A 72089-nucleotide genomic window follows, 5' to 3' on the forward strand; every position below is an offset into this window, starting at 1 on the left:
CATCAGTCTTTCTCTGAACACCTACTGGTTCGGTACTGACATCACTACCACTAGGGTCCTAATGTGAATCGTTCCTAGGCATGTTAGTGTCAAAGCTCTCGATCACAGCTCTAGCACGATCTGGCCCCTTAGTGATGTACTTAAACAAATACTTTATTAGATGGGTTTGGTTGCACCATTCCACATTTATATGAGCCGTAAATCTCTTCAACAAAAATAAGTTATACGGAACAACCCATCTGCTGTCAAGTTTAACCCCATACCGCTCGACAGAATGACCGGACTCGGAACGCCTATACTGCACAAAGCCATCCTCGCCAACGACTGTGTTTTGTTGGTATGCTTTAGGGAAAAATTTTGAGCACTTATTATTCTTCATACATGGACATTTTTTGTTAAGCTCCCCACAAGGACCATGCACCATGAATTCATCTACAAGACTATAACCCAAAGGATCTGAAACTCTATCAGGTATCTCTGCACTAATTATGGAGTCAATAAATGAAGGGGGTGGGTCTTTGGTATTACCTTCAAGCCAAACCAAAATATGAATATGGGGCGAACCGCGCTTTTGGAACTCAACGGTGTAGAGTAATGAAATAGAAAAAAAACAATAATAAGGACGTAAAGCATCAGTAAATATTATATTTGTGGAATGAAAAAACTCGGTAATAGTTGTATATAAGTTAATTCTAATGTGCAGCATTTAGGTGTTGCTAGTACTATGCATTAGTTTCTAAGTTTTCTACTTATAGTAATATATGCGTGGAGAGGCAGGGTAATAAGGGCACATGGCATGCACCTAGGAGATGGTATAGCAAAAAGATGTGCTACTGTTTCCTTGCAGCATGCATGCAACATCGGGCAGAAGGGATAGCAGGTTTGGCAGCATGCATTTACACTGATGGACCTACTTCTGGCATGCATACTGCTAGCTTTTATCAAGGATGCCCTCCACGCCAAAGAATAGCAGCAATTCTGGCAACGCATAGTGACCTACTCACTGCATGCACGCTGCTAGCTAGCCTCATGGATTTATGCATCCTCAGGGTGGGTAACTATTTCCTGCATGCATGCTGCTAGCTTCCAACTTGACCAAGCAAAGTACAGTTGCAAACCACCAAAAAATGCTAGTAGGTTGGTTTGTACTTAAGATCTGTAAATTAAGAAAAAACATTATTATTGAGTAGTGGACGGGATCAAAATGCGGTAATCATATATACCTGCTTTTGCCTTCCCAAAATAAGTACCCTTCTTCTGCACGGAAACAAGCTCTTCAACCTTCAATTTGAAAACGCGACTAACTATGTCAGGTCTAGCGCTAGGTTTCTGTCCTGGAATAAAATCAAGAGCATCAGCTATTTCCTGCCATTTTGGATTACAAGTGAAAGTGATGAACAGGTCTGGAGGTCCATAGAACCTACAAATCGCCATTGCATCCTGATAGTTCTGTACCATATATCTTTTACTCCTAGTAAAGCTCGTGGGCAATATAACTTTCTTACCAACATTGTTTCCATCAAAATCACCCTTGTGCAGTGCATCATGTATACCTTGGTAAATCACAGACCTTAGGTTCTTATTGTTTTTAATGATAAACCTAACCCTATTTTCCTCCACGGATGCAAACGTGTCAACTATGTACTGCTGGAATAATCAATCACCACATATCAATGTAGTTTCCTCGCATCTACGTTGTTGTAACCAGAAAGCATAATATTCCAGCATGGTAACCTCAGCTCTAGCTCTAACCGGCAAGATTCCCGACTGGCTATATTTGATCCCTAGTTTGAAGCCTTCTTCACCATAGGGAAAAAGAATTGGGTATTGCAAAGCCATATAATTGGAATGAAGGTTGCTAATTCTTCTAAGCCCACCACCTCTATCCTGAATTATTATATCAGGGCTCTTCTTTTCCTCTGAAAAATCACCAACTATCAAAGCAGCTGTCTCGGACCCTGTTGGTGCACTGTACTGAGGTGCAGCCTTGGACCTATCATGCAATAACAGCCTAAGGTGCAAGGGCTGGCAATTGCTCTGAGCCAACATGTCCCTAGCCACCCTAAATGAGTTTACCAATTCGTTTGTTTCATCAAACATCCTCACTAAACCCTCAACAACTACACTATCAACCTCATTTCCACTATCACAATCCCTATCTCTATCAAAAATTGATATTCGATTTTCAACCTCATTTTCAGTATTAACAATATAAAGTTGTGCATAAACCGGGGGCTTACCCTCTTCTGATAGCAAAGATCCAATTCGATGATGAACCTGGCCATTAATTTTAAATACATATGGTCCGGGGCCCTTGTTTATACTCATGTCAATTTTAGCTCCCAGTGATGTATAAACAAACATGGAATTGTATGAACGTATGGATTTAAGAAAGTACCTAGATAAAATATCACCATTTGGATTCAACAACTTAGCTAGAAATGGAGGAGGATCTTTTAGAAGAGGCAACTGGACCTTACCTCCTCTACAACAAAGATGAAAACGGACACGACCTCCTTCACCTGAATATGATCTCATCACACGTTCCTGATACCAAAACTGTGCACCACAGTGCTGGCACTCGTGCACGGGTGGCCCGTAGTATGATATCTCGTCAGGAATGGCTATAATATCGAAAATAAATTAACAATGAATAAGTGAAAGACGTGTTTTTTTTGGAGAGCGGTATCATGGGGTCTCCTACAACCTATAACTCATCCTGATTTAATTTTCTTTTTGAAATATGCACATACAGCAATACTTACCTGCTTTCTTTGCCCCTATTCGAGACTTATCGGGGTCTTGTGTCTCCTCTAAGGTTCCCCTCATAGAAATTGTAACCCCACCTACAATAATAGTTGCAAATTAATTTGGCCACTCAGCTTACACACTTGTCATGGACAAATCTAGGATAATCTAGAGCCGCATAATTCTTAAGTCCCAACTACTCCTTTTCGAAAGTAATATACATATATAAATATTACCTCCTTTTTTGTTTTTATTATAGATCTCCGACGCTCTTGCCTCTCACGTATACTATCCCCAGTAGATGGTGCAACACAACCTGCAGCTATAGTAGCAAATCAGTCGCATACAAGCACCTAGTAAGTATACAATGCAACTTCAAGGGGGGAGGAAATGTCAAGACACCTGGCTCCAAGGCTAGTCCCTTTTCACTTAACCTCTTCCTCGTATTGCTAGCAGGGGTATCGTCCATGAAACATCAGCGTACCTATATAGAGAGCATGAACTTATCTCATTAGGGTACCTAGATACACATTGATGAGGGCACACACACATCAATACCAAAAGATCTGCTGGTCATCAGAAGACAGGACTATCAGCTCTTAATGTAATTCCTTGAACACGTACACAATCTTTTGGTCTTCCCCTTTATTTCCTTGCTGCTGCTGTCTTTTAAAACAACACACAAGATTATGTCTTTTTTCAGAATGCATTGTCTTAAAGAAGTGAACATTGTGCTCATGCCTGGCATGTGTAGAACTGTAGATAAGTTCTCTCTCATGCACGCAGAAGTGTGCACACACAAACTGGATTTATCCATTTAAACTGCTTATTTAATTATTGCAATTGATATTCCAGCATTTTTCCATCTCCTTGAAAAGGGTGTTGAACAATTGTAGGCAAAATTCTGCAGGTGTTTCTCTTGTATGAATTATATGTATGTAACATATATGAAATTTAAATTACGGTAAATTGTGATAAAATAGGTTCCTCCTATGGGGCTTCTTTACCCAAGGGTTCTTGTTCCAGAAGAGTACCCTCCACCTCCTCGATCTTGGTGATATTTTGTTTTTCTTAGTTTGGTGATTATATGATTGCTTCATACGAGTTGTGTGTGCTCCCAGGTTCCAAGACTATAATGACATGCTGGAAGATACTTGGCAAACAAGTGACAGTCTTTACCCTAGTGGGAATGGTGGGTATGGCATGTGGGACAATTACCCGATGTTTCCCACTAGATTAAAGAAATTTGATAACATTGGCCTCGTAGAAGCCATTGTTAGTAGCGTTCTTTCGAAACGTAATATCTTTCATTCTTTCTTGATTTATCCCTTACCTGAAAGAAAACTTTTCTAACAGTAACAACTACTGATTACAGGGCGTGCTGACCTTCAAAGGAAGCTTTTCCGTAGCATTCGGCTGGTAAAATATCAGGCTTATTTTCTCAAATAAAACCAATATTGTCTATGACTCGTTAGAGGGATTACTCTAATACGTGCCTTTTACAATACAAGAAAATAGCTTAATTTCATCGGCCAGAAACCGTCGAAAAAAGCTAGAAAACCATCAAAAATATATATATTCGTTGGTCGGCCAACGAAAATAGGCCGACGGAATAAAATCGATGAAAATGAACGAATTTTCCTCGGCAACCGACGAAAATACATTTATTTTCCTCGGCCAAGACAGCCGGCGAAAATATATATTATATTTTCGTCAGCCAGCACAGCCGATGAAAAAGATATAGTTTGTTTCGTCGGCCTCGAAGACCGACGAAAATAATCGTAGTTAGTTTTGTCGGCTTCCCTAGCCGACGAAAATATTGAGCGCCTGCTAAAAAACAGCTGCTGCATACTAGTTTTCCAGAATTACAAATAGCAGTTAATTAACATAAAAATAGTCATCCATAAGCACAGCATACCACAGCATTCATACATCATCACACAATCATGAAATACATTCCATAAGTGCAATCATGAAATCCATAGTCTAAATGACATATATATGTCAACCAAACCTAAAAGCACAAATCAACGAGGGGTAATATTATGTCCGCTGCCACCATCACCTCTAGAAATATTATGCGCTGTCGATGGTGGCGTAGACGGACTGCCAGAAACTCCTCGAGGATGACTACTCGTCGAACCCTATTAAATGTATATAGTACATATATATAAGAAAATTTGAGCATTGCTAGTTACACGAAAGAATTACCACTTGTGGAGATGGTACATGCATGTAAGGTACAAAAGTCGGCGGTGGTGGAGGAGGCGAAGAAGAGGCGGCAAATTAAATTGTGATCCAAGGGTAGCCGCTAACATTTCCTAAAAAACCGATAATAGATCAAGTATCTTATACCAATGAAAAGTGCACAACGACTTGAAAAATATCAAACTTGCATAGTACCTGAAGCTGCCGTTGCTGAGCGAAAAACCTTAGTAACGATTGTGTCCTTGCAAAAGATATCTCTTTGACTCTTGAACGGGTGATCATGAGACAAGAACCGATGGTGACAATCAAAAAAGTAGAATTTGCCACCATATTTCAAACGAAAGCATATGTATCACCCATGCATACCGGACAACATTGACAACTGTGCGTGCTCCATCTCGAGAACATTCCATATGCAGGAAAATCATGAATAGACCAAAAAAATGCTACCCACATATTGAAGTATTCCTTCCTACTGCTGTCATATGTCCTAACTCCATTTCACAAGTCATGCAGCCCATCAATCAATGGTTGCATGAACATGTCCAAACGCTTATTGGGATTGTCAGATCCTGGTATAATGAGAGTCAAGAACACATACTCATCCTTCATGCATAATGATGGTGGAAGATTGTATGAAATTGTAAGCACTGGCCAACATGAGTATGGGGCAGCATTTGAGTTAAAGGGAGTGAAGCCATAAGTGGCCAACCCAACATGCACATTCCAAGGGTCTCTTGCAAAACTTGGATCATAATGATTGAGGGCCTTCCAAGCTGTACCATCAGATGGATGATTCATGCATCCTGTATTATTACGAATTCCCTCTTTGTGCCATCTCATATTGTCAGACCCGGGGCCACGGGGCTGTGTACATCAAGGAGTCCGTATTGGGCTAGGGGATAGGACGTGTCCTGTACCTTATTTATATTATATTATACCCGCATGCGAAGTAGAACTAGTCGATACAGAAGGAAACTACTCGAGTTGTACTTGAGTACGATTCCTAAGCTAGTATCAGGCTAGGATTCATGTAACCCTATCCCTCCGGATATATAAGTGCGGGCAGGGACCCCCTCAAAACCAAGATCACCAGATCAACATCAAGGCAATACAAACCATCATACAGGACGTAGAGCATTACGCATATTGCGGCCTGAACCTGTCTAAATCTTGTGTTGTCTGCACCTTCAAGTTCCTGATCTCAGCGCATCCCAACCCAAAACCTACCACCTTGGGTATACCCCTCGGTGGGCAGCCGGATAAAACCCGACAGCTGGCGCGCCAGGTAGGGGAGCGCATCAGAGATCCCCTGGAGAACTCGATGGTTCTTTTCAAGTTCCTCAGTCCCGTGCTCCCTGAGGGCACGATGTTCATTTTTGGCTCATGGGTCTGCGTCGCCAACAGCGCGGGCGGTTTTCGTCGGCACGTCGTCGACGACGCCATCAAGCCGAAGACATCGGCCCAGGACTCGACAATTTCATCAACAATCTCGGCAAGTTGCCGTTTTTTGATTCTGCCAGGGAAACCGAGGCAGAGTCTATCACTACTATTCCTTTCTCCGCATTGGAGAAGGACTTGGACTGTCTGCTCCAGGCTGGGGGTTCCGATGCCACCGCATGTCGGGGGGCTGAGGATCATCTGGCCACTTGTGGGCTGATGATCACCACCACCTCCGAAGGACGAATCATTCATTGGAAGGGGATGGATCTATCCGATCTACTCGGACATGAAGACCACTTGGTAGCCCACCTTGAACCTTTGCCTTTTCAGGAGGGCAGGGCGTTGGCTACCATCACTGAGGGCTCGACTGAACTAGTCAAAACCTCCTCTGAAGAACTCGCAACCCGCCAGGTGCTGATGGCGGAGGAGGGGGACGACGATGCCCTCATCCCCATCGGCGCACTTGACGGATAACAGAAGACGAAGACACTGCCGATGCTGTCGACGAGAACGACGCCAAGCGTGACGCGCGGCGTGTCAGGAACAGAGCTCGTGCGGTTCGTAGAAGGCGGGCCAACGAGCGCATACATTCTGCACAGCGCGAACTCGACGCTGAATTCACCGCCGTAGATGAACGAGGCTTCAGGACTCCTGTGGCCAACATCGCTCGGGTAACAGCGCTACTTGAGCGAAGTAACGATCCCAACGTTCAACAAGTGCTCCGCTACGCCCAACGGGCATGGATCCAGCTGGACCAGTAGGCCCCGGCATCACTCGTCGGGGACGAGCGCGTCGGAGACAGCCGGAGCCAGGCCCCAAGTCGAACAACAGGCGATCGCTCGCGACCCCAACGCAGCAATAACAATGATGGTGCGGGTGGGAGTCAGGTCACCGGAGGGAGGCGGCAGCCACCCCCGACGAACAACTTGAGGCAGCCCAACCGCCCACGTCAACAACCGGACCTTCGCCAGAAGATCAATGAGGGGCGCAATGTCCGGACAGTCATCGACTCGAGGCGACGGGAACATGAGGTAGCTGAGCGGGACGATGCTGACTGCAGCGATCGTTTTCCTGCATTCACTACGAGATTCAACAGCTACAAGTACCCGAAGGGTTTCAAGCCAATCGGCTTCACCAAGTATGATGGTAAGCAGGCCCCCCAACAATGGCTCCACTGTTACTCCACTGCCATTGAGGTGGCCGGTGGCTCCGACACTACCAAAGTCGTCTACTTTCCGATGGCTTTGGAGCCTGCACCGCTGACCTGGCTGGAAAGCCTCCCCAACGACTACATCGACTCCTGGGAGGGCCTCAAGAAGGTTTTCATCGACAACTTCCAGGGGGTGATAACCCGTGCAGGAACCCAGCACGACCTCGCCCAGTGCAAGCAGGAGCGTAACGAACTCCTCCGGTCCTATACCCGCCGTTTCTTCGACGTGCGGGCCACCATCGCTAACATCACGGAGGAGGACATCATTGACTGCTTCTACAATGGCCTAACGGACCCAGGTATATATCGTGATTTTGGGCGTAACAGGCCGAAGACGGTTGCAAGACTACGTGACTTGATGCACGACTGGTCCGAACAAGATGAAAAGATGCGCGAGAGGTTTCCAAGACGCACTGACCTCAACCAGAAGCGCAACAACGACAACTGGGCTGACAAAGGCCAGCGGGACTTTTCGGGTTCCTCCCGAAAACGCAAGCCAGACGATCTCATCGCGGCTGTGGAACGTCCTTCACGGGGCAAGAAGTCGACCACGCAGGAGCAGTTTGAAAAGCTCCTGTAGAAGAAGTGCCCTTGGTGCGTCAACTCCAAACACGCAGCAATCAACCGTCAATCTGAGACAGCCAAGTTCTAGGATGCCTCCAAGACCGTCAATGTTATCTTTGGTGGTGATGAAGATTTTTGTTCCAAGCGAGAACAGAAGTTGCTGCTACGGGAAATTCTATCCATCGAGCCGGCAGTACCACGACCACTCCAATGGTCAGAGGTCCCCATATCATTTTCCCGTACTGACCAGTGGACCAGCTTTTCCGAGCCTGGGAAGTTTCCACTGGTGCTGGATCCCGTGGTCGCAGAAGTTAAGCTCACTCGGGTTCTCATCGATGGCGGGAGCGGACTTAATCTTATCTTCGCCAGTACGCTGAAGAAGATGGGTCTGGACCTGACCAACATGCTTACTCCGAGCAAGGCTCCTTTTTATGGTATTGTCCCTGGCAATGCCGCGCACCCGCTTGGAACGGTCGTTCTCCCAGTCACTTTCGGGATGAGGGAGAATTACCTAACCGAGTTCATCAAGTTCGAGGTGGCCAACTTCGAATCTTCCTACCACGCTATACTGGGGAGGCCGGCGCTCGCTAAGTTCATGGCGGTGCCGCATTACGTCTACTTACTTCTCAAGATGCCAGGACGCAGCGGCGTGCTCACGCTCCGAGGCGACTTGAAGAAGTCCTATGATTGCAACCAAGAGACCATCCAGTATGCATCGACTTCCCGCGTGCTAGATGCTTTCGGAGAAGTACTCGTGGCCGCACAGCAACTTTCTCAAGCCGAGCTGGACATCCCGACGAAGAAGGCGAGCCAATCAGGTATCAAGTCGACAGGCGATGTGGCTCTCAAGTCGATCCAGCTCCAAGAAGGCGACTCATCCAAGAAAGCCATCATCGGCGCGGGCTTGGGTGACAAATAGGAACTCGCGCTCGTCAGTTTCCTGCGGGCTAACCGAGACATATTCGCATGGAAACCATCGGATATGCCAGGGGTGCCCAAGGAGCTGATCGAGCATAGTCTTAATGTGTATCCACAAGCTGTACTAAAGAAGCAACGACTTCGTTGTTTTGCCCCTGATAAACGGGAGGCTATCAAACGGGAAATAGCTAAACTCCTCGCGGCCGGATTCATTAAAAGAGTAATCCACCCAGAGTGGGTAGCTAACCCTGTTCTTGTATTGAAAAAGAATAAAGAATGGAGAATGTGTGTTGATTATACCGATCTCAACAAGCATTGCCCGAAGGATCACTTTGGGCTCCCTCGCATCGATCAGGTAGTCGACTTAACCGCAGGTTGCGTATTGCTATGTTTCCTTGATTGTTATTCAGGGTACCATCAGATTGCTCTCAAGGAGGAAGACCAAATCAAGACCGCGTTCATCACCCCGTTTGGTACTTATGCCTACAAGACGATGTCCTTCGGGTTGAAAAACGCAGGCACTACCTATCCGTGTGCAATCCAGATGTGCTTCGCTGATCAGTTACACCAGAATGTGGAAGCCTACGTGGACGACATGGTCGTGAAGACTAGAAGTCCCGAGGGCCTGATCGCGGATCTGGAGGAAACTTTCGCCAGCCTACGGAAATACCGATGGAAGCTCAATCCGACCAAGTGCGTTTTCGGCGTTCCTTCGGGTAAATTGCTCGAGTAAATCGTGAGTAACCGGGGCATCGAGGCCAACCTGGAAAAGATCATTACCATTACTGATATGGAGGCACCTGTCACAATCAAAGATGTGCAAAAACTTACAGGGTGCTGTCACACCCGATTTATAAGAACATAAATCGAGCAATCATATATGCGCCAGGATCAAGTCACGCATATATACAACAGATCATCAAGATATCACAACACATGTCAGGAAATAACATTAATATAAATCGTAAACGAATCATAAATGAATTATTTTATTACAACCGAATCAAGAATCGGTTCAAGAGTGCGGAAGCGTAAAAGAGATACATGAAGAGCTGGGCGCCACAGGGACGTCGACTGGGAGACAAACACCTAGAAGTCGTCGAAGCCGCTGACGTAGTCCTCCACGTTGCTGGGCACTGAGCAGCAGTCGAAGATATCCCAAAATAGAACAGAAGAGTAGAGAGGCAAGTGTGAGTACAAACTAGTACTCAACAAGTATAACACAAACTATGAGGCTCTAAGGTTAGCTGACTCATCTGCATTAGCTTTTAATCTTGGCAAGTTTTATTGAAGCTATTTACTAAAAGTGGATGAATTACCATAACCCAAATTGCCTAAGAATTAATCAATATTAATTAAGAATTACTGAGAACCATCCAAACCAAAACCACCCGGGGAAATCTCCCTAATCAAAGGTTGATAACCCCACTAATCAGATGGAGGATCTGGGCCGCTCATGACTGTGAGCACAGCTGATATATCAGTTTTACACTCTCGAGAGGTTGCACAACTTTACCCACAAGTCGTGAGCTACGCTAGTTGTTCATCACACTTCCTTAGGTGAGATGGCTAGCAAGCACACTACGAGACCGTTACAAAGGATCACGTTGGTAAGGTGTAACCGCTAAGGATTCTGGATCAGCGACGATGGGGCCCACCTCCGGGGGTACAAGACACACAGCACAGACCAAGCCGGAGGAGCAGGGACCATTGAAGCTTACCACCCCTCTTGCCCACGCAGGTAAGTTACTCCCGAACCAACACGACCTAATTAGTAAGTCAAGACCGTCCCATTCCAGTCTTGTGGTTGCGCGGTTGTCCCAGGTTGTCGCTCTATGAACCGGTCCTTATGGAGAGTGGCCAACCAAGCACTAAGCACCGTGCTGGCCCCCTAAACCATGTTTCTATCAAAAACATCTTTTAAGGAGACGTGAACCACTCAAGCACACAGCACAGAGGGCCACTCTCAGGATTAAGTTGCATAAGACCATTAATCAAATTAATTAAAAAGGACCACGATATGTTATAGCGCAGCAACCTAGTACAACTAACCAAAATGCAACCCAAAGGATATATATATAAGGGTATAAAGGTGGCTAGGAAGTCCTTATAGGTATACAGAATTAAAATGCAGTATGAAATTGTATTTAAAAGTGATAGGAGGTTCATGTTATACTTGCCTTCCTCGTACTCTCCCGGCTGCTGCTCGAACTGCTCGGAAGATGGCTGCTCCTGGTACTCGTCCAAAGGCTCCGCGTCTACACACGATCATCAAACATAGTCCATACATACACACATGCACAAATAATAGCAAACTATAAGAAAACAGTACAACATTACATAGAAACCGCACACAAAACTAGTCTAAAGCTATTCTTCGCGTTACAACGATCGCGTGGATATAAAGAACGCTTAAAACGGAGCTAAAATGCGAAAACTACGGTTAAAACAAGATCCGGGGACCTATTTGCGAGAAAAACATGACTTGCAGGGGCTTCTGCACAAAACCCGAGGACTTAAACGTAATTAAAACCTAGATACCGGGACTAGCTAGCTAAAAACCCTAAGCTGGACTGCGGGTTCAATTTCCAGGAAAAACAGGGGCTTAAACGAATAAAACAGGGCCTAACTGTAAAAACTATTGAACTAAAGAAGACCTCGGGTTGATTCCTCAAAAAGGCGGGGACTCTTTAGCAAAATGAGCAAGCTGAACCGGTATCCTGCGATTAAGACTGTTGGATCTGAATCCTACGGTTCTGAACTACTCCCGGATCGACCTAATCCCCTTCGCACCTGTGCAGCGTGAGGCCGAGCCGGTCTAACTCGCGGGGGAGGGGAAAACTTGCCGTGCTACCCAGGCACTACCACGGCGAATTCCCGGCATGCGCGGCGGCGAAGCTGGCCGGGCTGCGCCCAGGCCTACGGGTGTGCAACGGGTCAGGACAAGCAGGTCACGGAGAGGAAAGGCAGGGGGGCAGCTCACCGAGGCCGGAATTGACCGGCGCGCGGCGGAAAACAGGACCGGCGGCGAGCTCCGTCGATCGACCGCTACGTGGGCCGGAGTCGAAGAAGGCGGCCGCAGGGAGGTTCCTGGTGGTCGGGTGAAACTCCTGCGAGACCCGGTCGAAGCTAGGGCGCAGGGGAGCGGCGCACCCGCGGCGGCGGAGCTCTGTCCCGAGCGGAGGCGGGGCGGCGGCGCGATTAGGGTTTGCTGGAGGCTGCGCTTTGGAAATGGGTCCAGGGGAGGGCGCCGGGGATAAGAAGGGCAGGCCAGGGGTCTCGGGTGCGGTTGCGGCGGGGAGAGACCGGGGATTTCGGCCGTGCTGCGGCGCGGCCGTTGCGGGAGGAGCGCGGGAGGAGGGAGATGACAGGCGGGCCCGGTTCGTCAGCGAAAGAGAGGAGCGCTGCGCGGGTGGGCTGAGCGGAGGAGCGGTGCGCTGGGCTAGCACGGCCCACGCGGGAGAGGGGAGAGAAGAGGAGAGCGAGCACGGCTCGGGCTGGGCTGCGGGAGAAACGAGAGAGAGACACTGGGCTGGGAAAAGAGATGGGTCGGGGCGCGGCCCATGTGGGGGAAAGGGAGAGAGAGAGGGACCCGAGGGGGGGAAAAGAGAGGAGCTGGGCCGCCGTGGCCCATGCGGGAGAAGGAGAGGGATGGCCCGAGAGGGAAAGAGGGGAGAGCAGCGCTGGGCCGGGCCAAGGAAGAGAGAGCAGGCCGGCTGCTGGACTTCTTTCCTTTCCCCTTCTTTTCTTCTTTTCTTTTCTTCTCTAAAACCATTCAAACAAACTATTTGAATCCAAATAAGTTTGAATTCAAACCTTATAATTTCAACACAAAAAAAAATAATGCTGCGGCATGAATGCACAAACACTTTAATCCTATGATAAATTTTAATTACTTGCATTATAAAACTACCTTAAATGCAAGATAAATTAGGGGGAAACTCCGGAAATTTTATTTGAACCCAAAATAAATTCATTAAAATTTAAAGAAATTACCTCAGGGTGTTACAAACCTACCCCCCTTACAGGAATCTCGTCCCGAGATTCGGATAGGCTAGCTAGCAAAGAGATCGGGATATGTCTTCCTCAGCTCATCTTCGCGCTCCCAAGTAGCCTCATCCTCCGTGTGATGACTCCACTGAACTCGGCACATCTTGATCTTCTTGTTCCTGGTAACTCTCTCAGACGTCTCCAGAATCTTTACCGGATGCTCGATATAGGTCAAATCTTCCTGCACATCCAACCCTTCTATCGGTGCTTGCTCTTCTGGCACTCTCAAGCACTTCTTCAGCTGAGACACGTGAAACACATCGTGCACTCCTGAGAGATTGAGTGGCAACTCCAGACGATATGCCACCTCACCTTTCCGTTCCAGCACCTTGAACGGACCAATGTATCGAGGAGCGAGCTTCCCTCGTACATTAAACCTGCGGATTCCTCTCATCGGCGAGACCTTCAGGTACACATGATCACCCACCGCGAAGGTCAAATCTCGGCGATGAACATCCGCATAGCTCTTCTGACGAGTCTGAGCAACCCTCAGATTCTCTCGCACCTGCTGTACCAGCTGTTCGGCCTCCTCAACAATATCCGGACCAAACACCTGCCTCTCACCAATCTGATCCCAATACAGCGGAGTCCTGCATTTCCGACCATACAGGGCTTCGAACGGGGATTTCTTCAGACTGGCTTGGTAACTGTTGTTGTATGAAAACTCTGCATATGGCAGGCATTTATCCCAGCTGGTACCATACTGAATAGCACAGGCGCGAAGCATATCCTCCAACACTTGGTTGGTTCTCTCTGTCTACCCGTCTGTTTGAGGATGATAAGTAGTACTGAAGCGCAGCTTCGTATCCAACGAATCATGCAACTGCTCCCAGAACCGTGAAGTGAACTGAGATCCTCGGTCAGATATGATCTTCTTCGGAACACCATGCAGACAGACAATCCTGGAGATGTACAACTCTGCGAGTCTAGCGCCGGAGTAGGTAGTGTTCACCGGAATGAAGTGAGCAACTTTCGTCAACCGATCCACTACTACCCATATGGAGTTGTACCCTTTCTGAGTACGAGGCAAGCCAACAATGAAGTCCATAGTGATTTCCTCCCATTTCCACTCTGGAATCTTCAACGGCTGCAATAACCCTGCTGGCCTCTGATGCTCTGCCTTGACACGCTGACAAGTGTCACAGATAGCCACGTACTCCGCAACGGAACGCTTCATTCCATACCACCAGAATCGTTCCTTCAGGTCGTAATACATCTTCGTGCTGCCTGGATGGATAGAATATGCTGTATCATGAGCCTCACTCAGAATCAACTTTCTGAGGTCATTCACATCCGGCACACATATACGACCCTTGTACCACAAGGTACCCTGATCATCCTCTCTGAAATGAGGAGCTTTGCCAATCTTGAGCAACTCACGAATCTCCTGCAGCTTCTTATCTTCCTTCTGATGCTGCCTGATCTCTGCCTCTAGAGTGGGTTCCGCCTCGAATGATGTACCCGAGGTGTGATGCAGGAAACCCAGACTCAACTGCTCAAACTCCTCGCATAACTCCTGAGGCATCTGAAAAGCCACAGCCATGTTAACATAGCTCTTCCTGCTCAGAGCATCTGCTACAACATTGGTCTTGCCCGGATGATAGTGAATCTCCAGGTCGTAATCCTTGACCAACTCTAGCCATCTTCTTTGCCGCATATTCAGCTCACTCTAAGTGAAAATATACTTGAGGCTCTTGTGATCGGTGTAAATATCACACCTCTGCCCAAACAAGTAATGCCTCCATATCTTCAGAGCATGCACAACTGCGGCTAACTCCAGATCATGAGTGGGATAATTTAGCTCGTGCTGGTGCAACTGCCGCGAAGCATAAGCTATCACTCTGCCTTCCTGCATCAGAACGCAACCAAGACCATCCCTCGAAGCATCACAATACACTGTGAACCTCTTGCTCTGGTCTGGCAGAGTAAGGACTGGCGCCGTAGTCAACCGCTTCTTCAGCTCCTCGAAGGCACCCTGACGCTCATCAGTCCAGAAGAAATCCACACCCTTCTCTAGCAAGGAAGTCAAAGGCTTCGCAATCTTGGAGAAATTCTCAATGAACCTCCGATAATAACCTGCTAAGCCCAGAAAAGAGCGGACTTCCTTCACCGTCTGTGGTACAACCCAGTCAAGCACATCCTTCACCTTTCCGGGGTCCACAGCAATACCTCCCTTGGAGATAACATGACCGAGGAACGGAACCTCGTCAATCCAGAACTCGCACTTGCTGAGCTTGGCATACAGCTTGTGCTCTCTGAGCCTCTGCAACACAAGCCTCAGATGCTTCTCATGCTCCGCTTCTGACTTGGAATATATCAGGATATCATCTATAAATATCACCACAAAGGTGTCCAGATAATCCATGAAAACCTTGTTCATCAGATGCATGAAGAAAGCCGGAGCATTGGTCAAGCCAAAGGACATGACCGTATACTCGTATAACCCATACTTGCAGGTGAATGCCGTCTTCAGAATATCCTCAGAACGAATCCTCAGCTGATGATAGCCCGAACGCAGATCAATCTTCGAGAATACACAAGCACCCTGAAGCTGATCGAAAAGATCCTCAATACGGGGCAATGGATGCTTGTTCTTGATAGTGACCGCATTCAGATCCCGATAATCGACGCACATCCTCTTCGCGCCATCCTTCTTCTCCACAAGCAATACAGGAAAAGCCCAAGGAGAGAAACTGCAACGGATATAACCCTTAGCTAGCAATTCGTCGACAGTCTTCTTAACCTCCTCATGCTCGACAGGAGCCATACGATAGGGCCTCTTAGCAATAGGAGCTGTGCCAGGCAAGAGATCAATAGAAAACTCAATGTCGCGATCAGGCGGCATACCTGGCAAATCATCCGGAAAGACATCCGGGAATTCAGACACCACGCGAATACCATCCGTGGGTCTAGCCTCCATCTGATGAAGAAATCCAGAGGGCTCTGTGGCACCAACAGTAACCTCCTGACCATCCGGTGCTGACAGAAGAACCGTCCTCTGAGCACAATCTATCCGGACTCCCCACTTAGCAAGAGTCTCCATCCCGAGGATCACATCGATGCCCTTGGAGTCTAGCACCATCAGATTTGCACTGAAATCTATCCCCCTTATGGCCACACTGACTCTGGGACAGAAGACATGAGACCTCAACTGCCCTCCCGGTGAAGATACTAACATGCACCTCTTTAATGTGCTAGTAGGAATGCCATGATGCTCAACAAAAGACTGGGTGATGAAAGAATGTGTAGCACCAGTATAAAAAAGCACTGTAGCAGGGTGGGTGTTGACCATGAACGTACCAATAACCACGTTAGGAGCCTCGGCCGCTGACTCGGCCGTCACGTGGTTCACCCTGCCCTGAGCTGGGGCCTTGGGCGGTGCTGCACGCCCCTGCTGTCCCGCCTGCGCCTTCCGAGGGCAGACGTTGGCGTAGTGCCCTGGCTCGCCGCAGTGGAAGCACACTCGAGGAAGTGCAGTGGCCTGCTGCCCAGGAGGAGGAGTGGGCGCTCCCTGCCTCTGAGCTGGTGGAGCCGGAGGCGCCGGAAGCCTCTGACCCTGTCCCGCCTGCTGCTGCTGCTGAGGACGAGGCGGGTACTGCTGCCGCTGCTGGTACTGCTGGGGCGGCCTCTGCTGCTGCTGCGGCGGTGGATGCTGATATCGGGGACGAGTGTTGCTGCCCGAAGAGGATGGAGCCATCTTCCTCTTCTTATCCTCAATCTCCCGGCGCTTACGCTCGGTGTTGAGGGCCGCATCAACCAGCTGGTTGAAGTTGTCGAAGCGGTGGTTCAGCAGCGCATACTAGATGTGATCATCCAGTCCCTCCTTGAAGTACTCCTGCTTGTCGCTATCACGAGCGACGTCAGCAGGGGTGTAGCGGGCAAGCTGAAGGAAGCGGTCACGGTATTCCGTCACCGTCATAGATCCCTGAAATAAAGAACACAGATAACAAGGATGGAGATTGCTCAATGTGTCAGGTTTACGAAAGAAATCAAGGATAGATCAAGCTCGAAAGAATTTGTAGAGAATTCCATTCAAATTTACCTGCTTAAGGGCACGGAACTCCTTCTGCTTCATCTTCATAATGCCCTCAGGAATGTGATGATTCCTGAAACGCTCACGGAACTGGTCCCACGTGAGAGCATCACGATCCCGAGCTGGGTAGGACTCCCACCAGTCAAGAGCGGAGCCTCGCAGCTGCCCTGCTGCGTACAGAACCCGCTCTCGGTCGTCGCACTGCGCAACAACCAACTGGCGCTCCACCGAACGAAGCCAGTCGTCCGCCTGGAGTGGGTCCGTGGCGTGAGAGAAGGTCGGAGGATGACCTCTCAGGAAATCCGCACGCCTGTCACGGGGCTGAGGCGGCGGAGGAGGCGGTGGCTGAGCATGGATCTGCTGCAGAGCCTGAACGGTGTTGTTCAGGGTAGCCATCATCTGCATCTGGAGCTGGAAGAACTGCTCCGGGGTCAGTGGTGGCGGCATCGGCAGCGGCTGACCAGTACCCTGGTTGTTCTGCTCCTGCTGGTCAGAACCGGAAGCGGTGCGCCTGGTGTTCACCATCTGATTGCAACAAACAATATTTATAAGAACGAGATATTGTGCAGCTGCGGAAATGAAACTTCGGAAGGATATGATAGAAAGAAAGGAATATAGGTTTTACCCCCAACGTTCTAACTCAATTTTATTATTTAGTTCAAGTTGGGTTAGGGTTGATTTGCATGAACAAGTTTAACTACTAACCTATGCAATCAACCAAAAATCCAAATCAAACATTTGCACAATAACAAACATTCAATATTCACAACTTAGTCGAGTTTTCCACACTACTCGACTAACACCCTCGTTCTAGCGTATTTTTATCGGGACAATCTAAACTTATAAATTACAGGATTGGGCGACTCAGGCCAACGTCTACGGAAAGCTCAAGCTATTTCTCAGAAAAGGCAGGGAAGATAGCAAATCGAGGGCTTAAGACTCAAGGAATAGAAGCAGAAACATGATGGTTGAGGATTTGCGGAGGCAAGCAAGAGAAAAGAAGTCCTAAACTCGACCAATTCTACCTAGGCTTCGTCCTACAGTCGACACGGCTCTGATACCAATCTGTCACACCCGATTTATAAGAACATAAATCGAGCAATCATATATGCGCCAGGATCAAGTCACGCATATATACAACAGATCATCAAGATATCACAACACATGTCAGGAAATAACATTAATATAAATCGTAAACGAATCATAAATGAATTATTTTATTACAACCGAATCAAGAATCGGTTCAAGAGTGCGGAAGCGTAAAAGAGATACATGAAGAGCTGGGCGCCACAGGGACGTCGACTGGGAGACAAACACCTAGAAGTCGTCGAAGCCGCTGACGTAGTCCTCCATGTTGCCGGGCACTGAGCAGCAGTCGAAGATATCCCAAAATAGAACAGAAGAGTAGAGAGGCAAGTGTGAGTATAAACTAGTACTCAACAAGTATAACACAAACTATGAGGCTCTAAGGTTAGCTAACTCATCTGCATTAGCTTTTAATCTTGGCAAGTTTTATTGAAGCTATTTACTAAAAGTGGATGAATTACCATAACCCAAATTGCATAAGAATTAATCAATATTAATTAAGAATTACTGAGAACCATCCAAACCAAAACCACCCGGGGAAATCTCCCTAATCAAAGGTTGATAACCCCACTAATCAGATGGAGGATCTGGGCCGCTCATGACTGTGAGCACAGCTGATATATCAGTTTTACACTCTCGAGAGGTTGCACAACTTTACCCACAAGTCGTGAGCTACGCTAGTTGTTCATCACACTTCCTTAGGTGAGATGGCTAGCAAGCACACTACGAGACCGTTACAAAGGATCACGTTGGTAAGGTGTAACCGCTAAGGATTCTGGATCAGCGACGATGGGGCCCACCTCCGGGGGTACAAGACACACAGCACAGACCAAGCCGGAGGAGCAGGGACCATTGAAGCTTACCACCGCTCTTGCCCACGCAGGTAAGTTACTCCCGAACCAACACGACCTAATTAGTAAGTTAAGACCGTCCCATTCCAGTCTTGTGGTTACGCGGTTGTCCCAGGTTGTCGCTCTATGAACCGGTCCTTATGGAGAGTGGCCAACCAAGCACTAAGCACCGTGCTGGCCCCCTAAACCATGTTTCTATCAAAAACATCTTTTAAGGAGACGTGAACCACTCAAGCACACAGCACAGAGGGCCACTCTCAGGATTAAGTTGCATAAGACCATTACTCAAATTAATTAAAAAGGACCACGATATGTTATAGCGCAGCAACCTAGTACAACTAACCAAAATGCAACCCAAAGGATATATATATATAAGGGTATAAAGGTGGCTAGGAAGTCCTTATAGGTATACAGAATTAAAATGCAGTATGAAATTGTATTTAAAAGTGATAGGAGGTTCATGTTATACTTGCCTTCCTCGTACTCTCCCGGCTGCTGCTCGAACTGCTCGGAAGATGGCTGCTCCTGGTACTCGTCCAAAGGCTCCGCGTCTACTCACGATCATCAAACATAGTCCATACATACACACATGCACAAATTATAGCAAACTATAAGAAAACAGTACAACATTACATAGAAACCGCACACAAAACTAGTCTAAAGCTATTCTTCGCGTTACAACGATCGCGTGGATATAAAGAACGCTTAAAACGGAGCTAAAACACGAAAACTACGCTTAAAACAAGATCCGGGGACCTATTTGCGTGAAAAACATGACTTGCAGGGGCTTCTGCACAAAACCCGAGGACTTAAACATAATTAAACCCTAGATACCGGGACTAGCTAGCTAAAAACCCTAAGCTGGACTGCGGGTTCAATTTCCAGGAAAAACAGGGGCTTAAACGAATAAAACAGGGCCTAACTGTAAAAACTATTGAACTAAAGAAGACCTCGGGTTGATTCCTCAAAAAGGCGGGGACTCTTTAGCAAAATGAGCGAGCTGAACCGGTATCCTGCGATTAAGACTGTTGGATCTGAATCCTACGGTTCTGAACCACTCCCGGATCGACCTAATCCCCTTCGCACCTGTGCAGCGTGAGGCCGAGCCGGTCTAACTCGCGGGGGAGGGGAAAACTTGCCATGCTACCCAGGCACTACCACGGCGAATTCCCGGCATGCACGGCGGCGAAGCTGGCCGGGCTGCGCCCAGGCCTACGGGCGTGCAACGGGTCGGGACAAGCAGGTCACGGAGAGGAAAGGCAGGGGGGGCAGCTCACCGAGGCCGGAATTGACCGGCGCGCGGCGGAAAACAGGACCGGCGGCGAGCTCCGTCGATCGACCGCTACGTGGGCCGGAGTCGAAGAAGGCGGCCGCGAGGAGGTTCCTGGTGGTCGGGTGAAACTCCTACGAGACCCGGTCGAAGCTAGGGCGCAGGGGAGCGGTGCACCCGCGGCGGCGGAGCTCTGTCCCGAGCGGAGGCGGGGCGGCGGCGCGATTAGGGTTTGCTGGAGGCTGCGCTGGGGGAAATGGGTCCAGGGGAGGGCGCCGGGGATAAGAAGGGCAGGCCAGGGGTCTCGGGTGCGGTTGCGGCGGGGAGAGACCGGGGATTTCGGCCGTGCTGCGGCGCGGCTGTTGCGGGAGGAGCGCGGGAGGAGGGAGATGACAGGCGGGCCCGGTTCGTCAGCGAAAGAGAGGAGCGCTGCGCGGGTGGGCTGAGCGGAGGAGCGGTGCGCTGGGCTAGCACGGCCCACGCGGGAGAGGGGAGAGAAGAGGAGAGCGAGCACGGCTCGGGCTGGGCTGCGGGAGAAACGAGAGAGAGACGCTGGGCTGGGAAAAGAGATGGGTCGGGGCGCGGCCCATGTGGGGGAAAGGGAGAGAGAGAGGGACCCAAGGGGGGGAAAAGAGAGGAGCTGGGCCGCCGTGGCCCATGCGGGAGAAGGAGAGGGAAGGCCCGAGAGGGAAAGAGGGGAGAGCAGCGCTGGGCCGGGCCAAGGAAGAGAGAGCAGGCCGGCTGCTGGACTTCTTTCCTTTCCCCTTCTTTTCTTCTTTTCTTTTCTTCTCTAAAACCATTCAAACAAACTATTTGAATCCAAATAAGTTTGAATTCAAACCTTATAATTTCAACACAAAAAAAATAATGCTACGGCATGAATGCACAAACACTTTAATCCTATGATAAATTTTAATTACTTGCGTTATAAAACTACCTTAAATGCAAGATAAATTAGGGGGAAACTCTGTAAATTTTATTTGAACCCAAAATAAATTCATTAAAATTTAAAGAAATTACCTCAGGGTGTTACAGGTGCATGGCAGCCCTTAACAGGTTCATCTCCCGACTCGGGGAGAGAGGACTTCCTTTTTTCAAGCTCTTGAAGCGCCAAGATAAATTTCACTGGACAGAGGAAGCCGAGCGGGCCCTGCAGGACCTCAAACAGCACCTACAGTCGCCCCCGATCCTCACAGCACCATTGCCGGGTGAGACCCTCTTACTTTACATTGCGGCAACTACCCATGTTATTGTGGGAGAACCGCCTGAATTGTTCCGGCTCAAGTGCGTTAATGATCACCGTACAACTGCAATTAGCTTAACGCACTTTAAACGGAACAATCCGTTGGTCTGTCGGGTCTCCGCCCGATACAACCACGGTTCAACAGGATCGAAGCAGGTTTACCTCGCACGAAGGCGAGTTTACAATCATAGAAGAGCTCATCAACTTTTAATTTACAGCCATACATACATTATTACAAACCGAGTTCAAAAACAATTAAACTTATACAAACAGTGTTCAAACTGACAAGTATAACAGCTTGTCCAAACTCACAGCGGAAGGAAAAGTTTACGCGACTACCCACGTCGCAAAGGCGGACACCATGCTTAGCCCAGGGCCTGGTGTCACTCCGGAGGGTCACTGCTGGCTGGGGACGGGTCCCACTCCACGGAGCAGCCAAAAGGAACGGATGTTGGCCACACAGGGTTGTCCATGGGATTCTCGAAGGTTATACCTGAAACAGATACTAGCAAGGCTGAGTATTCTAATACTCAGCAAGACTTACCCGAGTTTGGGTATACTTTAGCCCGTAACTAGACGCATGAAGGCATTGCAAGGGTTCTGGGTTATTTTTAGCTGAAAAGCAACCAAGAGTATAACCTATTTGCAAGTTTTAGCTTTCAGATTCTAGCTTGATTAGTCATCTAGGTAAGCACCTATACTAAACAAGCAAGATAGTTATTATCATTCATCAAGATTACTTTATCACCAATTACACTTTTTACTCTCTGTGGTAAAAGGGATAAGCAGTCTCAATCCTCGTGAGAGGCGGACGATCCGAATCGAATTTAACCTTGCAAGGTAAACCTAACACACACGCTTGGAATACCAACAGGGCATTCCGAAGCAACCATTTCCCACATATTCCGGGTTATGGATTAGGGCCACCACAAGCGACTGCAGGATCGTACGCACACCAATCGTGCAGGACATACGTCTGTAGCGCGACTACAAAACCCGTATTCCTGTCTGCCATGCAGAACGTACTCCCACACGTCGGTGCGTGTGAACATAAAATAAAGGTCGAGTGGTGGAGACGTGTTCCATTTGCCGGGCCAATCGGGTACTAGGCTTACCGCTTACCATATTTCGCGGTATGTGGCTAGTACTTTCAAACGCTTAGCCACCACTACCACATGCTGCGACCTTAACCACTTTTAACAAAACAGACAGGGTAAACCTTCAGGTCATGATACAACACATGACCCTGTCCATTGTCCTTATAGTGACTGCAGAATTGTAAACATGCAATTCCTATATCGCGCGAGTGACAGGAAATCACCCGACTTTTATCGGTCCTATTTAGCAGAGCGTTTAAGCGATAAGGACTCGGGTACAAAACATTGGATTCCTATGATATCATGCAACTAGGGTGTCATTGCAACTCCTAGACGTAATGCAAGATATATAACGTATAAGATTGCATATTGTAGTAATTTGAAATACTGGGTTATGCACCGGGGCTTGCCTTCTTGAATGGGGTTGGGGGCAGGAGTGTCAGAGGCGCCAGCAGAGGAGGCTAGGGCGGTGGAGGAACGGTGGGGTGACACGTGGGCGAGGGAGGAGCAGGAGGTGGATGGCGGCGGCCAGGAGCGGCGCACTGCGCCGGCGGCAGGGGAGCCAGAAGAGCAGAGCAGAGGAGCAGTGGTTCAGGGAAGAAGAAGAGAGAAGAAAGGATCCGAGGACTGATTTGCAAAACAAAAGAAATACAGGGACTTCACTGTAAAGAGCTTATAACTTTTAAACCAGTGCTCAAATGGAGATGGTCCCAAAAGCAAAAGTGCATAGTTTTTCAAGCTCCACAATTTTGCTTTAAGGTTCATCTACAGTAGAGCAACAGTTTTAAAGATACTATAAACTTAGTAACATTTTCAAACTTTATGTAAATCCTATAGATAAAACTACTCTACACATATATCCAAGGGTAGTTTTTCATATTTTTGCAATTTAAACACAAGTTTCCATCTTTTGCAAAACAACCCTCATGCTTTTGAACTTTTTCCTCCATATCTACCCATTTAGCACAAAAGGACCTCTAGTTAAATATAATTATATAACAACCCTTTTTCCTTAGCATTGCACATATTAAACACACCTTTGCCATAATTTGCACATAAAAACATACCAAAACTCCTGAGTGTCACAGCCTTCCCCCCTAAAAAGAATCTCGTCCTGAGATTCCGGAATAGAATGGAATGGAATAATCAAGCTCGGAGGTTGGCTTGGAAGAAGTCGGGAAAATTATGCTGAAGATAGGATTCGGTTTCCCATGTTGCTTCTTCTTCCGTATGATGGTTCCACTGAATCTTGTACATTTTGATGGTTTCTCTTCTGGTGCTTCTTTCTTTAGCGTCTAGTATCCTGATTGGATGCTCTGTATAGGTCAGATCTGGTTCGATTTCGATAGCTTGGGATTCGATGATTTCGGTAGGGATCTTAACACACTTCTTGAGTTGGGATACATGGAGGATGTTATGAATGGCTGCTAATTGAGGAGGAAGTTGAAGACGGTAAGCTACGGGTCCACAGATCTCAAGGATTTCAAAGGGTCCGATGTATCAAGGAGCAAGTTTTCCTTTTACACCGAATCTTTGAATACCTTGAATAGGAGATACTCGAAGATATACGAAGTCTCCAACTTGAAACCGTAACGGGCTTCTTCGTATATCAGTGTAGCTTTTCTGTCGAGATTGTGCTGTTTTGAGATTTGCCTGTATAATTCTTATTTTCTCTTCTGCCTCACTGACAAGGTCGGGTCCAAAGACTTTACGTTCGCCGGTTTGTGACCAATTCAAAGGAGTTCTACAACGGCGACCGTACAATGCTTCAAATGGGGCCATCTTGAGACTGGTCTGATAACTGTTATTGTATGAGAATTCTGCCGGTGGTAGGCATTTGTCCCAATGTTTATCATATTGGAGAGCACAAGCTCTAAGCATATCCTCCAAGATCTGATTTATTCTTTCCGTCTGCCCATCTGTCTGAGGATGATACGCCGAGCTTTGAATTAATTTAGTCCCAAGAGCATTTTGGAGTTGCTCCCAGAACCGGGAAATGAATTGTGCTTCGCGATCAGAGACGATCATCTTAGGTACTCCATGAAGACAAATAATCTAATCTAAATAGATCTCGGCATACTTTTTAGCAACGTACATAGTATGCACGGAGATAAAGTGTGCAGTTTTGGTTAATCGATCTACAATTACCCAAATAGAGTCATGTTTCTGAGAAGTATTAGGTAGTCCAATAATAAAATCCATATTGATATCTTCCCATTTCCAAGAGGGAATGCTTAAAGGTTGGAGGGTACCAGCAGTCTTCAGATGACTGGCTTTGACTCTTTGGCAGATATCACACTCTGAGACATACTTAGCAATTTCTTGTCTCATACGGGTCCACCAAAAGCTTTGTTTCAGATCTTGGTACATCTTTGTACTACCCGGATGTATAGAAAATTTGGACAGGTGGGCTTCGTCCATTATTTGCTTTCGGAGCTTATGGTCCTTAGATACCACAAGACGTTTGTTGAACCACAAAACTCCTTCGGAATCCACCTGGAAACATTTGTACTTTTTCTCGCCCTGTATTAACTTCTGCTTAATGATCCCAACTCCTTCACTACGCTGCTGAGCTAGAACAATATCATCCCTAAGCGTGGCTCCAACCGAAAGATGGTTTAAATCACCTTGGGGAATGATTTCCAGATTAAGTTTTCCTATTTCCCAACAAAGAGTTTCGTTGAAAGCTTCAACAGATAGGCAAGAACAATGTACCTTGCGACTAAGTGCATCCGCAACGACATTGGCCCTTCTCGGATGATAATGCACTTCCAAGTCATAATCTTTAATAAGTTCTAGCCAGCGTCTTTGCATCATATTTAAATCTGCTCGGGTAAAGATATATTTGAGGCTTTTGTGGTCAGTATAGATATGACACTTTGCACCCGATGATGTCTTCAAATTTTTAAGGCATGAATGACAGCTGCTAGTTCGAGATCATGGGTAGGGTAGTTCTGTTCATGAACCCTCAGTGCTCGTGATGCATATGCAATTACTCGGCTGTCCTGCATAAGTACACAACCAAATCCAGTTCCTGAAGCATCACAATAGATATCAAAGGGTTTTGACACATCTGGTTGAGCTAACACTGGAGCGGTCGTAAGATGATCTCTAAGAGTGTGGAATGCAGTTTCGCATTTTTGATCCCAAGAGAATTTGACACCTTTCTTTAGTAATTCGGTCATAGGTTTGGCTATTATGGAGAAATCCGGGATGAACTGACGATAATAGCCTTCTAGACCAAGAAAACTACGGATCTGATGGACTGAGGTCGGGGGTTTCCAATCCATCACTTCTTGTACTTTACTGGGATCGACAGATATTCCGTCACTAGAAATGGTATGGCCCATAAATTTTACTGTATCCAACCAAAATTCACACTTGGAGAATTTGGCGTACAGGTGGTGGTCTCTTAATCGCTGAAGGATAACATGGAGATGCTGGGCATGATCTTTTAGGTTTTTGGCGTAGATCAAGATGTCGTCAATGAAGACCACAACAAATTTGTCGAGTTGTTGCATGAAGACGGAATTCATGAGGTACATAAAGTAGGCTGGAGCATTAGTGAGACCAAACGACATGACTAGATACTCGTATAGGCCATATCGAGTAGAGAAGGCTGTTTTTGGAACATCACTGGGCCGGATCTTAATTTGATGATAGCCGAAACGAAGATCAATTTTTGAGAATACTTTAGCTCCGGCTAGTTGATCGAAAAGATGGTCAATGCGGGGTAGAGGATACTTATTTTTGATAGTCACCGCATTGAGAGGGCGATAATCCACACATAATCTTAGGCTATTGTCTTTCTTTTTCACAAACAGGGCTGGACAACCCCAGGGTGATGCACTGGGACGAATGAAACCTTTGTCCAAGAGGTCCTGGAGTTGAATTTTCAATTCAGCTAACTCGTTAGGAGGCATGCGATAAGATTTCTTAGAGATAGGGGCTGTGCCAGGTTGGAGTTCTATGATGAACTCGATATCTCTGTCTGGGGGCATTCCAGGTAAGTCATCCGGGAAAACATCTGGATATTCACAGACGACTGGAATATCCTCTAGCTTGACCCCAGACGTAGCATAGGTGCAAGAGTTGAAGGACTTTGGTGGTGGAAGATAAAGAAGAGTAGGCTCATTTTCTGGTGAACCTATCTCCACCATGCGGGAAGGGATATCTATTGATACGTAGTACTGGGTCATCCAATTCATTCCTAAAAGAACATCCATTCCTTTTAGGTCTAACAGTAATAAATCTACCCTCATCAGATTATTACCCATTTGAATTGGTACGCCTCTACAGACATGATTTGAGGAGATACTACCACCAGGAGTTGTTATTATATATATATCCCACTAATAGGATAAATATCCAAGCCTATCTTAGCTCCAAACTTTGTACTAATAAAACTATGGGTAGCACCGGTATCAAAAAGAACAGTAACGGGGTAATGGTTGATAGAAAATGTACCCGTCATTATCGGTGTCCCCTCAGGAAGTTCGGAGAGCGTGGTAAGATTCACCCTCCCTTGATGGACCTGCACCACTTGTCTTCTGCCTTTTCCCTGGTGGTTCAGATTAGATGCCTGCCCTTGGAAAGATTTCCTAGGTTGAGGGCAGTCCTTGTTGAAATGGGACGGGCTTCCGCAATTGAAACAACGGTAATTGCTGTTTCCTGGAGTAGCTGGCGGAAAGCTCGGTCGTGGACCTTGCCGTGGTTGCTGTTGATTTTGTGGCAGTGGTGGTCGGTTGAATTGTGCCTGTTGGGGAGGTCGAGCTACCCATCTGCCAGGCAAATTGCCTCGAGACGGAGCTCGAGGGGCGTTACTCGGAATCAACCGATACCTTGGCGACTGTGAAGTTGCAGGCCCTGTAGATGCTTTCTGTTTCTTTTCTGCTCTGTGGGCGGCAATACAATCCTCTTGAGTAATGGCCATATTGACCAACTCATTAAAATTATCGGCCTTCACCAAATTCAGCCATTCCTTAAGTTTGGTGTTTAGGCCTCGGCGAAAGCGATCACATTTGCGGGCATCAGTGTCTGCATGAGATCCCGCATACTGGCACAGGTGATTGAAAACTTGTGCATACTGTGTAACAGTGCGGGTACCCTAGGTCAAACTCAAAAATTCATTGAGCTTCCGCTCAATGAGTCCCGCTGGTATGTGATGTGCTCGAAACGCAGTTCGAAACTCGTCCCAGGTGATGACGTGATCGGCAGGTTGCATAGCATGAAATTGGTCCCACCATAAACGGGCAATGCCTCGAAGTTGCTGGGCTGCAAAGAGCACCCTATTCTCATCTGAACATGGAGCTGGTAATAAGGCGAACTTGGACTCAATAGTTCGCAGCCAGGCGTCTGCGTCCAAAGGCTCATCGGCCTTATGGAATAATGGAGGTTGAGTTCACCTCGGCCTCGAGGTTGCTGCTGAATGTGGCCCATTTGAGCTTGCACAAGTTGATTAAGAAGCTCAGTTTGCTGGGCCATAACCTCGGCCAGGTTTGGAGGTGGCGGTGGCGGTTGCTGAGAACTACCAGGCTGACCTGCCCGGAATCCTTCCGGGGTTCCTCGAGTAGCTCCAACCATCTGAAATAAAGGAGATATCTATTATCAACCATATTCTTACTCCAATTTCAGACGATATGCAAATACCAGATGAAGATGTAATTCATACGTTCTATTCAATCCACTCATAACAGATGCAAGGACATTGAACCGGATAACAAAATACAGGATTTAAATTGCTATAACAACACTGGTAATCCTTACATCTTACATCAACACACTCAAACCACTACAACCCTTTGCCTAAAAGCACATGCCACATATACAACAAGTGGCTTTGCATCTAGATAGACTACACACCACCTATGTTACATTTTTCTACATTAGTTACAACTAAACTATCACCCACTCAACCACAACTAAAAATCATCAAAGTTGCCTACTGATAACTAACTACCCGAAGAGGAATGATGGGGACTGATGACAGGGTCTCCGTGCTCAGAGTCAATCCCGGAGATTCCCAAAGCAAACGAGGAAAACCCTCCCAATGCAGGGCACTTGTATAGAGATGCCCTGCCTAATCCCAAAAGATGTTAGGAGGGGCTGCCATTTGCAACAGAAATGCAAATGGTGAAACCTTTTACCTTGCTTGAGAAAGTACCAGATAAATAGAACAAGATAATCAATTCTGATAACAGCAAAGGCTGGAAATCAGATGGATGTCTAAAGTACCTTAAGATACCCAACTTAAATCTATCATGAGAATCCCTATCAACTTCTTCTAAAGATAAACAACACACTATTTATCCTTAATAGAATTTAAACAAACATTACATTCGTTTGTTCCGTGATGAATTATGCATGCACGTACTACTCGTCCTCACAACCAAAACAAGTGCCGAGTATGTTCGGACTTACATAATTAATTCCGGTGGCATAACCATACGTCTCTCACTATATATAACTATTCGATAAACCCTACGCGTTCTAACCTCGTAAGCGTGGTTAGTGTACCTGCAGAAGAATACACATACATATATCTCATGAACCTTTCATGGCAGCACGACATAAAAGCATCCCCAAAAAGTACTGTTCACTATAGAAACAGCATCTGTACAATTATCATCGTACAGACAACGTTAACATACGTTATCGAAACAACGTATTCACGAGAGGTACCGTAAAATGCGGGGGTATGAACAGCGATCGCCATACCCTGCGCTGAACCATATACTCCCAATATAATCAACCTAAGTTGGTATATTGGCAGCATCTCAAGTAGGCCACTGCTTGAGAAACAGCGTTCGGTTCGCATCACCGACAGGAAGGCTAACTCCCCAGTTAGCTGAGGATCCTTACCTTCTTACCTCCGATCGTAGGTGTCGTTACCGAAAGTAAGGTTGAGTTGTGCATGAATTTAAGTTTTGACGGAAAGTAGTGCTGCAAGTCAGGATTATCTATACATATATCTATACTCTAATTGCCACCTGATATTTCCCATATACACCCCTAGGGCTGTACGAACTAAACACAACCTTAACGAATCCAACGCACGTTTGTAAATTCATTTGTTGGCCAAATTCTATTCTGAAAACACTTTTTAAGAGTTACTATAATTGTAATGGTAAACCTACAGCTCTGATACCAGCTGTGGCAGAACCACCTGAATTGTTCCGGCTCATGTGCATTAATGATCACCGTACAACTGCAATTAGCTTAACGCACTTCAAACGGAACAATCCGTTGGTCTGTCGGATCTCCGACCGATACAACCATGGTTCAACAGGATCGAAGCAGGTTGACCTCGCACGAAGGCGAGTTTACAATCATAGAAGAGCTCATCAACTTTTAATTTACAGCCATACATACATTATTACAAACCGAGTTCAAAAACAATTAAACTTATACAAACAATGTTCAAACTGACAAGTATAACAGCTTGTCCAAACTCATAGCGGAAGGAAAAGTTTACGCGACTACCCACGTCGCAAAGGCGGACACCATGCTTAGCCCAGGGCCTGGTGTCACTCCGGAGGGTCACTGCCGGCCGGGGACGGGTCCCACTCCACGGACCAGCCAAAAGGAACGGACATTGGCCACACAGGGTTGTCCGTGGGATTCTCGAAGGTTATACCTAAAACAAATACTAGTAAGGCTAAGTATTCTAATACTCAGCAAGACTTCCCCGAGTTTAGGTATACTTTAGCCCATAATTAGACGCATGAAGGCATTGCAAGGGTTCTGGGTTATTTTTAGCTGAAAAGCAACCAAGAGTATAACCTATTTGCAAGTTTTAGCTTTCAGATTCTAGCTTGATTAGTCATCTAGGTAAGCACCTATACTAAACAAGCAAGATAGTTATTATCATTCATCAAGATTACTTTATCACCAATTACACTTTTTACTCTCTATGGTAAAAGGGATAAGCAGTCTCTATCCTCGTAAGAGGCGGACGATCCGAATCAAATTTAACCTTGCAAGGTAAACCTAACACACACGCTTGGAATACCAACAGGGCGTTCCGAAGCAATCGTTTCCCTCATATTCCGGGTTATGGATCAGGGCCACCACAAGCGACTGCAGGACCGTACGCACACCAATCGTGCAGGACATACATCTGTAGCGCGACTACAAAACCCGTATTCCTGTCTGCCATGCAGAACGTACTCCCACACGTCGGTGCGTGTGAACATAAAATAAAGGTCGAGTGGTGGAGACGTGTTCCATTTGCCGGGCCAATCGGGTACTAGGCTTACCGCTTACCATATTTCGCGGTATGTGGCTAGTACTTTCAAACGCTTAGCCACCACTACCACATGCTGCGACCTTAACCACTTTTAACAAAACAGACAGGGTAAACCTTCAGGTCATGATACAACACATGACCCTGTCCATTGTCCTTATAGTGACTGCAGAATTGTAAACATGCAATTCCTATATCGCGCGAGTGACAGGAAATCACCCGACTTTTACCGGTCCTATTTAGCAGAGCGTTTAAGCGATAAGGACTCGGGTACAAAACATTGGATTCCTATGATATCATGCAACTAGGGTGTCATTGCAACTCCTAGATGTAATGCAAGATATATAACGTATAAGATTGCGTATTGTAGTAATTTGAAATACTGGGTTATGCATCGGGGCTTGCCTTCTTGAATGGGGTTGGGGGCAGGAGTGTCAGAGGCTTCCGAACTTTGGTTCGGGGCTTCAATTAGTCCCTCGACGACTTGCGTTGGGTCTTCTGGAAACCCTTGGTCTTGTCCTAAGACCAACTCGTAATCTCCGTCGTCAAGTGTCGTTGATTCTATATGAGATGCAATAAATTAAGTAAGGTAAGATTTAAACTTAAGATCTTATACTTCAAATGTTACAACCCACTAAGTTAACACACAAGAGCTCATAAAATAAAGAGGGTTTAGATTTAAAACACTATTTATAAAGGAATCATAAGGATATTGCTGAATTTTTTGCAAACAAGAACTAAAATATTTAAATTTGAATTTGAATGTAAACCCAAATTTAATTTCAAAACTTTAAGTAAAAAGATCACAAAGTTTTGGAAATTTATTAAACACATTAGAGAATGACAAGAGATCTTAACTAAAAAGGTTTACACAACATGTTTAGCTAACATTTCAAATTTGAAATGCTCAAATCAAAGAGATCAAGCTACCAAGCAAAGCTAGGTTTGAAAATTTAATCCAAGGTTACACATAGCTCATAGAAGCTACATGCCAAAAATTTATAAGCAACAAAGCAAGAAATGTAGAAGTTAAGTACAAACTACTCTTTAATCTTAGATTTAAAATAGAGGTAAAAGTATTTTGTTTCAAACTAAACTTCATTAGCAAAAGTTATAGGGTTTGAAATCTAGTTTCCAACAAAACTAATTTTGCAATTTTTGGATTTTTCCATGATTTTCTACGAATTTTGCAAGACAGGATACACTCACACATGAAATAACAAATACCCTTTCTACACACCAGCCCCTAGATTTTACAGATGACCCCTTAGAAAGAAATCAATCCACGCAATTGGGTCCAAGGACCATGGCCGGCCGTGGGAGCTCGGTTCCGGCCAAATTCCGGCCATGAGCTTCACCGGCGGTGAGGGGCAAGGGGAGGGAGAGCACGAGGGGAGCTCAGGCTACCCACAGGTGGTCTTGGGCGAGCTTGAGGTTTCCGGAGGTGGGCGGTCGACGTGAGCCCGAGACGGCGGCCGGGGTGAGCTGCGGCGGCGGCGCTCCGGCATCCGGGGAAAGGAGGGGCCGAGCTGGGGAGGTGCGGTGGGGGCAGTGGAAGGTGAGAGTGGTGCCAATTTCAGGAGGGAGAGGACTGAGGAGGCAATCCCGCGGCGGACCGAAGCTCGACGGCGCAAATGGAGGGGCGGCGGCAAAGGGGCGCGCGAGCAGGACCGAGGCAGCTCTTTATAGGCAAATGGGAAGAGAAGAGGGAGGCGAGAGCAAGCATTGCTTCGACTTTGAGCTGCTACGGGGGGGGGGGAACCAGGGGACCACGGCGGCGGCAGAGGTGCCGGCGGGCGGCGCTGGCAATACTGCAGGCGGCGTGGCACTCGGGCAAGGCGCCAGCAGAGGAGGCTAGGGCGGTGGAGGAACGGTGGGGTGACACGTGGGCGAGGGAGGAGCAGGAGGTGGATGGCGGCGGCCAGGAGCGGCGCACTGCGCCGGCGGCAGGGGAGCCAGAAGAGCAGAGCAGAGGAGCAGTGGTTCAGGGAAGAAGAAGAGAGAAGAAAGGATCCGAGGACTGATTTGCAAAACAAAAGAAATACAGGGACTTCACTGTAAAGAGCTTATAACTTTTAAACCAGTGCTCAAATGGAGATGGTCCCAAAAGCAAAAGTGCATAGTTTTTCAAGCTCCACAATTTTGCTTTAAGGTTCATCTACAGTAGAGCAACAGTTTTAAAGATACTATAAACTTAGTAACATTTTCAAACTTTATGTAAATCCTATAGATAAAACTACTCTACACATATATCCAAGGGTAGTTTTTCATATTTTTGCAATTTAAACACAAGTTTCCATCTTTTGCAAAACAACCCTCATGCTTTTGAACTTTTCCCTCCATATCTACCCATTTAGCACAAAAGGACCTCTAGTTAAATATAATTATATAACAACCCTTTTTCCTTAGCATTGCACATATTAAACACACCTTTGCCATAATTTGCACATAAAAACATACCAAAACTCTAGGGTGTGACCATACTATTTTCCTGAGTGACACAGTTATCAGCAGTGCCATTGTTCTCGAGCGCTCCGAGGAAGGCCATGCATTTGGTGTGCAGAGGCCTGTTTACTTCGTCAGTGAAGTACTCTCAGAATCTAAGGTGTGGTACCCGGCAGTCCAAAAGCTTCTTTATGGCATACTGATTACTTCACGGAAATTACGCCACTACTTCGAAGAATATCGGATCACCGTGATCACAGACTTCCCGTTGGCAGATATCCTACACAATCAGGACGCCACGGGCCGTATTTCAAAGTGGGCAGTGGAACTAGGGGCTTTGTCAATCGACTTCAAGCCACGCACTGCGATCAAGTCCCAAGCTCTAGTCGACTTCATGGCAGAGTGGAGGGAAAATCAAGTTCCAATTCCAGTCGACAAGCTAGAGCATTGGACCATGTATTTTGATGGTTCTCTCAAGCTCGACGGCGGTGGCGCTGACGTGTTGCTCATATCCCCAAGAGGCGAACAACTCAAGTACGTCCTCCAAATCCTCTGGGAGGTATCCAACAATGAAGTCGAGTATGAAGCCTTGCTTCACGGGCTTCATTTGGCGATATCACTAGGGATCAAGCGGCTACTTGTCTACGGTGATTCTCTTTTGGTCGTCCAGCAAGTCAACAAAGAGTGGGACTGCAACAAAGAGACCACGGAGGCCTATGTACAAGAGGTCCGCAAACTAGAGAACAAATTCTCTAGCTTAGAAGTTCACCATGTGCTACGGGAGCACAATATCGCCGCCGATGCCTTGTCTAAGTTGGGTTCAACCCGAGCACAAGTCCCAACAGGGGTATTCGTACAAGAGTTGAAGCAACCGTCCATCAGACCTTCACCACAGGTCTCCACCCGCACTGGCTCTGTACAGCCAGAATGGGAGGTTATGCTGGTTGGCGAGGATTGGAGAGGACCCTTTATCGACTTCATCCGAGATCTCGTATTACCGGCAGGGATGGATCCCAACAGCGCTGCTGCCGCCCGCATCATGCGACGGAGCAAGGGGTTTGTCTTAGTCGCAGACACGCTGTATCGATGTGGTGCACGGTCTGGCGTGCTTATGAAGTGCGTTACAACAGAGGAGGGCCAGGACATTCTGCGAGAGATACATGAGGGAGTATGCGGTAACCATGCAGCGTCACGCACGCTAGTCGGCAAAGCATATCGAGCTGGCTTCTGGTGGCCCACCGCCGTGTCTGACGCTGAGGACCTGGTGCGACGATGTCAGAATTGTCATTTCTTCGGCAAGCAATCACATGTCCTGGCTCACAACCTTATTACCATACCACCTTCCTGGCCATTTGCATGCTGGAGCCTTGACATGATTGGGCCCTTTGCAACGGCGCCAGGAGGGTTTACTCATGTCCTTGTGGCTATCGACAAGTTTACCAAGTGGATCAAGTTCAAACCGATCGCTAGGCTTACTCCAGATAGGGTGGTCGACTTCATCTCTGATATCTTGCATCATTTCGGCTTCCCTAACACTATTATCACTGATTTGGGTTCAAATTTCATGGCCAACCAATTCTGGGAATTTTGTGAAAATTCATCCATCGAGGTCAAGTACGTTTCGGTGGCACACCCAAGGGAAAATGGGCAAGTCGAGCGGGCAAACGGCTTGGTCATTGACAGTCTCAAGAAAAGACTTTATGACGCCAATACCAAAAAGGGCGGAAAGTGGATACACGAGTTGCCACACGTTATCTGGGGGCTCAGGACTCAGCCGTCCAAAGCCACAGGGCAGACTCCGTTCTTTCTGGTTTACGGCTCCGAGGCGATTCTCCCAGTGGACATCATGTGGAAATCCCCAAGGGTCAAGATGTATAAAGAAGGCGAGGCGGACGAAGCACGACATCTGGAGCTGGATTCTGTCAAAGAGGCTCGCTGCTCTGCTCTCATTCAGTCAGCCCGTTACCTATAGGGGATCCGGCGATATCATGATCGCAACATTAAGGAACGGTCATTTAGCATAGGCGACCTCGTCCTTCGTCGTGTTCAGGATGAGTCGGGTTTGCACAAGCTTAATTCAAGATGGGAGGGACCGTTCGTCGTCAAGAGGGTTACAAGACCAGGATCTTATCGACTACAACACCCCGATGGTCAGGATGTACCCAATTCATGGAATATACAACACCTGCGATGTTTGTACCCTTAAGGGGACTTGTCCCAGTTCCTGTATGCGCCACGATTATTTTTCTTTTTTGGGTCCATATGGCGGCTTTTTGTGCCACATGACCCGAAAGGTAATTTCTCGAATACACTGCGGAGGCTATGGCCATGCCCATATTATTCAAATCGACTTCTTGCTACACGCATTTGTGTCGTCGTGATGACAATCATGTCTTTTCCAGACTCGTTGAGCTCGACTTGTTCGGGTTTTATCTAACTTGTTTGGCTTGTCCCTTCGCTGGGCTGTATCGACTACCCCTGACGTCGTTATACTCAGGGTAGTTTTTGACTGTTTGCTATGGGGCATCCTAGTCGCTGCGCCACATATTGCGCGCTTCGGGCAAGTTGGATCCGCTTGGTCGGACTTCATCTGGCTTACCCGACAAGCTCACGTATAGAGCTATATCGGCTACCTTCTGAGCAGTTGCACTCAGAAGTAGCAGGTCTTTGCTTCAGACGAGACAATACTCTCAGAGTTCTCATAAGGCTACATAAAAGATAACTGTGGTCTCTTATATTACAAAAGGCTTAAACACTAAGGGTTCAGTTTTGGACCATGTTTTCTACAATTTTTTCAGCTACTGGCCTGGCTTCTACCAAGTACTCGCGGAACTTCTCATCAGAGCAGTCGGCAGCTACGCCCCCTGCGAGTACTTCAAGTTGAGCCCTCGGCTAGTATGATCTTACTAGCCCTAAGGCGTGACCCACGTAGGTGGCGGCTGCCTTGGTGACGAAGTCCAAGATTATTTGTGGCGCTCCACGAAGACGATCTACCAGTGGGGGCTTGTCTTCGAAGTTGTCCTCCCGTGGGTCCACCATCTCAACAAGCTCTTGAGCTGCCGCCTTCAGCTCCTCCAGCTCGTTCTGGCGTTTCTCCTTCTCTTCGCCCAGAGTCTTGATCTGCTGGAGGCAGTCGACGAACTGCTTCTCCGTGTCGGCCATCACCTTCTGCAGCCTCTCAACTTCATCTGCGCGGCGATTGAGCATGTTCTTCAAGTCCGTAAGCAGCTCTTCTTTATAATTTATGATTTTCTTAATTTCTACGGTGATGAACAGGTTTCAGAATACACAATCATTGCCAATGATACAAACATGCGCGTAAGATCCGTCATACCTTGATGCGCTTTTCACTGCTCTTTGAGTTGGCCTCGAAGCTCGGCATTATCACGCTCCAGGCTGGTCCGCTCCCGCGTCAGTTCGTCAATGCGCCTTGCGGATTCTTCCAGCCTGGTGGCCTACTCTTGGGTCTTATTGCACGTATCCTGCACATTTCCGGTGGATCGAGATGAACGATCCAACCACACTCAGCATTAGTAGGGCATGTGACTCTTACTTGGGCAAACTTGCTAATGGCCTGGAGTATATTTTCGACTTCTTCTCCAAGGGCGGGCTGCACGCTAGTCCCCTCTACAGCTCCCACCACCTCAACGACTGATGGCTGGGCGGCTGTTGCAAGAAAGTAAGTGTTAAACAAGTGACGACTACGGCTGAGGGCAGCCGGATACTTTACCTGCACTCTCGGCGGGCACGTCAACGGCGACCTCGACTTGCTCATCGCCACCGGCTTCGCGTTCTGTGTGCTGGGGCTCGGGCGGCGGTGAGCTAGGCAAGGCTACAGCCGCTACCTCTGCTGGTTTCGGTGCGCTGGTTAGCTCGGGCGAGGGCTCGGGGGCTGGAGGAGCCAACTCGAGTCCTAGCTCATCCAGCACCACTGCTGTTGCGGGCCTGTTCCAGACAACATAAAGTTTTGATATTTTGAATCTCATACATGGCTAACGATGGGATCCAGAGCAGTGCTTACACGTGAGATCGGGTTATTGCTGGATCCCTGAACGCCAGCCTCAGTGGCTTCTTCACCACGGCGTTTGCAGTTGGAGGTGAAGGCGTACAAGTCGAGGGGGCTGGCAGCACCGGCGTGATGCTTCTCGTGGTGGTAGCCACAGCACTCATTGTTGGATGCTGGGCAACCCCAGCCGAGGGCGCCAGCAAACCGGGCGTAGCACCCGTTGTGGCGATGGCCACGGAACCCAACGCTGGCGGTGGAGCTGCCTCAGCCGAGGGCGCGAGCTGCCGTGATACGGCTCCCGCCACGGTGATTGTTACGTCATTTGCGGGCGAAGGCGACGGGTCTGCCCCATCAGCCTCTTTGGATCTGGCTTTTGGTGCATCGTTCCCGGTTGGGGGTGTTTCGACTACCCTCTGTCGCTGGGGGCTGGGCAAAGAAGACGAAGGACTACAAAACAGAGTTGTCATTAGTATTCAGCAGAAAAACTTGATACCTTTATAGTTTGACAAGCACTTACCCGGCGAGGTCGGCGGTGATGGCTTTGCGTTTCGCATCTCCCGGCGCCGCCGGGGGATTAGAGGTGCGTCATCGGATAACTCCACGGATGATACGGAGGAGTTGTTTGCTTGCGCCCTCTCCCCGGTTGCCCGGCTGCCCTCGGCCGACTCGTTGCCAGCGGTTTTTGCTCTCTTTGCTTCGGCCGCGGCGCTGGGCAATGTGTGATAGGGTCGAGGCAGATCAGGTTGCGGCGGGTAACTCCGGTACAACGCCGTTTGATCCTATGTCAAGTTAATCAATCAGTCTTAGCTCTCCATATCAAAGAAGAAGTCGAGAAGTCGAACACTTACCGACGGTGGTCGATTCTGGGCTGTAAATCCCGCTGGAACATAGGGGACGGTTTCCACATCCAGCAAAACTCGCTTGACACAAACAAGTGTGGCGTCGTCTCCAAGTTCCTCTGCGCACATACGAGATGGGTCTTCAGTACCCATGTACTCGAATCCTAATGTATGGCGCTGTTGGATGGGTTGAATTCGGCGTTTGAAGAATGACAACATCACGGATGCCCCGGTTACCCCCATCTCTTTGTGTGCGGCAATCAACTCTAGCAGCTCATTCACCTGGCCCATATCTGCTTCAGCGGGCTCCAGTGTCCATTCGGCGCGCTGAACAGGAGATTTGCCTGAACGCACAGGGAGTTAGGGGGCGTGGTTCGCAATATAGAACCATTGCTGTTTCCACCCGGGGATATTGGAAGGAAATTTATAAGATATGTATTTATCACTGGCATGTTGCCTAAGTTGGATACCAGCACCCCCTATCACAGATGGATTTTTGGCGGTTGGCTGGGGCTTCATGCGGAAAAGATAGCGGAAAAGAGCCCAATGGGGCTCAATTCCAAGGAAGGCTTCACAGAAGTGGATGAAAATTGAGATGTGGCAAATTGAGTTAGGGTTGAGGTGTTGCAGCTCAATTCCATAGAAATAAAGAAGGCCACGGAAGAAAGAACAAGTGGGGAGGGCCAGACCCCGTTCAGAAAAAGAGCAAAAGGATACGATCTCGTCAACATTTTCCATCGGGAAAGGATCGCGAAGGGCAAGGCGCCAATTGATGAGATTTCTCTCTTGAAGCAGACCCCCCAGCACTAAATTTGCGAGATGGTGGCGAGAGCACTTACTAATTGACCATCGCTGGTTGCCGCTTGTGCCTCTTTCAATTCCTTCTGGTTGATTTTCTTTGGCGCCATTTCGGATCTGTTAAGCCACGAGTTGTTCGCGAGACGCTCGGGGGCTACGGTTGATGGCTCGAAGGATTTCGACTATGCAGGGCAGTAGAGGAGTGGCAGCAGGGTGAGATTTAGTTGAGGTTTTTGTTTTTTCTCTGGCGACGGCGTGAGATCTGAAGGTACGGGAAGAACCCTAACTGACTGCAAGGTTAAATAACCAGCGGTCAGGCAGTGGTTTACTGTGCAAAAGGTGAAGCGTCGCACAAGGGAAATACTTGGAATACGAGCGGTTTTTTGGTGGATTTTTTGGGCAGTTATTTGATTAACCATTTTTAAGGGTTAATTGTCCCGAAAAAAGAGGTTTTCTGAATTTCGAGTTCAATTTCTGCCAATTACATCATCTTGGACTATATTTTCTCAACAGGGAACATTTTTGCCACGACTTTTGGGATCCTTTTTTCCAAAATTTGAGAGATTTGGATTCAAGGCTCGGGGGCTGTGAGACACGTGGCATCGACTACTTATTTTTCAAAAGTACTCGAAGGATAAGAAGAAAAGACTCAAGATTAGTTTGACCCTCAGCTTGATTCTTTGATTCAACCTAAGGCTCGGGGGCTACTCCATATGGAGTGCGATTATTCATCGCACCCCATACAAAAGAAAGAATTCGGGGCATGAGCACCTCATAGCTTCGATGCAGTCAGAAGAGTACTCGAAGAAAAATTTCAAGACGGAGCTTCGAAAGAAGTCGAAGACTGCTTCAGAAGTACTCGAAGAGCCTGCAGTACTCAGCTACGAAGAGCTCGGGGGCTTGTCAGACCCGGGGCCATGGGGCTGTGTACATCAAGGAGTCCGTATTGGGCTAGGGGATAGGACGTGTCCTGTACCTTATTTATATTGTATTCTACCCGCATGTGGAGTAGAACTAGTCGATACAGAAGGAAACTACTCGAGTTGTACTTGAGTATGATTCCTAAGCTAGTATCAGGCTAGGATTCTTGTAACCCTGTCCTCCCGGATATATAAGGGCGGGCAGGGACCCCTTCAAAACTAAGATCACCAGATCAACATCAAGGCAATACAAACCATCATACAGGATGTAGGGCATTACGCATATTGCGGCCTGAACCTGTCTAAATCTTGTGTTGTCTGCACCTTCGAGTTCCTGATCTCGGCGCATTCCAACCCAAAACCTACCACCTTGGGTATATCCCTCGGTGGGCAGCCGGATAAAACCTGACACATATGTTTTGCAGTCTTCTGAGATAGGTACAACCGTTGAAGTCTTGGTTTCAAAGGTAGGTACCGTAACATCTTAATGGGCACATTTGTTATCTGCATACTTCTATCTTTGTTCACCACCTTCTTGTATCTGCACTTCTTACAAAACGAACAGTACTTGAGATTTTTATTTTTCTTCCAAAATAACATGCAATTGTTCTCACACACATAGATTTTCTGATACGGCATGACTAAACCAGCCAACAGCTTCTTTGAGTAGTAAAAGTCTTTCGGGAACTTGTGAGGTTTGGGAAGCATGTCTAATATTAAGTCAACAAGATCATTATAACAACTTACTAAAAAGTTGTACTTCGACTTAATAGTCATTAACCGTGTCACAGCAGCAAGCTGTGATAAAGTTGTGGCCACATGTAATGGTTCTTTTGATGACGGAAGCAGACCAATATATTCTGAGACCTCAGCAGCATTCTCAACAATTCGACAAAATCATCCATCATTGCATCCATCCTATCTTCATTTTCCTCAAAACTATCAACTGGGTTGTATGCCTCCTGCTCCTGTGACTCCCCATGCTCGTACCACCTCTTATAATTCGGCATGAAACCAGACTCGCAGAGATGACATTCCATATCAATCTTGACTTGACGAGAACAATTCTGACACTTATTACATGGACACTTTGCCAAACCACCACCAGGAGATAAGGAAAATACATGATCCATAAAAGCTTGTGTGTTGACCATCCACTCTCGCGTAGGCATTCCGTTACTTCTCCAACCATCATACATCCAACTTCAATCATCTCCCATTTTCTCAAACTAGCTACTTCATTAACGAAAGTGAGAAGTGTTACTTCATTAATGATAGTAAGCAAATAAAATTTATCAAGCATATGTAGCACAAATCATTTTAGATATCATTAATGGTATATATTTTCTAAGAAATGAATTAGAAATCTTATAGGAATCAGAAATTTTCTATGAACAGAATCACAAATATAGGTACAATAAGAACAACCACATTTCTAATAGGATTAACCAAAAGATAACTACAATCAACAGGTTAGTACTTGATCTCGTGCAGGGGAGGGCCGAGAGGAGCGCGGCGACGGCGGCTCGCACGTGTGGGCGGCGGCGTAGAAGGCTGCAGTGTGCGAGGCACCGCCAACGGGTGTGTGTTGTCGAAGTAGGGCCATCCGGCGATGGAGTTGCAGCAGGTGTAGGTGTACGGCACACCGGAGGCCTCCGCCGCACGCGGCACCCGCCGCTTCTCCTCGTAGAACCCCAGCCCCACCCGAATCACCCTGTAGAATGGCATGTTCTCTTCAGTGAGAATAGGTGCGGGGGCAGCAACGGAGGCGCTCGGGGGCGGCGCATGGGGGTGGCGGTTGTGGCAGTGGTGGTGGCTGTGGCGGCGGCGGCGCGCGGGTTTGGCGGCACGTACAGGGCGGGGGAAATTTTGGCACTCGGGCGGGGCAGCGAAACAAAGAAAATATGCATGGAGCTAGCTCACTGAACACTTAGGGCAATTGTATTTTCATCAGCTTAAATAAGGCCGATGAAATTACACTTATTTTCGTCGGCCTCACTTAAGCCGACGAAAATATAACCTTTTTTCGTCGGCCTGGTCGGACCGACGAAAATAAGTATAATTTCGTCGGCTTGGGTAAGCCAACGAACTAATTTAGTAGTTTTCATCAGCTTGCCATAGGCCGATGAAAATAAATGTGGCTGACAAAATTGAGCTGTTTTAGTGTAATGTTAGGTTGGTGGTGTAGCTTCTACAGCTGGCCTTGCACCAGTTTTGGAGCAAAGGTTATTTACATGTCATTGTTTAATGGAAAAATGTTGGACTAACTTTGCAAAAGCTTTGGAATAAGTTTGCAAAATCTAACATGACACTATATGCAAATAGTGCACAAGTATAATGGACATCAGTTATATATATATATATATATATATATATATATATATATTGTTGTCCCTCCATTTCACAAGTATAATGGACAATTATTGTGAAACATAGGGAGTATTAATTTCCTCGTCCAGTCACAAATACTTGACCTTTTGGACATCGACATGGCCCTTAAAATGTATGCTTGATCACTAGTCTCTCCTTCAATGTTTCTACAAGTTGTAGCAGAATTTATGTGCTTTTACTGCATTTCCTCCCAAAATGTGATTTATTTGTGTCTGGAGGTAGTGCCTTTTTTAAAATTGAACGCTCCGCTAAAATGAACATTCTGATGCCATTGCAATTGGCTAACATTAGCCCATTTTTGGACAAAAAGTAAAATGCAAATTTTTATCAACATATGCTATTTCCTGACCTTTGAAGGTTTATTTATCTACTAAACTTTTATTTGCAGGATTCTCAATAAAATTCCAGCAAACCAACCTGTTGAGAGAGTTGAGGTGTGTCCTGTAAACTTAAAGAGATGGATTGTGTTGGTTTCAGAAATGGCCGGCGGCTAGACCTACTTAAAGTGTATATCGCGCGTCGTGACCAGATATGGTCTAGCATGCAATGACTCAAGATTTATACTGGTTCAGAAAATCGTGCCCTCCATCTAGTCGGGGGTCGGTCGGATGTATTGCGTGAGCCCAGGTGCTCGTGAGAGTTGGGGAGTTACAAACTCTCGAGTGGAAGCTATAAGGTTTCAAAGTCTATGGTCAAGATGTGGTGCCTTATTTTCCTAGACGGATAACCCTTCCTTTTCTAGTCCAAGGGGGGCATTGTTTCGGGGGAACTAAGGGTGTAGAGGTAGAAAGAGAGAAATCCCAACTCCGCCAGTCGGGGTCGTCGGCCGTGTCAGTCGGGTCCGCCTAATCCGTCAGTCAGAATCTTCCAGCGACCACCATCCAAATCTTGCGATGTGGGGCGGTTGACTTGTCTTGTCCCTGTGCGTCATGCTCCGTCGGTTTGAGGTCGTGGGGGCATTGATAAGTGCAGTACGGCTATTACTCCCTGTCCCTGGTGCTATGCCTAGTCGCTTCATCGTGACGGGGGCGTGCCGGACGTATCATGATGATGTTTCGCTCCATCCTTTCGCAACGATAGGCAGGTAGAATAGTGTCACCCTGCTGCCACCGTAGAGGGGACTATAACACCCGTGGAGGGAGTGGTTGGTCGTGTACGACAAGATGACCCCGAGACTCATCCTTATCTTCCACACCTACTCCTAGGGCCTGCCGGCGAGCCAGGTCTGGCTTCCCAACCGGACCATCGGTCGAGGAGGCGGGCACGTGTTAGACGAAGTCCAGTCGGAGTCCCCGGTCGGGGCCTTAGTACGCACCCGGCCTCTGACCGTTCCCGCAGTCAGAGATATGGGCCTTAGTCAGCCCGACGAAGATGTCATTCGAGGTTGTGGGTCGGGGGTCGGTCGGATGTATTGCGTGAGCCCAGGTGCTCGTGAGAGTTGGGGAGTTACAAACTCTCGAGTGGAAGCTATAAGGTTTCATCTGCACGAGCCCAGATGGAGTTGTCGCCTCGTGCAGACGGGCATTCATCCTAGACGTAGCCTTGGACTGATCATCAAGAAGTGGGCCTGCTAGGGACCCCCGGGTCCCTGGACCCGTCAGATTGATTCTTTTCTCTTTCTTTAGCAATGCATGCTCTATCTCTTGAGATATTGTCTGAAGTTATGTGATAGGTTTGTTCCTGGATTTACATTCAATCTATTAGAGATTGATGTTGTTGCGAGTCCAAAATCTACATCATTGATCTTTAGCTTCTTGTTTCTTAACACCTCATTCGAAATTGTAGGTGCTGCAGTCTAGGACTTATCCGTTATTTGTTCCATGCATGGAAAGGTGGAGTGGTAAGTTACATCTCATCTCAACTGAAAAGTATGCTTTCAATTATCCTATATAGCTTGTGCGAAATTTTGGTGTAGCAAACTCAATATGGCATCAGATCTTATAGCCGTGCTAATAAAATTTTAATAAATATTTCTGATCCTTCTACTACGCACTAGGCGTGAGGGTGCCCAGAGGGGCAAAGGGGAGTAGTATTTTCAAAATCTTAGCAGTAACTGGCTACCTCCATGAACTGGGAAACCCTGGCGGATATTCAGAGAAAGTGAACCCATCGAGAGCATGCCATGCTAGAAGTTGAAAAATATTGGGAGTTTCAGAGAAAAAATGAGAAAAATGAAATGCATTTTTGGAGTTTTGGTAAACGTATGGAAAATTTCAAAATGATTTTTGAAAGCTTATGGTGTGCTGAAGTGCATATTACACATTTAACAAATTAAGCTTTTGGGTGAACTGTTTGGTGCATCAATATTCTCAGGCTGGTCCAGTACCTAGTGTCCTAGTGTGATGCATTATCTAGTAATATGTTTTCTTGTGTACTGTTTGCTTCAGACTAGAGTTTTGAAGAAGTCAGTTTCCCTGTGGCTGGTTTTGTTGTCCTGTGTTCCATATTCCTGGATCTTTACTTTACTTCGGTGCAGATTTTGGGGTCCAGGATACTGGTAGGGATGCGTGGATTAATAGAGAAGATTGGATTAAAAAAATGGTGTTCGCATCGGGAGTGGCAGAAAATATAAGGATTCCTACTTTCTTCAGGCGCAAGTAACGTGCACGTGCTACTACAACATATAGCAGGTGCTCTCTCTGTATGCATTTTAAATGCATGTTATTTAGATGTTGAATGCTAACTTATATGTTAACATTTATTTATGCCGTATGTTATAAAGAATTGTGGTGTCTTTTCACGGCATGGTCCTTGATGCTTGAGTCTTGCAAATCATACTCAAAGACGTTGTTCGAAACCACATATTATCAGTCCCACTTTATTGTGGAGCACATATTTCCTGTTTGAGACGAGATACTTGATTATGCATTAGGCATAAGGAAACAACCCAAGTATGAGGAGCCCGACAAATTAGGCTTTTGGTTAAACTGTGATGTGCATGGGAGGTCAACAATTCTTATTAACTTTTCATTATATTATTGCAGATGGGCTGTCATATTACTGAGTTCCTAACACATCCAGGCTCTGCACTTTTGCAGGTTGTTTGACAGCGAACGATCTTAGGATATGATCTGTGGAGAGCAATTAACTTGGATACATGATGCATCATCAGTTTCATGGATGCTGTGCTGTCTTGTTGGGTTCTAGGGTTCATCACAACCAAGGGGTCTGGATGAAAGCTTGTACTCCCTCCATCTTAGTATAGAAGACGTAACCACTTTTTACTCAAATCTCATAATATAAGGTGCGCTTTATCTATACCCACGTATATCGATGCAGTAATAGTAGTGTTAATAGAGAGAATTAAATATGTTTCTGATCAAGGTGGTTACGCCTTATATACTGGGATGGAGGGAGTACCTTAGAAGTAGAATGAACAGGTGTTGTAAAGACGTACTTTGTTGCAACTTTAACATTTATGAGATCTCTGCTAACTCTGGTACGAGCTTCGGGTTCATAATGGAAATGAACAGCGTGGCAGTTTTGGCCTTGCTTCATATGCTGCATCGGTGTGAAACATGGGCGCAAATGGCTAGAATGGGAAGCCTTCGGTGCGCCCAGGGGCACCGAGAATCCGGTCCTACCATGCCTAGACGGACCCTGACCCTGGACCTGGAGTATCTCTAGCACTGGCATACTGACCTGCTTGCCATCGCTGATGAGAACAACTCTCCTTTGAATATAATATAAGGACCGATCACTAGAGCATGTGCGCGACAATTAGATCTGAGAGATGTTCTAACCTTGTCAATTGTTTTTCAGAACTTACACATGGTTCCATGCATGTCTTATTGATTAGAAATAATGGAGAGGAGCAGCAAGGACTTGGAGAAAGCCAAGGAGTCAAGGAAGAAGAGTTAGGACGTCCACACCAAGGAGTAGTCCACGTCCAACTCGACTTCGACTACACCTCGGATTCTAGAACCTGATTTCACCAAAATTGACACCCTAACCACATACGGAGTCGGATATGGACGTTGTCGGTACATACGGATAGGGGTACCTCCTGCTAGGGTGTCCAGACCCTTAGCGTCTCGCAATCCGTAGTCTCCCCCTTGCCTTCTGGGGACGTGGCATACGGCCCGGCCCTGACAGGTGGGACTGTGGTCTCCGGACCCTCCCTGTGCTATTCCGGGACCGGGGCCTCCATGTCCCCAGGAAGGTTGGAGAGCTCTCGGGTAGCCCCCGCGGACCCGGTCTCCCCAAGGTGGTCCGGGGCCGCCACGTGTGATGGCCGGACCATCACAGGCTAGACCGCTCCGACCGGCCATGGGGGCCCGGACCCCCCTCCCCCCGGGAAGGGGTCCGGTGCCGCCACGAGCCGCCCTGCGGAGGGAGCGGGGTTGGCCCTACTACGTGCCTGCGGCTGAAGGCCCTTCGCGGGTCTCCACCCCACCTACCAGCATTTAATGTGGTAGCTGGGCCGTGCGCACCCAAGTCAAAAAGAGTGGCCTCCCACTGACACACGGGGTAGGTAGGCTGACACCACGGTAAGCCCGCCTGTTTCCAAGGCGGCGCATCGTATCACCGTGCACAGTGCGCGGACTGTGTACAGTCCTGTCACGGTGCTGTGCGCGTGATGATGGCTTGTAATAGGCGAGCCAAGGCGTGTGCTGTAACCGTGTGCACGCAACGGGTCAGCGTTATTTCACCGCCTGACTGGAGGTCCCATCCCAACAGTGACAGCACGGCTTCGCTGTGGGGCAACACTAACACTGGACACTGTGCAAGACAAGGCTGTACGCGGCCGTATCCTGACTGTGGATACGCACATCAACTTCCCGATAGAGAGGACTACGGAGAGGAGCTGGAGATGAAGATCTCCATATCTCTCATAGAACAAGCTCCTGTTGGCCGGACCCGCATGTCGGGGTCCCGCTCAGTGTAAGCACTCCCCTTGGACTATAAAAGGGAGAGTGCACTCGTTAGAAGACAGGGTCGGATACACAAGCACAAGTCCAGGCTAAGTTCCATTCAGGCTTACGCTGCCAATACAACACCAAAGTGGACGTAGGGTTTTACGCTCCGACGGCCCGAACCACTCTAAATCCTTGTGACCTTCCTGTGTTCATCTACCTACCAATTGAGCGCTCCTAAATCCCCTCCAAACCCATCCTTAACTAGGATTAGGCGGGTGCTTTCCGCCACCCGGCTGGAGAATTCCTCCGACATTTGGCACGCCAGGTAGGGGGCTTAGGTTTGGTTCGTGCTTGGTCGAAGTGCAAGGCCGCGATGGCACAGGAAAATGGTCACCATGACCTCCTGATTGGTGAAGAAGTGGCATCTACGATGCCACACGCCTCGCGCCGTCCCGCCTCTAGGGCGGCTCTGCGTGCAGCTCCACAGTGTGCGGCGGAGCGGGCCTCTGTGGCCCAATCGGTGCCTGCGCCGAGCGGGCCCCTCATGGCGGCCAGGGAGTTGCTCCGCAACCCCCCTGGTGAGGCGTCTTCGCCAGACGCGCACAGGCAATGGCATGATGACGTTGACCGCCTCCTCAACCTGGCACAGGCTTCCCCAGGCTCAGCGGGGGGGGGGGGGGGGGTCTGTATCCAGGCAGCACCGTCGCCAGGGCGGCGCATCCGGTTCCGTGCACTCACCATCTGTGAGGAGTGCACGGACCGAGGACCTCCGGGCGGAGCTCAACCGCAGGCATGCGGGAGAGGATGCCAGGATCTCCATCGAGCGAGCACGCAACCGACGGCTCAACATTGAGGGTCGGGACCTTGCGCCCGAGCTCGATGCGGCTGCGGCCGGGCCGCAAGGACTCGCCCAGGTGCCAGTATCGGGCGTGGGCTGCGCAGCGCTCGCAGACCACCTCCGCGCGGTCGTCTGGCCGTCCAAGTTTCGGCCTCACCTGCCGGAAAAATATGACGGGTCCACCAACCCGTCAGAGTTCCTGCAGGTCTACGTCACCGCCATCACGGCGGCTGGAGGTAATGAAGCCGTCATGGCAAGTTACTTTCATGTAGCCTTGACCGGGCCAGCCCGGACCTGGCTCATGAACCTTACCCCGGGATCTATCCAGTCCTGGGGTGAGCTCTGCACACAGTTCACGGCGAACTTCACTAGTGCGTACCAGCAGCATGGTGTGGAGGCACACCTCCACGCCGTGAGGCAACAGCCCGGGGAAACCCTCTGGGCCTTCATCTCCCGCTTCACCAAGGTACGTGGAACCATCCCACGTATCTCTGATGCATCTATCATCACGGCCTTCCGATAGGGAGTCCGAGACGAGAAGATGTTAGAGAAGCTGGCGACCCACCAGGTGGAAGCTGTCACCACCTTGTTCGCTCTGGCGGACAAATGCGCCCGGGCTACAGAAGGCCGTGCATGGCACTCTGCAACCCAAGCAGGACCCGCTCAGATGAGTGGGCCCAGTGTCCCTGCCCCTGGCAGCGGCAAGAAGAAGAACAAGAAGAGCCGTGGCTTCAACAAGTCACGGATCGGGGGTCCGGCCGTTGCAGCTGCGACGACCGGGGGCCAGAACTCCCGTGGCAAGAGCCCACGACAACAGCGCACCGACCCCGGGTCGTGCCCTGTCCATCCTAGGGCTCGCCACAGCGCCACTGAGTGCCGCGAGATCTAGAAGCTCGCGGAGCGCCTCAGCAAGAGGCGTGACCAAGCCTCAAGGGAGGCTTCCTCCCCTCCGCGGCGGTCCGGCAAGGAGAAGGCCTCCGATGCTGATGCAGTTGCGGCTGAGAGGGAGTTGGGGTACCAAACCCCCAACAAGGACCTCAAGGGTCTCTTCCACCAGTCCGACTCCGAGTTCGGTGGAGACGAGCGCCACAAGAAGCTGTACGTCATGTACGGCGGCAGCTCGGAGCTCATCTCCCGGCGGGACGTCAAGGCCCTTCGCTGGGAGGTCCTCTCGGTAAAGCCAGGGGTGCCGAGGGTGGCACCCCACCAGCGGTGGAAGGGCACCACCATCTCCTTCGGGCCATCTGACTGCCCAGAGAACATGGCGGGCGCTGGAGTGCTGCCGCTCATTACGGCACCCACTATCGCCAATGTCCGCCTTCACCATGTGCTGATTGACGGAGGCGCCGGCCTCAGCGTCATCAGCTATGCAGCATTCAAACACCTGCAGATCCCGGAGTCCAAGTTGGCTCCATCACGCCCGATCTCCGGAGTGGGCCCGGATCCCGTGTACCCAGTAGGGACCATCACCCTACCGGTTACATTCAGGATGGAGGACAATTTCCGTACCGAGAACGTGCAGTTCGAAGTTGCGAAAGTTAACCTCCCCTTCAACGCCATCATCGGCAGACCGGCCCTGTACCGGTTCATGGCCGTTGCCCATTACAGGTATCTGGTCCTGAAGATGCCTTCTCCGGCACGCGTCCTCACCGTTCAAAGTGACTGGGCCGCTGCCGTCGTGGCGGTCGAAAAGCTCCATGCGCTGGCCACAGGACTTGCCCCTGCAGCTGGCGCCCAGGGGTCCGGCCCCTCGACCTCACGTGCCAAGGCTCTGGCCAAGGCACCGAAGGTCCATCCGTCCGACACGGACGATGTTCCCGTGAAGACCGTCCAGGTCGGAGCGGAGACCTCCCAGACCACCCACATCGGTGGCAACCTGGGAGAGAAATAGGAAAGCGCGCTCATCGCCTTCCTCCGGGCAAGTGTTGATGTGTTCGCCTGGGAACCATCACAAATGCCCGGGATCCCTAGGGAGGTGATTAAGCATCATCTGAAGATCCACCCTGACACTAGGCCGGTCCGGCAGAAGCCATGCAAGCAGTCCATCGAGCGGCAAAACTTCATCCGTGAAGAGGTCCGCAAGCTGCTGCAAGCGGGCTTCATCGAGGAGGTCTACCACCCAGTATGGTTGGCCAACCCAGTCGTGGTCCCAAAGGCCAACGGGAAGCTTCGGATGTGCATCGACTACACCAATCTTAATAAGGCATGTCCAAAAGACCCTTATCCACTCCCGCGTATAGATCAGATTGTAGACTCCACCTCCGGGTGTGACTTGCTGTCCTTCATAGATGCCTATTCTAGTTTTCACCAAATCAAAATGGCTAGTCATGATAGGAAGCACACAGCTTTTGTAACAGTGGATGGTCTTTACTGTTATATAGTAATGCCTTATGGATTGCTCAATGCTCTACCCACTTTTGCTCATGCAATGAACATCACTCTAGGTGATCTGGTTAGAGATATAGTTGAGGTGTATGTCGATGACATCATTGTCAAGACGAGAGAGTCAAAGTCCCTTTTAGAAAATTTAGCTCAAGTCTTCGACAAGTTACGAGCGACCTCCACCAAGCTTAACCCCGAGAAGTGCGTCTTCGGCGTATCGGCGGGAAAGCTCCTTGGTTTCCTGGTCTCCCACCGGGGGATCGAAGCCAACCTGGATAAGGTCCAGGCGATCAAAGCAATGAGACCCCTGCGCGCCTCAAAGATGTACAGAGGTTGACGGGATCCCTTGCAGCCCTCAGCCGCTTCATTTCGAGGCTGGCGGAGAGGGCACTTCCCTTCTTTAAGCTAATGAGGGGGTCTGGTCCATTCACATGGACTGAAGAGGTAGAACGTGCCTTCCAAGAGATGAAGTAGGACCTTACCTCTTTGCGGGTCCTGGTCACACCGGACACAGGTGAGACATTGTTTCTTTATCTTGCAGCAATGACCGAAGTGATCAGCATGGTGCTGGTCACTGAGAGGTCCGAACATCTCCCGCAGGGGGCCCCCGCAGAACCCCCTGCAGGAGAAGGAGGTCCGGCCTCCACCACTCCAGCAACCGGCCCTACTTCGGAGGGTCCGGCCGGGTTTCGACCCGGAGAAGCACTAAGCAACATGGGGACCGATGGGTCCCCAGCTCAAGTTGAAGGGTCCAGTCCGCCTGACAGAGTCAGGACCATCCAGAAGCCAGTCTACTACGTTAGCGAGGTCCTTCATGAGGCAAAGGCCAGGTATCCCGAGATGCATAAACTCCTTTATGCTATACTCGTTGCATCCAGGAAGCTCCGCCACTACTTTCAGGCCCACAAGATTGTGGTGGTGACCTCCTACCCATTGAGGGCCATCCTCCACAATTCCAACGCCACAGGCAACATCGCCAAGTGGGCAGCAAAGCTCGCTGGTTTCCAACTCGACTTCCAGCCGCGCCATGCCATCAAGAGCCAGATCCTTGCTGACTTCATCGTGGAATGGACGCCTGCACCAAGCACCCCTGGGGGTCTGGACCAAGGGACAGACTCCCCATGTCTGGGAGTTAGGGCTCCGATCTTCACTGGACCTCACTGGACCCTCTTCTTTGACGGGTCCGCCCGCAGCAAGAGGGCCGGGGCTGGTGTGGTCCTCATCGACCCACGCGGCGAGCAGTTGAAGTACATGGTGCACCTCGATTTTGAGGCCACCAACAACATGGCGGAGTATGAGGCCTTAATCTTTGGGCTCACGGCGGCTCTATCCCTGGGGGTCCGGTAGCTTCTGGTCAAAGGGGACTCCCAACTCGTCATCAGGCAAGTCCGGGGGGAGTGTTGCTGCAACAACCCCCAGCTCGCAGCCTACCTCATTCATGTGAAGAGGCTGGAGAAGGTCTTCGATGTGCTGGAGCTGCAACATGTCCCACGCGAAGGCAACTCAGCAGCTGATGCACTTTCCGCGAGTGCATCGACTCAGGCACCCGTGCCTGAGGGCGTCTTCCAGAGACGTCTGCTGAAGCCTTCCGCCCAGCCTGCCGACCTGGGCGAAGGGGGTCGGACTAGCACCGCGAAGCTAGCGGTCACGGCGGCGCTCCATCCGTGGAGCCCGCCGAGGGTCGTGTGCTCCCTTGAGGGTCCCGAAGACCTTAGGGAGCCACGCTCAGTTTCTTAGGAAGGTCCCGATGCATGGATCTCTAAGGTCCGGGACTACCTGAAAGATAATTACCTTCCTGAAGATCAAGCATCTGCTGAGCGCATTGTCCGGATGGCTAAGCGATACACAGTGGTAGAAGGGGATCTCTACCGCCGTGGCGCCAACGGCGTCCTCATGCGGTGCATCACCCAGGAAGAGGGCCGCGACTTGCTTGCGGAGATCCATGGAGGCGAGTGCGGAAGTCATTCTTCATCCCGCACGCTGGTCGGTAAAGCCTTCCGGCATGGCTTTTACTGGCCGATAGCACTCCAGGATGCAGCTGAGTTCGTGAGGTCCTGCAAAGCATGCCAGTTCCACGCAAAGCAGATACACACTCCAGCTCAGGCACTGCAGATGATTCCTCCCTCTTGGCCCTTTGCCGTGTGGGGATTGGATATCTTGGGACCTTTCCCTAGGGCCGTCGGCGGGTACCGGTACATCTACGTCGCTATTGACAAGTTCACTAAGTGGCCGGAGGCAACCCCAGTGGTCAACATTACCAAGGCGTCAGCAACTGCTTTCCTCAGGTCAATTGTGTGCCGGTTCGGAGTCCCGAACCGGGTCATTACTGACAATGGGACTCAGTTCACGAGCCAATACTTCCAGGAGTACTGCGAGGACATTGGCATCCAGCTCTGTTTCACCTCAGTGGCACATCCCAGGAGCAATGGCCAAGTTGAGCGGGCCAACGCTGAGATCCTCAGGGGGCTCAAGATCCAGACCTACTGTGATCTTGAGAAGCATGGCGCAAGATGGATTGATGAGCTTCCGAGTGTGCTATGGGGAAACCGGACCACACCCAGCCGGGCAACAGGGGAAACCCCTTTCTTCCTAGTCTACGGGGCCGAAGCGTGCCTTCCCCCGGAGGTCACCATGGGCTCTCTACGAGTCCGCTCTTTTGATGAGGATTTGCAAGAACAGCAGCGTCGCCAAGATGTGGATCTCATCGACGAGCGCAGATGGCGAGCAGCAGTCTGACACGCACGATACAACCAAGCACTCTGGCGCTACCACCAACGGTTCGTGTGAAGTAGGGAGATCCGGGTCAGGGACCTAGTCTTGAGGCGGATCCTGAACCGAGAGGGCTTGCACAAGCTCTCCCTCGGCTGGGAGGGGCCCTTCAAGGTGACAAAGGTGTGCCGACCCGGGTCTGTTCATCTGGCTGTGGAGGATGGCATGCAACTACCCAATCCATGGAACATTGAGCACCTCCGTAAGTTCTACCCCTAGGACCTAGGTGAGAGGAAATTTTTCCTTTTGTAATTGGTAGCCTCAACGTGAGGATCAGGGCAGTGGAGGTCCGCCCTCGTAAACCCGGCCCCTGGTGTACATCGCACAACTTTCCTGTACCAATTTGTGAATGTCACACCCGGTTTAGAAAAGGTAACCGAATGCATCCCATATGTGCGCCAGGATCAAGTTCCGCACATACAGTAGACGTCACAAGCGAATATCCGAACAATGCATTAACGAATAAGAGTATAATAGTACTTTATTACATGACCGACAGTCTTAACCTTAAGCGAATAAATAAACGTCGATAAATAGCAGCAGACTTCAACTCCACAGGCAGTTGACTGGGAGACACTCGCCTAGAAATCTCCAATATCTTCAGGAAACTCCGGAAAGTTGTCTTGTTCTGAGCAGCATTGGTTTTAATAAAGCAAGCGTGAGTACACTTATGGTTGGTACTCAGCAAGTGGAATAAATTATATGACATGCAAGGCCAAATCAAGGATAAGCTGACATGGTTTGACTGCGATAAGCATTTTAGTTGGTCAAGTTTTATTTAGCAAGCATTAACTAGGTTTAAGTTTATACCACCCCTTATATAAAAACTGAGTAAATAAACAACATCATCCATAAAAAAAACAACAGCTTAAATCATCTTTAAGTTCAATTATCATGTGAGGGTCGAAGCCGCTCTTAACCGTGAGCACGGCTGATATATCAGTTTTCACTCTGCAGAGGTTGTACACTTTACCCACAGCTCGTGTTTCCCTTTTACGCCCGGGTTTGCAAAGCCCTTAAACACTTCCAAGGTGAGTGGCAGGGATTCACTACGAGGCCTTTACAAAGATTCCCTAACTTGTATTGGTCCGCTAAGGTTTCAGGCCGCAGTGGTCATAACCCTCCCTAATGAGGAAGACGCCTTACCCAGGATCATATCTACACCTCAAGAGGACCGGGCTATACCCCATCAACGCACTCCCCTCTTGCCCTTTCGGTAAGACCTTTACAAGCCAAGGTTTCTAATTAATTAGCCAAGACCAGAGCCATATAGTACCGTGGTTGTACTGTTTTCCTGGGTGGTTCTCCATGTTCCAATTCATTCGATAAGCTTGTTTGATTGCCATAACAATATTCCAAAGGACATGAGAGATATAGGAAGCAACATGATTTCCAAACATCCAGAAACTATTATTAAGCAACTAGCGTAGCTATAACATAAATAAAACAACCCAGGTTTAACAAGGAAGTTAAATAAAATCTAGTCATATCCTTAATTGGGTTCCATCATATTCTAGACACATGCATGCATAAAAGTAAAGGTGTAATTGTGATATTAATAGGACTGTAAACATGATCAAGGACCACTTGCCTTCGTTAGCAAACTGCTGCTGCTCAGGAAAATCTTCAAAGTCTTGACCCTGCGGATCCTCGAACTGCGCACCGTCTAACGTCGCACACAAGCACATACAAACAAGTAGACGAAATAAAATAAGAACAGTACACCAATCAGTGAAAACAGAACAAAATAATATGTTAAAAACATTGTACAAGTCGTAAGGATCGTGTGAGCGCAAGAATCGATGAAATCGGAGTTAAAACGGAGAAGTTAGGGCTAAAACGGGGTTCCAGGGGCTTATCTACGAAGATTTAGATCTAAAAGGACCTAAAACAGAGAAACCAGGGGCTAGATCGTAAATAAACCCTAGACAGAGGGGCTAGCTTGCAAAACCTCAGGCTAAGGACGGCGGGTTAAATTTTGAAAAACCTCAGGGGCCTAAACAGAGGAAAAAGGATGAATCTGCAATTATTTTTGAACGGGAGAGGACGGCGGGTTGATTTCGGGGAAACTTAAGGGCTCTTTTGCAAAACTGGCGCGGGTTGACCGGTATCTGACTGTCTGACCCGCGATTAGATCTGTTCTGGGCCGTTGGATTTGGATCCAACGGCCGGCCGGCTCGGGGCGACGCGGGGTGGCGCGGGTGCGGCGGTGGGACGCCGGCGGCGAGGCGAGGACGGCGGCGCATCGCCGGAAACACGCGAAAACGCGATTCCCGGCACGGTTCGGGTCCGGATCTGGACGGGGAGGTAGAGGGGGACGAGGGGAACTGGTCTAGGGTGAAGAGAGGGAGAGGCGGCGGCCGTGGACGGCGGCCGGCGGCGAGAGGCGGCGGAGAGCCTCGGTGCACGTCGCGCAGGCACGGGAGAGCGGGAGGGGGAGGGAAAAACGGGCGACCGAGCATCCTCACCGCCTCGTGGTGCTCCGGGGGCGGACAAACGACGGCGGGCGGCAACAGGAGGGCGGGGCGGCGGCTAGCCCGAGCTCAAGCGGCAATGACGGCGGCGCGGCTGCTAGGGTTTGAGCGGGGCGGCGGCTGCGGCGTGGAGGGCTAGGGCACGGGGCGGCGGCTTAAATAGGGGGCGGCCGCGGGCGCCTGGGCGTGCGGGCCCGAGGCGGAGACGGCGCGGAGGAGCGGGGATCGCGCGGAGGCGAGCCGGACTCGAACCCGAGTCCGGTGCGGTGGGGGAAGACGGGCCTGACAGGCGGGCCCCGCCTGTCAGTGCCAGAGAGAGGGAGAGTGGGGAGAGAGCGGGGTGCTCGCGCGGGCTGGGCCGTCGGGCGAGCTGCGGCCCAGAGAAGAGAGGGAGCGCTCGGGGAAAGGAAGGAGGGAGAGTGGGCTGCGCGCGCGAGAGAGAAGGGAGGAGAGGAGAGGGGCCGCGACTGGGCCGGCCAGGAGGGAAGCGGGCCGCGCTGCAGGGGAGAGGAGGGAGAGGAAAGAGGGATTGCGGGCCGGGCTGCAGAGGGAAAAAAAGGAGAGGGAGGAGAGAGGGGTGGCCAGCCGGGCTGGGCTGGGCCCAAGGGGGAAAAAGGAGAGGGAAAAGAGAGAAGATCAAACAAAATCAAAAGGGCTTTTGAAGTTGGAAAAGGAATTTGAATTCAAACCTAACTTCAAATAAACTGCAAACAAAATATCAATGCAAAGAGCATGAGATGCACAAACACAATGGTTTTCCCTATATTTATTTTTATATCTTAAGAAAGTTTGTTCATCAAAAACCCAATGACTCCTCTAACCCATCCTTTTTATTAAATTTTGCACTTTATAAAATTTAGGGTGTTACAGTGAAGGAAAAATTTGTTTCTCAATGTGTCCTTGATATCTATGCAGTCCTGTTTATTCCTTGTTTCCCGTTGCGCTAACCCTCCATGTGGTTTTACGCGTCTGTGCTGTTCGAAGGCCCTATCAAAGCTGCTACACTATGTCTCTGCCTGGGACCCCTGTCTCGCGGAAGAAGAGGAACCGGACACCCGGGAACTGGCTTCAGGGAGACGTGCTCGTTCTTTGCTGGGGTCCAGGGCCGTGTAGCCGCTTAGCCTGGTTCTGTACCCTAAGCCTACACGCCCTGCCCCCCTAGGACGAGTATCGTTGTACCTCGAACAACGGACCCGGGGGCCGGGACCCCTTAGATTCCCGAACTGTGGCTCTGGTGCTCTAACTCGTTACGCAACTCTGTAGGCCTTCGCTGGCCGGACGGGGACCTCGTGGGGACGTCTACTAAGCGTCGATCCTAAGTCATGTGCAGGACCTCGGTTCTATGGCAGCTAGTCCCGACCTATCGCGACTACCTCCCAGGGGGCCACACGGGACCTCGGTGTGCCCAAGAACACTTCACCTTATAGATCGACGACTAGGGAAACAGCTAAGTTTTCGCAAAAAATAGGCGTACGAAGCATTTAAATGCATTACTGATAATATGCACAATATCACAAAATTATCTTACAAAAGTTATATTACAAAAGAAATAACAAAAAGTTACTAGCACTACTGCTCTGGTGGTCCGGAGGCACTCCCACTCTCTGCAGGTTCGGGACGTCGACGGAGGCGGGCTGCAACCATGTCCACCACCTCCTGGACCCCTTCTCGCGCGACGGCCACTGTCGTCCGGAGGGGTCTGACCAAGACGGGAGTCAGCTGGACGGCGGGGTCATGGCTCCGGAAGCTGGTGAGGATGTACTCAGCCATCCCCCGAGCAACTGCTCGCCCCTCTGTCTCCAGGTGGTCCTGTATGCCGGCCTCCACGTCCTGTAGCTACCTGGCGGTGGAGTCCAGCAGCTGGAGTGCGGCGCCAAATGGCGAAGGAGCCTCCAGCACCCAGATGGGGTTGGCTCCGAGTGCTTCTAGCAGAGGGTTCACCGCACCAACCCATCTTGTTAACCGGTCGATGCCGGCGCTCCGCTCCGCCAGGAGTCCCTCCACCTTAGCCTCCCTCTCCCGGAGGGCCGCCTCGCACTCCTGGAGCCTCCGGGTCCCGGCTGCCAGCTCCTCCTCTATGGCCTCTTCCCGCTTCTGGAGCCCCTGCAGCCGGGGCCACCTCCTCTGCCTCGCGAGCAGCCAGCCCTTCTTCTCTCTTTGCTGCCGCCGCTGCCAAATATGCAAGGGCGGACTTTTCCGCCTCGACCACTGCCGACGCCTTCCTGGCCTGGGCCACTAGCTCTAGGGCGGTCCGCTCCCTGTCTGCCGCCGCCAACATCCTCTCCTCCGTGGCGATATGCTGCTTAAGGGCTTCCGCTTCCCGCCGCGTGGCCGCCTTTTCACGTTGGAGCGCAGCCGCCTCCCGGTCGCGGGCCTGCTCCATCTCCTCCCGCAGGAGCTCGCGCCCCAGCACGAGCTTGGCGCGCTCCTCGGCGTAGCGGGCGGAGACGGAGTTGATGCGGTCGCCCAGGCAGACCTCCCAGTCAGAGAGTCGGTGGCGCTCTGCCTCCAGCTTCTCCCACTCCCGGCGCATGCCAGCCTCCAGCTCCAGCTGAGCTTGGTGGCATTTGGCTATGAGCCGGGGAAGAGGGATCTCTGCCGTGCTTGGGAGGAGGCGCCTTCCCAGCACCGCCTCTGTCTCCTCCTCCTCCTCCGCCGGTGGGGCGGCGCTGCTGGCAACTTCCGCGACCTCCGGTGCCGCTGCCTCCGGTGCCGCCGCCTCCGCTGCCTCCGGTGCCGCCGCCTCCGCGGCCTCCGGAGCCGTGATCTCCGCCACCCCTGCTACCTCTAGTGCTGCAGCCTCCGCCGTGGCAGCAGCCCCCTCAGCTGCTGGCTCAGCTAGTGAGGGCCCGGCCTCATCGTCCGGAGCTGCTGCCGCTGCCTCCATCGCTGCAGCAGCTTTGACGGCCTCCTTCTGGGGGGCGGCTTCGGGTCATGGCGGAGTGGAGGCCTCCGGCTCCGGACCCATGGGTCTGGAGGCTTCTGGAACTGTTTCAGGCGGGGGTCCTGCTGGGGTCGGCGCCAAAGGTCCCGGTGCTGGCTGGGGGCCGGCTCCCCCAATTGGAGCATCTGAAGATTGCGACCTGCCGTGCCACCAATATGGTTAAGGATCAGAAGCCAAGAGAGATAATGAAAAACTCTGAGAAGGCTGCTTATGAGTAGTCGCACCACTCCCATCTGCCCCGGGCGGCTGGGGGGACCTTCCTCCCTGCCAAGGACCCCCCGGACCTTTGGTGGGTGTCCCCGGCCATTGGAGCTTCTGGTGGTGGCGATGGGGGCTGTGGATTGGCCTCAGGAGGTGGTGGTGGCGTCGCCGGACACCGTCCTGGTGGTGGTGGCGGAGGAGTCTGTTGTCTCGGAGGAGGCCATCGCGCTTCCTCTGGTCTCCTCTCCGTCTGCCGGTGTTGTGGCGGAGGTGGTGGAGCTCCGCTCTGCTCCTCCGCCCCTGCCGTCCTCTGGCGCTTGGGCGCCGGCATCCCGACCAAGGAGCCGTCGCCTCGCTGTAGCCTCCAGGATTTGCTCCCTTCGGCTTGGCTGCTCCGTGCGGGTGCTGCCCCCTGAGCCTCGCCGCTTCTTTGGGCTGGGGCAGCACCCGCATTATCCGTCTGCCGGTGCTCTGGCACCGGCACCTTCTCCTTCCCTTTCCCGCTGGGGGCCGGACCTCTGGGTCCCGGCTCCCCGGGACCTTCGTTGGTGCGTTGCTGGCGGTCCGGTGTGGTGCCAGGGATTTGGAGCCCGCGGTTGGGGTCGCCCCCCAGTTGCCGGACCGCCAGGCCGCCCTCGTCCAGGGTCGGCATCGACGCCAGGACCGATGACCGCAGTGCCTGGTCCTCGCACAGGGCCTTCACCCCGCTCGGGAGGACCAGGGACTCTGGGATGAATGCATCACCGGTCATCGCCCGGAGCGCCGCCTCTAGCTCCGCCCTGGTGAAGTCGCCGCCTGGCCTGCGCGCGATCCTGCAGCAGTCATTCAGCCCCGTGTACACATAGGCCATCCGGGACCGCTGCTGCAGGGGGGCGATTCGCCGCTTCAGGAAGTCGCCCAGCACCATCATGGAAGTCAGGCCGCTCCTTGCCAGCTTCTTGATCCGGTACAGCACCGGGTCGAGCTTCGCTGGTATTGTTGGCCTAGCCTTCCAGGTGCTCCGGTCGCTCTGGGGACCTTCTGTTGGTAGCTCCAGACGGTCATGGGGGTCGACTGCCGTGATGACCCAGCCTTCACGCCAGTCCTCCCACTTGGAGCTGGAGAAGGCGGCGATGTAGGAGCCCGCCATCCCGTGCCGGAGCTGGAAGTAATAAGCGCCGATCTCGCTGCGCTTAGCCTTCCCAGTTCCGACCAGGGCGTAGAAATGTTTGAAGATGGTGGTGCAGGGGCGCACCCCCATGAACATGTCCATAAAGTGGGCGAAGACCGCCACGAGGAGAACGGAGTGAGGGGTGAGATGATGAAGTTGGAGGCCGAACTCCTCCAGGAGCAAGAGGAAGAAGGAGGAGATCGGAGGAACCAACCCGCACATAATGTACGAGTTGAAGAGAACGAACTCCCCCGCGGCAAGGTCGCGGAGGGGGATTTTGCCGGCCCTGACCTTCCCAGCTTGCGCCGGCGCGGTCCATCCTAGGAGGCGCCGCACCGAGTCCAACTAAACCTGGCTCTGGAAGCAGCGCGGGAAAGGAAGCAAAGTCATGGTGATTGCTGGGGACGGATTGCAAAGGAGCTAGGAAGAGAAGGAAGCCGAACGCAAGGAAGCCGATCGCGAGAAGGGATGCGGAGATGAAGGGGCGCTGCGGCGTCTGTTGTTGGCAAGAGCGAAAAGGTAGCCGTTCCCTTTGGCGCCTACCTTTTAAGCAAAAAGCTGCTCCCCTCTTGCGCCCCGTGGCGACCGAGGAGAAGTCGAACGGTTGCCTGCACCAGGCCCCCTCCTCTCACACCCCATGGCCGGCGGGCCCAAGCCCACCAGTCATGGGCATGGCCGCTGGAGGAAGGGGGAGAAAAGCGGAATCCGAACCGCCCAAGCTGCGGGACGGGCTCGAATAAGACAAGAATCTGAACCGCCTGACGTGCACGGCGCGGGCGGGGGACGGGCCCCTCGGGGATCCCGCTTTGGGGGAAAGGACATCCATGCCCTTTCCCGGCGGGATCAAGCTGTCCACCCGGCGCAATGCTGGGATCTGGCCCCACCTGTGGGTTCATCCCTCTCCCAAGGTGGGCCCGGGGGCCTCTGTTGGTACATACGGATAGGGGTACCTCCTGCTAGGGTGTCCAGGCCCTTAGCGTCTCGCAATCCGTAGTCTCCCCCTTGCCTTCTGGGGACGTGGCATACGGCTCGGCCCTGACAGGTGGGACTGTGGTCTCCGGACCCTCCCCGTGCTATTCTGGGACCGGGGCCTCCACGTCCCCAGGAATGCTGGAGAGCTCTCGGGTAGCCCCCGTGGACCCGGTCTCCCCAGGGTGGTCCGGGGCCGCCACGTGTGATGGCCGGACCATCACAGGCCAGACCGCTCCGACCGGCCACGGGGGCCCGGACCCCCTCCCCCAGGGAAGGGGTCCGGCGCCGCCACGAGCCGCCCTGCGGAGGGAGCGGGGTTGGCCCTGCCACATGCCTACGGCTGAAGGCCCTTCGCGGGTCTCCACCCCACCTACCAGCATTTAATGCGGTAGCTAGGCCGTGCGCACCCAAGTCAAAAAGAGCGGCCTCCCACTGACACACGGGGCAGGTAGGCTGACACCACGGTAAGCCCGCCTGTTTCCAAGGCGGCACGTCATATCACCATGCACAGTGCGCGGACTGTGTACAATCCCATCACGGTGCTGTGCGCGTGATGATGGCCTGTAATAGGCGAGCCAAGGCGTGTGCTGTAACCGTGCACATGCAACGGGTCAGCGCTATTTCACCGCCTGACTGGAGGTCCCATCCCAACAGTGACAGCACAGCTTCGCTGTGGGGCAACGCTGACACTGGACACTGTGCAAGACAAGGCTGTACACGACCGTATCCTGACTGTGGATACGCACATCAACTTCCCGATAGAGAGGACTACGGAGAGGAGCTGGAGATGAAGATCTCCATATCTCTCATAGAACAAGCTCCTGTTGGCCGGACCCGCATGTCGGGGTCCCGCTCAGTGTAAGCACTCCCCTTGGACTATAAAAGGGAGAGTGCACTCGTTAGAAGACAGGGTCGGATACACAAGCACAAGTCCAGGCTAAGTTCCATTCAGGCTTACGCTGCCAATACAACACCAAAGTGGACGTAGGGTTTTACGCTCCGGCGGCCTGAACCACTCTAAATCCTTGTGTCCTTCCTGTGTTCATCTGCCTACCGATTGAGCGCTCCTAAATCCCCTCCAAACCCATCCTTAACTAGGATTAGGCGGGTGCTTTCCGCCACCCGGCTGGAGAATTCCTCCGATAGACGTTCTATATATGGTTGGAACTAGAATTTCATAGAGCTTCCAATGGCACCAGTTTCACCTCAAAATGTCTTCTGAGTCAACAGGAATCGTCGAAACAAGTGGGCGTCCAGAATCTGTCAGAGTGTTGTGTCACTATCTGTTGGGCCATTGGCACGTGTACCATGTTGGAACCCATTAGGGTTGCATCCAGGAGACTTGCACGCCCCTAACTCCTTTTTATTCAGTAGCCATTCCCATATTAGGGTTTGGGTTTTGCTTAGATTCAATTTGTTATTGAACAGTGTCGCCGTTCATCGATTTGTGAGATTCCACCTCGTAATCAAGTTTGTTTGATTGTATCTCCTGTTCTTGCTTGTGTTCTTGATTGCGCTTGCAGGGATAAACTTTCATGGCGAGGTCATCCATGTGACATGGGTGATAACCAACGGAGCAGTGGTGTAGTGATTGTGAGGTTCTGTTCGTTTGGAGCCTTGGTTTATCAACGTCGAGTTCTCCACCAATCAAATTTACCGTACCTCTCGGACAATCGGGACTCATCCTCCTATCAAGTGGTATCTGTTATTAGGTTGCCTGTGAGGTATACTCGCGTGCCTTTAGATTTATTTTATTTCCATCCTATAGTCCACAAAAAACCACAAAATTTTTTACTCTTTCCGACCTACAACCCTCGCTTAGCCTTTTGCACAATTTAGTTTCGGAGTCCGTAGTTCTGAGTTCGTGTTCTAGGTTGAGTTTAGTTGCTGGTTTAGATTTTTTTAGTTCAATTTTGTTTCTTCCATCCACTGCCATCTAAAAAAATCAATCTAAAAAAAATTCCATCCACCACTGATCCACCAATTCGCATCCGATTCAGTTTCCACCACCACAAAAACCTAATTCGAAGGGTCCTCCTTAAAACAGGCATAACTTTTCGCTCGGAACTCCGATTGAGATGAATTTTTTTCTGGAAAGTTCTCGAAAAATTGCACATATGACTCCCCCACTATGCTGGGTAGGGTGTTCTCAAAAAATTCAAAAAAAATTAGGAAGGCACTCGATTCGAGCTCCGAAGTTTCAGCACCAGTTTTTTCCAAATGCTCCTGAATTTGTACCGATCACATCTTTTAACGGTTTGAGCTGATATTTGGTGTTGTTCCTATTCTTGTACCCCTGGTTGAGAAAAAATATCAAAAAAATAAAAGCAAAAAACAAACATTTCTAATACATTTTTAGGCCAGAACTATGTCAGGTTCTTTGGATACTTATTCAGCATTGCTATCTGTTACTAACTTATGTGCCACATACATATACTGCATTTGAGCCTTTTCAAGCTCCACCTTCTTTCGAGCAGAATAGGTAACCTTTGCAATCACACCCACTCTCTTTGTGTTATAATACTGGTCACCATTTGCCACCTGCAGTGCTAGTAAGACACTTGTAAGAGCGGGGTAAGACGCATCTTACTGCTTGTTTACCACTTCCACTTCAAAGAGTGGAGTCGTAGGGTTCACAACCTTTTGCCTTCTTTTCTGTTTTGTTCTAACCATGACAGGAAAGGCACCTATCGAAGAGACCTCTCCTTCTACACCTCCAAACGATAATGAGTGTGTGTCCCATATAGAACTAAAAGACATGATGCGGGCGATGACTGACGCTTTCAACAAGTACCAGACCAGTACAACAGCCACCTTTCAGAGGGTTCATACAAGTGTTGATGGTCTTGCTGCACGGCTAGATATGGTGGAGGCTCATTTTCCCCACCATGCTCCACCCCCCATCATCCCTGCTGCCGGTGACCTTGCTCACAACCACACAGAGGACGAGTTCAATGACGACAAGGTTGATGCACAGCAGCATCGTCGCCTTCTACATCATTGTCAAGGTATGGGTGGTAATGGTAGATGTCATCCTCATGCTCCTGAGCAAGATAATGATCCTTATGCTAAGATTAAGTTTTTCTATTCCACTGTTTTAAGGATCTTATGATGGTGAGACTTACTTGGATTGGGAGATGATGGTAGAACAAAAATTTAGCTCGCATCTTGTTCCTGAGCGTCATAGAGTTATACAAACCACTAGTGAGTTTAAGAATTTTGCTATCATTTGGTGGAATGAACTTGTCAATACATGTAATGCCCCATAGACATGGACTGCATTAAAAAGTGATGCGCGCTAGGTTTGTTCCTCCATCATATTGACGTGATCTTCGTAAGAAATTACAACGCTTTGATCAAGGTGACATGCCTGTCCAAGAGTACTACCAAGAGTTGCAGAAAGGTATGCTTCGTTGTGGGGTAGTTGAGGATCAGGAAGACCAGATTGTTAGGTTTTATGGGGGCTTGCAGCGTGAGATCCAGGACATAGTTGATTATAAGGAATATCATCCTATACAACATTTGTTTCAACTTGCTAAGTTGGCAAAAAAATGAACTGCAGGGTCACCAACAGCAGCGGCGGAACAACACCTTCACACCACGGCAGCTTCCGGCGCTAGCCAAAGTGGCGCCCTCCTCGAGCGTACGTGCGGCCACACCTCCCTCCACCGGTGTTGTACGCAACACCGCATTTTCAGCATCAAAGGGACACGACAGCAGCAAGTCCCAGACGCCTCCTGGTGTTGCAGCAAAGGCTATGGTACCCAACACTTCCACTGGTCGTACCTTCGACATCAAGTGCCACCGCTACCAGGGATTTGGCCATATGCAGCGAGATTGCCCTAGAAAACGAGCGATCATTGCTACTACTGATGGTGGGTATGTTAGTGCTTCTGATATTGAAGATGAAAATATTATTGCAGCTAACATTTCAGGTTCTGATGATGTTGCTGAGGAGGTTCTTGGTACATCTGCGACCAACAACTACAGGACCTTAATTGTGCACCGAGCTTTGAGCGTCACGGTGGGAGAGGACGACAAACACCAACATCACAACCTTTTCAACATGTTTCTTGTCGTCAAGGACTGCCGTGTGTATACAATCATTGATGGAGGTAGCTGCAACAATTTGGTGAATGTTGAGGTGGTCAAGAAGCTTGGCTTGACCATGCGGGAGCATCCACATCCTTATCACATTCAATGGTTTAACAACAACGATAAGGTAAAGGTAACAAAAACAGTAAGGATACATTTTTCAATTGGGTCTTACCATGACTTTGTTGATTTTGATGTGGTGCCTATGGATGCTTGCTCTTTTTTGTTGGGACGTTCTTGGGAGTTTGATACTGATACTATTCACTATGGTAGATCTAATAAGTATACTCTCATGCATAAGGACAAGAAAATTGTGTTGCTGTCAATGACTCCCACTGAAATTGTGCAATTTGAGAATGAGAAAAATAATAATGCTAAACAAAAGGGTGTTTTCAATTCTGAAAATCAGCAACCTATTAAGTTAAAAAATCCTATTTTGTTTGCAATTAAATCTAATCTTGTTGAGTTATCTGTGTGACACCCAGGTAAATAGCATTGTCACACCCTATATTATAGTGTGATTTTGTGTGCAAAATATGGAGAAAGTAAGTTTAAAAGTTTAAATGCTAAGAAAAAGGGATGGTTTTATATAATTATAAATTAATAAAGGTCCTTTAGTGTGAAATAGATGAGAAAGAGAAGTGGAATTCAAATACATAAAGGTTGTTTTGACAAAAGTAAAAACTTGTGTTTAAATCGCAAATATAGATGAAACTACACATAGGATGTATCTGTAGTGTAGTTTTTAAATAGGATTTGTATAAAGTTTAGAATCTTTGCTAAATTTTATATTAACTCCAAATCCTTAGCTCTTCTGTGCATGAACTTTAAAGTAAAGTTGTACATTTTGAAAAACCATACATTTTTGCTTTTGGGCCCATCTTCATTTGAGCACTGGTTTAAAAGTTATTTATGCATTACAGTAGGGTCCCTGTATTTTCTGCAAATTGCATTTGGGTCCTCCTTCGTCTACCTCTCTTCCCCTCTCCTCTGTTTCTCTGCCGCGCGCTGCCGCAGCTCTGGCCGGTCATGTGCTGTGCTCCTCCCCGCCCCAATGCCGCTCTGCGCCCATCCACGCGTCGCCCCAGCCTCTGGCCCGCCGCTTCCCGGCCTCGCGCTGGCTCCTCCTCACCTCGCCACGTCGTCCGCCGTTTGCCTGAGCCGTGCTTCACCGCCGCTCGCCGTCGCAGCAACTCCAGCGCCACCTCCTGCTTCCGGTGATCCCACGCGTCACTTCCCTGCCTTGCCGCCGCCCTCCCGACCCTATGCTGGCTCGCACCCGCGTTCCCCACGTCACATTGCTGCTGTCCGCGTTCCGCCGTGCTGCCACGCGCGCTGCCAGCGTGACAGCTCCTGCTTCCGTGCGACCACATCCCCTTTGAGACCCCGAACACATCCAGATGCTCCTTACGCACTCGTCCTTGCGTTTGCACACATGCATTCCACTCAATTTCTCTGCTCCGATCACCTCCCTCCACCCGACCTCCGCCGCCGTCCCTGGCCATCGTCGACAGCCGCCCACATCACCCCCGAACCCCGATCCAGTGCAGCCAGAGCTCCGCCGTGATCCGCTGGTGCTCCTCAACCTCGCCAATTTCGATTTCCTATATCCCAGCACCATTCCCCGCAGCTCCGACGAGCCCCTTTCCTCCGCCGCCGCTCGGCTTCCCGTCGACCCGCCGGTACAGGACCCTTCCACCTCGACCAAAGGCATCATCAGCACCACATCATCCCCCTGAAGCGATCCCACCCCTCCTACGCCACCCTCCGTCGCCCCAGCCTGCAGAACGCCGGCCGCCATCGCCGCCGGTGAGAACCCAACCCACCCCACCGTCGATTATCACCTTCTACTCAATCTCCGACCAAATTAAGTTGGGGGAAAGCATCCCCGCACTCCCCCGGTGCTCACGCGCGCCTTGTTCCCCCATGTTCACTGGCCCCTCGCCAGGAACGACGACGCGCCGCCGTGGCCGCCACCATCTCTCCTCACCGGCCGTGCTCCGCCACTGCTCCTCGAGCACATCACCCTCCATCGTGTTTACTAGCTCCTGTAGGTCGTGTAGCACCTATCCCTCCCCACCCAGGACCTCGCCGCCGGCGAGAACACCGTGGATAGAGACGCTGGACACCGTCGAGAGCCGGCAAGGGCATATTTGTGATATCTTTTTCTATTCTTGGGGTCTCTGAGCAAGTAACCAAGGACCCTAGTGTAAACTCATGTGTTATTTTATGTGAGCAAGGCTGCTGACTTGTAAAATTCATAGCAAATTGTAGAAAAATCCAAAAATTGCCAAACTAGTTTTGTTGGAAACTAGATTTCAAACCCTACATCTTTTATTAATGAAGTTTGGTTTGATATTAAATAATTTTGAATCTATTTTAAACTTAATGTAAAAGGGTATAGTATGCATAACTTCTACATACTAGCTTAGTTTCTTGTGATTTTTGGTATGTAGCTTCTTTAGGTCATGTGTGAGCTAGTATAAAAATTTCATGCTCAGTACTGTTTTGTAGTTTAAGTTCTTTTGAACTTGTGTAAATCAAAATTCAAGGGGTTTAAATTTAGTTAAACATTTCCTAAGGCTTATTTATTTAGATCTTTTTATCATAATCTAATATATTGATAATTAGTTTATAATTAAATTTTCAAGACTTTATAATTCTATTTACCTGAGATTTAAATTTAAACTTGAAGTTTGAATTCAAATTCAAATATTTTAAGTTTCTATTTTCAGTAATTCCAGTGCTATAACCATAACTTAAGTGTAAATAATCACTTGAGATTAACCCTCCTGTTTCATGAGTTCATGTGTGTTAATCATTGGATTGCAACTTTATCGTAAAATAAAATCTTTAACTCAAGCACCATCTCACTCGATGATGGAGACTATGAGCTAGTCTTGGAACAAGACCAAGGGCTTTCTGAAGACCCGACAAACGTCGTCGAGAATCTAACTGAAGCTCCGAACCAAAGTTCGGAAAACCTTGACACTCCTGCCCCCAATCCCGTTCAAGAAGGCAAACCCCGATGCATACCCCAGTATTTCAATTTATTACGGTTTCATTATTATACCATATATCTTGCATTACGTCTAGGAGTTGAAATGAAACCCTAGTTGCATAAATCCTAGGCATCCAATGTATTGTACCCGAGTCCTTATCGCATAGACGCTCTGCTAAATAGGACCGGTACAAGACGAGTGATTTCCTATCACTCGCGCGATATAGGAGTTGCATGTTTACTATTCTGCAATCACTATAAGGATAATGGACAGGGTCATGTGCGGTATCATGACCTGGAGGTTTACCCTGTCAGTTTTGATAAAAGTTGTTAAGGTCGCAGTGTGTGGTAGTGGTGGCTAAGCATTTGAAAGTAGCACCCACATGCCGCAAAATATGGTAAAGCGGCAAGCCTAGTAACCGATCGGCCCGGCAAGTGGACATACTTTCCACCACTCGTAATTTGGTATTTCTCACGCACCGACGTGTGGGAGTACGTTCCGCACAGCGGATAGGAATACGGTCATGTAGTCGCGCTACAGACGTATGTCCTACACAATTGGTGTGCGTACGGTCCTACAGTCGCTTGTGGTGGCCCTGTTCCACAACCCGGAATGGAAGGTAAACGGTTGCTTCGGAACGATCTTTGGATATTCCAAGCGTGTGAGTTAGGTTTACCTTGCAAGGGTGAAATTTGATTCAGAATCGTCCGTTTCTCGCGGAAATTGAGACTGCTTATTCCTTCTAGCACATAGAGTAAGAAGTGTAACTATTGATGAAATTGTCTTGATGAAAGTTGAAGCGTCCCCCCATCAGGGAAGACTTAAAAGTGTTACTTTATCAGTCCCAGGAGGCTGATAACACTTTATTACATCAGATGGTACATCACCGTACAACTCTTCGCGGTAATGGGCAGTGAAGCGCCACTATCGCGAGGATTACAACAAAAACCCATACTACTACACTAACTACGAAAAGGGGATCGTCAGAGTCTTGCGCCATGCGGAGCTCCAACGGTGACCTCACCCACAGGCAAGACTGGGTGCAGGACGGAACCCTACTCAACGTCTTTGGGGATGTAGTTGGGGTCTTCCACTGTAAAAGTAAGAATGGGGTGAGTACGAACGTACTCAGCAAGTCCAATCACACCGCGGAGGGGGTTATAACAGAATTAAATGCACAGGATAATTCAAGGATAAGGTTATGGTTCATTTGCGGAAAACTCGTCTTTATGCAAGGTTTGTTTAAAACATTTTCAAAGCAAGTCATTAAGCATCAAGGAACACATGGTGTTGATCCACACAGGATCCAGTTTAAAACTGCTACCGGACTCCCCGTCCGTCGTAGCACACGGCACAGCGGCCGGACATTCCCCGAACAACCCACACCAGTCCAACCATTCCGTTAGAGAGAAACACTAGTTATGTGACCACACCGTAACTTGCCCAATACCGTGGGCACGGCTATTCGAATAGATTTTAACTCTGCAGAGGTGTGCAACTTTACCCACAGGTGGGGTACCGCAGCACGAACACCTTAGTGCCGGTGCAGATCCCATCGAAGCCCTTACCCACCTTAGCTAGACCTGGCTAGCTACCACGGGATCTACCAAGGGGTCATTCGACCTAACACCGAGGTTTAACCGGGGCATAAGTCACACAGAGCTTATCCCGTCTCCTTGATCACCCGTTGCTCCCAGCTCTCCTGATGGCTATCAGACTAACTAGTGGGGTTAGGCCAAGCCGTTGCCCATACAACGGTCAAGTGGTTTGCACGACAGGAAGCTAGGTGAGACGACACATCAACTCGGTCCTTAGGGGTGACAAGATGGATATCTCCCTTCCTCGCTCAACGACACAGGTACGAGCACACCAACGGCAAATCACACAGAAATGCCATCCATCCCGTCTGACTCACTTTTCAAAACCACATTTTACACGCACACACACTTTCTTTGCAAAACCAAATGGTCAAGATATGGTTATCACAAGTAAGGTGGCTATCCTACCATGTTTTTAGCATGCAAAACCATGCAATTTTATAAAATGGGCCACTAGGTTGTGTTTATAAAAACTGGGACAAAAATATGCATCAAAGGGCGGAATTGAACTTGCCATCGTCAAGTCCTTGCGAAAGGTCCTGATCGAAGCACTGTCCTTCAGTTTCGGGGTCGCAGAACTGGTCCTCGGTTGCTTGGTCGCAGTCAGGAACTTCCTCGTTCACTCCGTGTCCTACGACGCAAACAAACAGGCATACAATCAAGCGTAAGAACTAAAAACTTTTATCGTTGGGCTTGAATCGGAAATAATTTAGTTACGGAGTTAGGGGTGATATCTTTGAGTGGTTTCTTAATGGCATGGCTAAAACTATACTAGAAAGGGCGTGGTAAATTTTCAGGTCGATCGGAGGTCGTTTCGCACATAAAATGACGAGGTAAAGGGGGTTCGGGTGGTTAAACAGGGTTCCAGGGGTTTATTCGTAAGTATCTGGAGGGGGCAAGGGCCTATTTGCAAATTCTAGAAATACGCAGGGCACGCTAAAGGATGCCAAGTATAATTGGGTTTGTGTAATGGAGGGTTTATTTTGAAATAACGGAAAGAACAGGGCCTTTTCTGCAAAGGAGAGTAAGTAGAGGGGGGTTTCTTTGAGAAAATACAGGAAAGGGGGGGGGGGTTACGGGCAAAACTGCCCTTCTCCTTCCTCTCCCCCGTACCGAACAGAGGAAGGGGAAGGGGACGCCGGCACCCGGCTGATTCCGGCGGCCGGGGGCATGGCGGCGGCCGGGGTTAGGGTGAGAGGGGGAGGGGGCGAGGGGAACCGGTCCCCGGCCTCACCTCGGGCCGGGACGGCGTGTGGAGGCGGGGCGACGGAGGCTGGCGGCGGCGGGCAGAGCGGCCGGCGGGGCGGCGAGGGGAGCTTGGGAAGGGAGCTGGGGGGTGGTGGCGCGGGTTGTGGAGGTGCCGAGGTGCGGTGGGGTGCTATTTATAGGCGGCCGCGGTGGAGGAGCGGGCGAGCGGCTGGTGGCCGGCGGGGCGGCTCCGGGGCGGCCATTAATGGCGCCCGGGGTCGCGACGCGGTGTGCGGCGGCGCAGGCGTCGAGGGTGGCGTCGAGCATGTGGGGAGGCGGGGCCGGCGCTGTGTAGTACAGGGCGGCGCGGGCGGCGAGGCCGGGGCGGCAGCGGCGGGCGGCACGGCGGCCGTGCTTGCGCGTGCGTGCCGTGGCCGTGCGCGTACGCGTGCGCGTGGATCGCGTGTGCGTGCGGTCCGGCGGCGCGCGCGTGTACGGCGGCGTGCGCGCGAAGGTGGTGCGGCGTGGCCGGGGCCAGAGGCCGGGCGACGCGGCTCGGGAGCTCGGGAGCAGGGGAGGGAGGAAGGAGCAGGAAGGAAGAAAAAGAAAAGGGAGGGAAGGAAGAAAAGGAAAAGAGGAAAAGGAAAAAGGGAAGGGAAAGAAAAGAGAGGGGAAAAAGAAAAGGAAAAGAAAAGAAGGAAAAAAAATTAGTGCGCGTCGGCGGTATTCGCGGCGGCGACCGTGCGGCGAAATTCGCGGCGGCGACCGCGGCTGGTTAGCCACGCGTGCGCTGCGTTCGCGCGCTGCGCAAAGAGAAAAAGGTGACGTGATCGTGATTGGATTCGGGTGTCGGCCTCGGCTCCCGGGGAGTTAGGGTTTCGACAAAACGGTTCTCGAAAGCGAAAATTTTAGCGTGTAATTTATGGGTAATCTTTTTCGGGATGTCACAAACCTACCCCACTTAAAAATGAATCTCGTCCCCGAGATTCGACTGGCTACTAAACAGATGGGGAAATTCCTTCTTTAGCGCATCTTCGCGTTCCCATGTCGCTTCTTCTACTCCATGTCTGCTCCACTGGACTCTGCAAATCCGTACTTCGGAGTTCCTTATCCTTCTAGTGACTATGTCTAGAATTTTGACTGGTACTTCCTGGTATCGCAGATCCGGTTGCAGGTCTATTGTCTCCGCTGGCACGTGTTCACCCTCGGGTACTCTCAAGCATCTTCTTAATTGCGAGACATGAAATACTGG

General features: G+C 49.8%; 1 pseudogene; it reads left to right on the plus strand.

Moving 5' to 3' along the window:
- The first annotated feature begins 3722 nt into the window (after window positions 1-3722).
- Window positions 3723-44992, plus strand: LOC112901665 (annotated as a pseudogene).
- The last annotated feature ends 27097 nt before the right edge of the window (window positions 44993-72089 follow it).

Source organism: Panicum hallii, chromosome 7 (genome assembly GCF_002211085.1).
Source record: "Panicum hallii strain FIL2 chromosome 7, PHallii_v3.1, whole genome shotgun sequence".
Classification (NCBI taxonomy): Eukaryota; Viridiplantae; Streptophyta; class Magnoliopsida; order Poales; family Poaceae; genus Panicum; species Panicum hallii.